At 63.2% G+C, this 69,145-nt stretch overlaps 1 protein-coding gene across 2 annotated transcripts; it reads left to right on the forward strand.

The window, feature by feature from the left end:
* The first annotated feature begins 10,338 nt into the window (after positions 1-10,338).
* On the forward strand, positions 10,339-50,451 carry SPSB1 (splA/ryanodine receptor domain and SOCS box containing 1). Of its 2 annotated transcripts, none has more exons than XM_055139001.1 (3): positions 10,339-10,503; positions 44,331-45,170; positions 48,895-50,451. In XM_055139001.1, exons 2-3 carry the CDS (start codon positions 44,477-44,479, stop codon positions 49,020-49,022), a joined length of 822 nt encoding a protein of 273 aa, XP_054994976.1. In that variant the 5' UTR covers positions 10,339-10,503; positions 44,331-44,476; the 3' UTR covers positions 49,023-50,451. The 2 variants fall into 2 exon arrangements, with proteins under 2 accessions (XP_054994976.1, XP_054994977.1); XM_055139002.1 differs by having other exon boundaries at positions 44,334-45,170.
* The last annotated feature ends 18,694 nt before the right edge of the window (positions 50,452-69,145 follow it).

Consider the following 69,145-nt stretch of genomic DNA (forward strand, 5'->3'; position numbering starts at 1 on the left):
TGGGTCGAGGGTGGGCTGCCCGGAGCAGGGCCCCGGGGACAAGGGAAGCCAGAGAGTGTGAGTGTGTGTGCATGCGTGTAGTATGTGCTGTATGTGAGAGAGATGACGGTCCAGAGCCCATAGGATGCCCACATGTGTGTGTGTTTGTGTCTGTAAGAGAGAGACAAGATGCGCGCGAGGGCCTGGAGCTACAGGGAACCCACAGCCCACGGAGCAGCAGGGGTTGCCCAGAGCCCGACTGTGGCTCTACTGTCCCCTCAGCCAATGGCAACGGGCTCCCTGAGCCGGCCGGGCCGGGGCACTGCTGACCCCTCACGCCTTTGGGAGAGACCCTGAGCTGCTATTCTGAGCTGTTTTTTTCTTTTTTTCTTTTTTTTTTTTTTTTGCTTTTTGGGTCACACCCAGCAATGCTCAGGGGTTACTCCTGGCTTTGCACTCAGAAATTACTCCTGGCAGTGCTTGGGGGACCATATGGGATGCTGGGGATCAAACCTGGGTTGGCCGCATGCAAGGCGAACGCCCTACCCACTGTGCTATCGCCCCGGCCCCTATTCCGAGGTTTTTCTCAGCTGGTCAGAGGTGGCTGTTCCACCTCCCACCAGGGAACTCAGGATGGGCTGAAGCTGTCTGGGGGTCTCCCTGGAGCCCCCTTCTCCCTTCTCACCTGGAGGAGCGCTCCAGCGTGTCAAGGGCAAGCTTCTGCCCCTTGGATTCCTGCTTCCAGGCTCAGCCCTCCACCGTCATCCCTCCGTCCATGCCCCAGCCTCCCCGAGCCTGCTGGCCTCACCCCTCTTCTCTCCCAAACCCCGGCTCCATGCTCCACTTCCTTGTCCTAACATACGACTTTCCTCAAGCAACATCTCCCTCCAGGCCCTCGGCCAGAAGCTTTCCTCATCTGAGGGTCCACCTGCCTGTTCTCGTCCCGGGCAGCAGAGCCGTGTCCACTGCAGTCTCTTAAAAGAGAGAGTGGGGACGTGAGGACCCACAGGACTCTGGAAATATGAAGGACTTGTGAAAGCAAACTCCAATACAGCAACAATATAACAGCCCAAATATCCCAGTACAGAAACAATATAACAGCCCAATATCCCAATATAGCAACAATGTAACAGCCTTCCAATACCCTGATACAGCACGAATAACAGCCCCCAAACCCACGATACAGCAACAGTAAGAGCCTCTGCCATTACCTCATGTCTAGTGACATGGAAGCTCCATGTCTAGTGGCCTCATGGGCCCAGGGCCTCGGTTTCCCTCCCTGGCCCCTGGGCCCGGGAGACAGAGGCTGTGCACAGCACTTCCCACGCCTGTTAGCTGCAAATGCTGTTCGCTTTCAAGCCCCTTTCTTTGCTAGATTGGCCCCACCACAGCGACTGAGAGTTTCCGGGCTTCCTTCACATGTGCTGGCTCTCAGCCCACCTGGATTAGATCCCTAGCACCCAGAGAGTCCCCTCTGAGCGCACAGCCAGCAGTGCTCTGAGCACAGCTGGATGTGACCACAAAACAAACCAACCAACCCCCAAAACTTAATGGCAGAAATAACAATTCCACTATTGTGGGCTGATGCTCTGGAGATGGGGACAATCACCCCAATGGGGCCCTATTTCTAAATTTAATTTAGGAGTGAGTCACCCCCCCAAGCAAACCAAGAAGCTTCTGGGGCCATCTGCTCAGATGCTCACCAGCCGCTGGGAGCACTGAGAATGGGTGGTGTGAGCAGAAAGTCACAGGATTGGGGGCTTCCCTTGGGGCCCCCAATGCTGCTAACATTTCTCTTTATGCCCAGTAGTCCTAAGATTAGCCATCCATTCTTCCACTAATCCATCCACCCACCCACCCACCTATCCACTCACCCACCCCACACATCCACATCTACCCACCCACCCACCCATCCACCCATTCACCCACCAACTCACCCATCCATCCATTCCCCCACCCACCCACTCACCCATCCATCCCCCCACCCACCCACTCACCCATCCATCCCCCACCCACCCACTCACCCATCCACCCACCTACCCATCCATCTACCCACTCACCCACCTACCTATCCACCCATCCGTCCACCCACCCACCCACCCACCCCTCCATGCATCTTCTCCCCCTCCCTGCCCCCACTCAGGCCATCACCTTGTGTCCGAGTGTCCACACAACCACGCGCCCCGCATCTCACAGGCCGAAGAGTCCCGAGGCCCCCCGGGAACTCGGAGCTGACCTCTGGCCTTTGCTGAGGCTCGAGGGTCCTTTCTGGCTGCCTCCGTCCCAACACACCCCCAAGACCGTCCCCTGGGCTCCTCCTGCCAGGACCCTGCTGGGTACAGGACATGGTTGCCAGCCCAGACCTGCCTCAGGCCCGAGTGTCCCCCAGATGTGGCCTCCAGCCAGCTGGTGGTCGGGGTCCAGGGGAAACCCAGAGGCCGGAGCAGCCGCCCTCACACTGACGCCCATTGCCCGGAAGTTCCGTCTGGGGCTCGAGGCAAAGCCAACAGCTGAGTGTGGGGTGAGGGAAGCAGACCCCCACTTCAGGCCAGGTTCCAGTATCTGTCCCGTTGGGGACTGTTCAGGACCCTGAACAAAAGAGGACCCCTCAACCTTTACTCTGGACAAACCGGAAAATTCCATTACCAGTGTTCGCATAACCTGAGGCACAGGTGCCCTTGTGACAAAGGAAATAGCTAACCTCTAGAAGTAAAAGTAGCCAAGGGCAGTTAACCACGAGACCCCAAGAGCCCGTAGAGTAGAATACCTTCCTTTACACTAAAAGCCATACTCTAGCTTACGAAACCTTGTACATTCCTCCTGACAGATGTTCCTGCCAGATAAACCCTTGTCTTCCCCTCCCCACTATTTCTCAACTCTTAGAGAATATCTTAGAGAATATCTTAGAGAATATTGTAAGCCCACCAAAGAACACCCCGAACTTTTCCTTATTTGGTCTGAGAAGACACTTCCCTGATGATTGACAACTCACGTACCAACCCCCTGCTAAGAAAGGTATAAAACCAGCCTGACTGATAATAAAGACGCTCTTGATCAGCATGTGTTGTCTTGAGCCTCTTTCTTCCTAACCTCACCAGTTTTATTCTCAGGTCGGGACCGCTCACAGAACCCACCCAATTAGGAGCGCTTTCCACTGTTGTCTCTCCGCGGGCCGGAGAGATTTTCGGGGGAACGCGCACTGTCCTGCACCAGGCAGGGGGCCAGGAGCCAGGCCCCTCCTTCACTCCTCCCCGCCCCCTGCCCTGGCTGGCTCCCCCAAATCCTGACTTGACTTTTGTCCTTAACTAGAAAGCTTCCCTCCCTCCACCTTGCTCTTTCTCCCCTTCCAGGTGACAAATGGGGTGCCCTGTAACCTCACTAGTGTTACCTTCCCAAGAGGTGGTTGGCAGGATCCCGGGTTCCTGGGGAGGCGGGGAGGAGCGAGGACCCACTGCTCCATTAGAGGGAGTCTGCGCACCTTTTGGGATGGGGAAATCAAGGCCAAGGACCTCCCAGGAGACCCCGAGGAGGAGAGTTGGGCAGAGGAGATCTGGTGGCTCTCCTGGGGACCTCCCGCAGGACACAGCCCTGCTCCTGCGGGCCCCAGGCAGTAGAGGGGCTCACTCAGGCCCCCACGGCCGGGATGCCCAGATCCAGCAGCACGAGAGACACGCTTACCTGGGGCGGGTGGGGCCCTGCGAGGCTGGTCAGGGCTGCCGCGTGGAGGGGCACTGCAGTCCCTTTTGACAGCTTAAAGCTGTCAGTTTTAATGGCAGAGACGGGTTATGGCCTAGTAGGAGACCCTCAGGTCCCCAGGGACTCAGCTGGCCACTCCCGGGAGGCAAGAGCAGGTCCACCAGAGCAGGAAATGCCCAGCACCTCGGGCTGGCCATGGCCAGGGACAGAGCTCCGGGGTCCTGTGTCTCTCGGCCCAGCAGCCCCCTTGCCCAGAACAGAGTTGATCAGCGGCTGCACAGCTGGATGTCTACAGAGATGCAGAGAAGCTCAGGGTGTGGCCCCAACGGGGTCAGGTCATCCACTGGCCAGTGCCGTGGGGGCACACTCGAGACTATGTTCACCTGCTACCAGCGCAGAGACAGACCCGGGACTCCTCACACAAGTGCTCCTGGGCGAGCGAGGCGGGTGGGGACACTCCGAATCTGGGAAGCAGCAGAAAGCCTGGACCTAATGTTTGTGGGGGGAGAAACTTGGAATTCACTGCAGACACTTGGGATGCTGCGGATGCCGGGAATGAGAGCGAGTGTCTCTGATTTGCCATGTGGGACAGAAAGGCCCCTCTCCTGAGCGATAGCATAGCGGTTGGGCATTCGCCTTTCACGCGGCAGACCCGAGTTCGATTCCTCCGCCGCTCTCGGAGAGCCCAGCAAGCTACTGAGAGTATCGAGCCCGAGCGGCAGAGCCTGGCAAGCTCTCCGTGGCGTATTGGATATGCCAAAAATAGTAACAATAAGCCTCTCAATGAGAGACGTTACTGGTGCCTGCTCGAACAAATCGATGAGCAACAGGATGACAGTGACAGTGACTGGACAGAGGCCGCTAAATTCAGGTTTCTCTCTGTCTAAAGGAGGCAGACCCCAGGGCTCACCCCTAGAAAACAGTTCATTATTATTGGCTTCTCTCTGAGTGATCTTGTTCTCTTTTATCACCTCTCTCCCCCTTCCATGGAAAATCTCCAAGGCCAACCCTCAGGTCCATTTTGTTTGTGGATAAGTGACCACTGGTGACATGGAGGGGCATGTATGTTGCGAGACCCCAGTGTCCATGTGAAGCTTCAGGCAGTTCAACCCCAATATAAACTCCACGGATTCCTCTAGAGTCAGACTTAGGCTGAGGTTCAATTTATGAATTAAGCATGGTAAGATTTTTTTTTTTGCTTTTTTTAGTCACACCCGGCGATGCTCAGGGCTTGCTCCTGGCTCTGCATCTCAGGAATTACTCCTGGTGGTGCTCGGGGGACCATATGGGATGCTGGGAATCGAACCCGAGTCGGCCAAGTGCAAGGCAAATGCCCCAGGGACTGGGGATTTAGCTGAATGGCAGAGGGAAGGTTTTGCCCGTACAAGATTCTGGGCTTGATCCCTCATACCAAAAAAGATTTAGGGCCATATTATTTTGGATCATAGTTGACTTTGCATAACAAGCCAGGAATTAGGGGAACTCCTGTATTCTTCTTCAGCATACAGAATGGACTGTCCAATGCTTCTCAAATCCTAAATATTTAATTAAAAAAAAGTTCTAAAGAAACAAATCTGGAGAGCAGCTCTTCACCTTTATTCACTGTATCACTGTCATCCCATTGCTCATCGATTTGTCCAAGCGGGCACCAGTAATGTCTCTCATTGAGAGATTTATTATTACTGTTTTTGGCATGTCCAATACACACGAAAGGCGAAAGCCCAACTGCTGTGCTATCGCTCCAGCCCTCACCTTTATTATTGATATAATTTTTTCTTTTTGTTTTTGGGGCCCTGCCTGGCAGTGTTCAGGGGTTACTCCTGGCTTTGCGCTCAGGGATGACTCCTGGTGGTGCATGGGAGACCATACAGGATGCCGGGGATTGACCCAGGTCAACCCTGTGCAAGACAAACTCCCTCCCCTCTGTGCTATCTCTCGGGTGTCTGAATATTTCTTTCTCGTTGTTCTGACGATCAAGCCCAGGACGTCTCCCGTGGAAGGTATAAGCTCTACCACCAAGTGATGCCCCAGCCCCGCTGCTATGACCTTAATGAAGTTTTCTGTGATACTGGAGATACTGTCCTGTGGGAACACACCAAAGACGGCTGAAAAAACATCTGCGGGCACGTTGGGATAAACCCAGACCGCAGCTTGTTCACTTTCATTGCTGTAGGATAACATAGCCTCAGTAGTTTAGGTTTATTGGGTTACTCCCGTTACAGTGCTCCTATTCCTCTTTGTTTATTTGTAGCTTCTTTCTTGGTGTTCTGTTGACTTGTAAATAATGTTTTTCTCTTCTCCTTGAGTCCTTTGCATAGTTTATTCAGAGCAAGTCCTTTTTGTATGGACACAGGAAGACTTAACAAATGTTATGCTTTTGTAACCTGGGAGTCATTTGACTCTACATGATATTTTCCTCCAGGGCATCTGTTCTCTTGACCTAAGCCTCAGCTGCCCTTACTTCCTAGCACCCCCAAAGCACGGTCCCGACGTGGGACAAGAAGGACCCAGGGCAAGCGGTGAGTTGTGTGCTACCCTGGCATCGAGATGGGCCTGGCCAAAGTGCCTAATGCTTAACTATAAGTTAAGAGCTTGATCATGGACAAATGCTGTCATGATCCAAACAGTGATAACTAGATTTGGACCCTGCTAGGGTGAGGAATGATTAATCTGGCCTGAGTGCTGTGGTCTGAGCCTGTGGCAAGATGTTGCCAGGAGAGCTGCCTTGCAAGCCTCAATGTATCCCTTGCTATGTCCATACAAAAATAACTAGTATTAAGATGTTAATAAGTTCCTGGACTAAGGAAAAGAAAAAAACCTTAAGAGTGAGGAAGGGCTTTGGAGTGCCCTGCCCTCAGGAAGGGCTTTCTTATGTTGATTTTGCGACCTGGCTGGTTGTAGCCTGGAGGGTAAGGTGGGAGAGACAAGTAAGTAGGAGGAGAGAGAGAAGCCAGAGAGAGAAGCAGCAGTTGAGCAGTAGATCCAGAGAGAGGCCGGAGCTTGGAGTGCGGGAGATGAGAAAGCTTGAAGATTGAATAAACGGTAACTAATCAGCAACCAGCTTGATCCTCGTTCTTCCTTCGCCTGTCCTTGACCACCAGCTGTCCCGATCCAGTCCACACACTGCGGTTCCAGAGCACCGAACGCGGGTGGTGAGACAGAGCCGCCCGGAGAGCCCACGAGTGCTCACCCCCCCTCGGCGTTCTTTAGTTTTTTACAATTGCACCGACGTGTTTTAAAAAAACTTTAAAATAATTATCACAATCCCAAGTTCATCAATTGGTTCATCACTTCTCGAGGCCGAGGTGCCGTCCTCAAGCCTGGCGACCCCCCAGCCTCTCACTGGAAGTACTCAAGGTCTTTTTCGTGGTTTCTGACCGTGAGACAGTCACACTGCAATACCAGATGTTGCCAGCAGATGTCACTGTCGGCTCATATGTGCCTTAGAGAAAAGTAGAAAAGTAGAAAAGCTTCCAGTCAAAACCGTGTCTGGGAGGAACCAACGCATTCGCTCATGACCACTGTGAGATCAATATCCTCTAAGAGGAGGGTCCATTCGAATTTAGTTTTGGGAATGAAAACTGGGCCTGAATGTTATCCGAAAGCTTTTGCACTTTGCACGGATAGACTTGCTGCGCTATGTCTGTGAAGCTCACCCTCTCCTCAGATCTCTTGATCAATATTGCTAATAATATCTCAAACGTGTCTCTATCTTGACCTTCCTCAAACTCTCTGGCTGCATTTTAACATAATGTCCTCCATAGACCTGGGGGGAATAGTTCTGTGCTTTAAGCTCAGGCCCTGCCGGTAAAAGCTGGCGAGTTCAATCTCCGGAGCCACAACACAGCCCGAATCTGGCAGGCCCAACTCCTGACTTCCCGGCAGCCGAGATCCCTGAACATGATTCCAACACAGGTTTATCTGAGCCCCCAAAGAAGGGATGCTCAAGCACTGCAGGAAGACGGGTGAGCCCCACGGCAGGATAAACAGCAGCACTGTGACTACAGAGCAGGGCCCCAGCGAGCACTGTGTGGGGAGCAAAGCCCTCTGAGAGCACCTCAGCTGGGTGTCGGAGCACCACTCTGTGATATTCAACCCCAGGGGAATCCCACAACCAACGTATGCAAGAGCCACAGGTGTGCGTGGCCAGCGGCTCATCCCAAGAAGAAGGCAGGGAGGGGAGAGGGGGACAGAGACAGAACAAAGCACAGTGCCCTGATGCAGTTCCCCCACTCTCCTCTCCATGGAACGTTCTCCCTCCTTCCGCAGGTGCAGGACACGTGTAGAGCTGGTCCATGACACGAGCTGTGTCTCTCAAGGCAGAGAAGCTGGACTCAGTCACACAGCTGGTGACTGGCAAAGGGAGGGGCCTTTCAATAGCCCCTAGTGAGCCCCTTTCCCATTGGCTCCAAGGAGCAGCACAGCCCCCAGCAGACAGAGCAGCCCCCCCCATACACACAGTGGCTGGGGGCTGGCGCTGGGGTGCACAGCAGCAGCAGATAAAGCGGCGGGTGCTAATTTGCTCACTGGTGGCTTCTGTGTCATTTTTGTGGGACAGACAGGTCTGGGAAGGGAGCGAGTCACACAGAGATGCTCAGGCTCCTTTGCCCGACTCACCGCTGGGCACACGGGGTGTTGTTGGTGTGAGACCCGCGTCCTCTTCAAGTTCCTGGAAGGCGCTTCCCGGCCCACGAGGTGATGCCATGAGTCAGGTGTCGGACAAACAGCTCCGCTCCCACGCAGGGCTGAGCTGCCGTCCCCTCCACCTGGCCCGGGGCTGCTGCCTCTGTCTGCTCCCGCCTGGCCACAGAGCTGGGAGGCGCTGTCCCTGCCCCGCCCTGCCCCTCCCTGCCTGGGGTGTGGAGCTGGGCTCGCTCCCCAGGGGTTCCGCTGAGGAGTTTAGGCGGGACGTGGGGAGCCCCTAAAGTGGGGACCATCTGTTCCATTGGGAATGTGAACCGTCTCGGGGTCCTGGGCTGCGTGGCTGCAGCACCCCGCACCCCCACTTGCCCCATGGGGATGGTGGCTGGGAGGGGGATACACTTCCCTCCTCCAAGGCAGCGAGCCGAGGGGACTGGGCTTCTTGTCTGGGGCACATCAGTAGCCCCGATGGGTCCCCGCACCACCCTCCACAGGCTTTTTTTTTTTTGGGTCATACCCGGCAATGCACAGGGGTTACTCCTGGCTCATGCACTCAGGAATCACTCCTGGCGGTGCTCAGGGGACCATATGGGATGCTGGGAATCGAACCCGGGTCGGCCGCGTGCAAGGCAAACGCCCTACCCTCTGTGCTATCACTCCAGCCCCTCCACAGGCTTTTATAGCTCTTGAATTGCAGAGTGGCTAAAGGACTCCTGGGCCTCTGGGCTTAAAGTGCGTGTGTGCGTGTGTGTGCGTGTGTGTGTGTGTGTGTGTGTGTTGCTGACAAAGGCTGCCCGGCCCAACAGCTTGGGCTCACCAGTCCCCACAACCAGGAGGGAGTCACATTGCCCGGGGCACCCATCCTGCCTGTGGCAGTCTGTACTTTTATTCAAAGCAAAAGGAAACTGATTTCCCCCAGTGCATGGTGGCATGAGCCAGGAGGGGAAGCCTGCAGCCCGGGCAGCGCTGTTTCCTTCCCCTGGACGGCCCACCAGCAGCCAGGCCTCTGGCTGGTGTGATGGTGACAGCTGGGTTCACAGCCCCTTAACCCTGACCGCTAACCCTGTGGGCCACGGACAGTGAGGCAGGCAGGGATCTAAGCTTGCTCTCCCAGCTCTCCTGGGGGCGGAGATGGGAAAAGGCCTTTGCCCAGCTCTTCGGAGAATGTTCGGGGTCGGACGCAGCCCGCTCACGAGCCCACGCAGCAAACCCCGGGGAGGGCCGTCCACTCCCGGGCGCAGGCGAGGCCTTGAAAACGCGGGGTCACTGAAAACGCCACCAACGTCCCCGCCAAGTTGTGAAATGATCAGGAAGCCCATCCCTCTCCGGGGCCGCCACTGCCCTCCGGGTGCGGCCAAGCCGCCCCGCCCCCCCCCCCGCCCCCGTCCCTCCCATCCCCCCTGCCTCTAGCCAAATCCAACTGCTCTGAGATTTCCAAAGACCAAGCCCCCGAGCGCTCTCCGGTCGGCCTCTGGGAGGAGGGACGCTGGGCAGGCACGTGATCGCCACCCTCCTTCTGAGCCCCCCGGCCGCGACAGTGCCAGGCACGCGGAGTGCGAGGGCGGGCGGGGAAACTGGGCAGGTCGCCGGCTGGAGCCCGGGGGCGGGGGCCGGAGTATGAGGGCGGGGCCTGAGCGAGAGGGCGTGCCCGGGTCTCGGGGCGTGGCCTGCGCAGGGGGCGTGGCCAGAGCTCAACTTAAGGGCGTGACCTGAGTCCTGGGCGTGGCCGGAGCCCCGTCGTGAGTCGGAATGGAGACTGAGCCGAAGCTGGGGGAGGAGCCAGTGGGGGCGTGGTCAAACCTGGGGCGTGGCCAGACCTGGGTGTGGCCAGGCCCTGGGGCGGGGCCAGACCTGGGGCGGGGCCTGGTCTGGGACTGGCCGGGGGCGGGGCATATCTGGGGCGTGGCCAGACCGGGGCTGGCCCTGGCTGGGGCGGGGCCGGGGCGGGGCGGGGCCGGGGCCGGGCCGCGGGCGCGGGCCCAGGCGGAGCCGGGGGCGGGCGCGGGGCGGGCCCGGGGGCTGGCGCGGGGCCCGGGGCGGGGCCGCCCGCCTTCCGCTGGCTGCGCTCGCTTTAAAGGCGCGCCTCGCTCGCCCTCCGCGCACTGGTGGCGGGGAGCAGGCTGCGGCGCGGCGTTGGCCGGCGGGGAGGAGGCCACTTCGTCCGGGCCCAGCCCCGGAGCCCGCGCGGTAAGCAGGAGCCCGCGGCGGGCGGGGTGTCGGCCGGGAGCGCGGCGTGCGCGGCCCGAGCGGGGCCGGAGCGGCCCGGGGCGCCCGGCCCACCTGCACGGCCGCCGCCGGCCTCGGGCGCCCCGCGGGTGCGGTCCCCGGACTGTCCCCGCGGCCAACTTAGTTTCTTTTCCTGCCGGGGGCTGCCGCTGCCCGGCCTGCAGCGCCTCCCCCGGGGAGCCCGCCGGGGCGACACCCCGGGCGGCGCCGCCCTCCCCGCCGCGCTCAGGAAGTGGACGGGACCGGGCAGAGCCGGCGGCCCGCGGGGTGGCTTGTGGGGCTGAGCGCGATGGTCCCGGTCAAGTTCCCGGCCCCGGGGCTCCGCGGTCCGGCTCGGCGGGGTGCGGGCCGGACCGAGCGCGCCGCTGCTCCCGTGCGGGCGCGGGACCGTCCGGCGCGTCCGCGTCAGAGTCCTGTGGCCGCTGAGTCGCCGCTGCCTGCGCGCGCCTGTCCCGAGCCTGCCTCTGACCGTCTGACACTGTCCCCGTGCCTGTGTGTCTGTGCTTGTGTGTGTCTGTGTGTGACTGTGTCTGAGTGTCTGTTTGTGTTTGTGTGCCTGAGTGTGCCAGTGTGTGTGCTTGTGTGTGTCTGTGTGTGACTGTGTCTCTGTGTGTCTGCATGTCTGTGTGCTGAGTGTCTGTGTGTATGTCCGAGTGTGTGTCTGTGCTTGTGTGTGTCTGTGTGTGTCTGTTTATGTATATGTGCCTGTATGTATCTGTGTGTGTCTGTGTGTTTGTCTGTGTGTGTATGTGTGTGTGTGTGTGTGTGTATGTGCCTGGGTCTGTGAGTATGTCTGGAGGGTGTGTGCATGAGTTCTGTGTGTCTGAGTGTTTATGGATGTGTGTGTATCTGTGAGTGTGTATCTGTGAGTGTGTGTCTGTAAGCGTTTGTGTCTGTGTTTATGGGTGTCTGTGAGTGTGTGTCTATGTCTGTGGGTGTCTCTGGGTTATTTGTGTCTGAGTGTGTCTGTGTGTGTTTGTGGGTTATTTGTGTCTGAGTGTGTCCGAGTGTCTCTGGGTGTGGACAGGGGTGTATGCCCCGTATGGTAAACCCACAATGGGGGTGTCAGCTCTTGGGAGTCTCAGCTCTCAAGGGGGGCTTATGCCGGACCCCCAGCACCCCGGAAGGAGCCAGCTGTGGAGGCTGCGGGCTTCTTCGCCCCTGCTTTGTTTCTCTGGACACGAGCACTGTGGGCCCTGGGCTGGGCGTCAGGGGCTCCCGGTGAGCACTGTTTCACTAACCGCGCAGGAGCTTTAGCAGGTGTGGGCGGGGAGGCTCCGGTCTCAGTTCGGGCCGGGGGCCGGGGGCCAGTGGGGAGGTGGCACCCCTCCCTCCCTAAGCCCCCTGCCTCGATCTTTCCCTCCAGCCGCTCCTCCCGCGGGCTCCGGGAGGGCTGCTCCGTCCCTGGAGAGCACAGCCAGGCCGCCCTGTCTCCTTGGCTCCCGTCTCCAGGGCCGAGGCCACAGCCAGCATCGCGCTCGCCCGGGCTGCGGGGCGAGGCCGGAGTCTGGGCTCCGCGCTCGGCTGTTCCGGGCTGGGCGGACAGGCGTGCGGGCGGGCTGGGCCCACCACAGGTCTCGGGAGCTGCCGGGGCCCCGGGTGCGGCTGTGTCTTGGGGCCTCTCCAGGTGTGCCCTGGGGTGCCGTGCGCTCCTAGCAGCTGGAGCCGGGGGGGTCCCCACGTGGGCCTCGCCGCGCCCCCACCCTGCCCCGCGTCGCGAAGCCCCAGCTCTGCCTGGTGCGTCCAGTTGGGGTGTGGGGCCTCTCGACCCAGCTGCGGTGTGTGGACGGTGCGCTGGGCAGGGCAGCGTCCCCGACGGCGGGCGGTGGCCCCTTCATCCTCCGGGGATGCCTCTGTCTGTCCCCCCCCAAGTGCCTGGAGAAGTCCAGATCGGTGGGACTGGACTTTGGGCTTGCGCTTTGGGCTGGGCTCTCCCTTGCCCGGTCACTCGAGGCGCCCCCCACGCCTAGGGCCAAAGTCTCGGCCAGGCCCGGCTGCTCACTTCAGGGCCCCCCGCTTGGCCCTGGTGTGGCGCGGGGCAGGGGACGGAGGACGCGCTCCTGAAGTGCCGGTAGAGGCCCCGCATGGCATCACGTCACTTTCTTTTTGTGTGTTTGGGCCACACCCGGCGATGCTCAGGGCTTCCTCCTGGCTCTGTGCTCAGCCAGGCTTTACTCCTGGGAACTCTGTGGGATGCCGAGGATTGAGCCCGGGTCGGCAGCGTGCAAGGCAAGCGTCCTCCCTGCTGTACGCTCTGGCCCCAGGACCACATCACTTTCTAAATGTTTGAGAGTAATTCCCCTTATGACTTACTGTCAGAAATGTGTGATTTCTGTACCTTTGTGTTTGGGTTTGGTTTTGAGCCAGGCCCGGTAGTGCTCAGAGGGGACTCCTGACTCGGTGCCTGGGGTTACTGGCAGCAGTGCTCAGGATCTCCTGTGTGCCCCCATGAGCTCCGCCCGCTAAGCGCCGTGTGGCCCCATGTGAATAACTTCCACATTGTATGCCGGGATTGCGTGGCTGTGTCTCGGGTGGGGAGGTTGCAGGGGAGCTTCAGAAGGCTCCGGCTCACTCAGGGCCACGCTCGGAATGGAGCTCGTGACCGTGAGATGATTTTATGATCGTGGGGGATTCCAAACAGCTGCCAGAGTTGCAAGAACATACACACCTACACATGGGAACACACGTGCCACGTGCAGTGTGTGTACTCACATATCAGTGGGTACACACTGGCACGTAGACACGTGTGCACACAGGTGCACGATACATGCATGCACATGGATGGGCACCTGTACACATACATGCCCACGGGCACACACACAAGCATACACAGACACACTCACAGACTCAAAGGCCCCTGTGCAATACAAACATATGCATGCTCACAAACGCCCATATGCATGCACTCACACACATGCACACATCCATGGGCACACACATAGGGGCATACATACGCACCCAGGTGTACACATGAGCACACACATGGGCACATATGCACATACACACAGGCACATGTCCATGGTGCATGTACATGGGCATACACGCACACAGACACACGGGCTTGCATGTGCACACAGGCTCATGCCCAGGGCTACGTGCACACACCCACGGGCGCACACACAGGTGTTCCCTGAGGAGTATTCCACGGGCGCAGGGTCTCAGGGTGGGGGTGTGGCTCCGAGGGGTGCCCCTGGCCGTGATGGGGGCGGGGTCTCTCTGGGGGCTCTGTTCTCGCCCCCCGGCCACAGAGGAGCTTCGGCGTGTTTCTCTGAACCCCGTGCTAGTCCCGAGACAACCAGGTTCAGCACAGCGCAGGGGCCCGGGGCCTCTCCGGGGCTGGGGATGACAAGTGAGGCCGTCCTGGGGTGTGGGCCTGGGGTGTGACAAATGTGGTCGGGCTAGAGGGGTGGGTGCCACGGGGCAGGAGGGCGGTGCCGGGTGTTCTCCCCGGGGGCGCGGGAACCTGGGACCTCATGGGGACCAGGCGTGATGGCTGCCCTGTAAGAACATGTCTACCACCACATGGAACACACATGTGCACGCGTGTTTCCTCTTGTTGGGGCGACGCCTGGCTGTGCTCAGGGCTCAGTGTGCTCAGGGCTTGGGGCCCCTCCGCGGTGCTGGGGACGGAGCCCAGGTCGGCTGCGTGCGGAGCAAGAGCCTGCCCCGCTGTGCTGTTCTTCCAGCACTTTGAGGGGGAACAAAGCGTCCCCTTTGGTCGCGGCTCCTGCATTATAAATGCAGCCGGTCTCCCTGTTCCGGCCCTGGTGCCGGGTCCTGGTCGGCCGGTAATGGGCACGTGGTGGTTTGGCTGCGGGTTGAAGGGGCTCCTGGGGCCTGGCCGGGCTGGGCTGTCAGAGGTGCCAGAGTTTTCCTTGGGTGGGGGAGGGGGACCCACAAAGCTCCCATGCCCCCCTGGGAGCCCCAGACACAGCGTGTGGTGGGTCTTCCCGCAGAGCTAGAGCCGGGCGTGAGCTGAGATGCCCCAGGCCCGCTCACGGAGCCCTTTGGGTTTCGGGGGTGGTGGGGGTGTCCCCCGGTAGTGCAGGGAGACCCAGAAATAGGGTGCAAGGGGGGAGGGGGGCCGTGGCTTGTCTGGGGTCTCCTTGGATTTGCTTGGAGATTCAGAAGGTTCTGGGGGTGCCTTTGTGGGTGCAGGTGTTCCCGAGAGGGTGGGTCCAGGAGAGGCGGGGTCCTCCCTGCGTGGGCTGTGGGCTTTGCCCCCTGCCCCCCTTATCCAGGAGACCCCGTCTCCCCCTGGCGTTGACGGCGTGCGGGAGGCCGGACAGAGCGGCACCGGCAGTGCTGGTCGTTTCCGAATCTTCATGCACCGTCCCCTGTAGGGGAGGGGCCAGCCCAGCGGGACCGGCAGGTGCCCCCCGGCCGGTGCGCCTGGTGGGGGCCAGGCCGCGGGGGCCAAGGCGGCGGGCGGGCTCCCGGCCTAGGCCTGGGGTGAGTAGGTTCTGCGCGAGATTGAGCTTCGGGTGGGGGAATAGTTCTCGGGAAGTGCGCTGGGTGAATTTATTAAGGTTCAACAAGGTTGTGTCAGGAGTGCAGGTCAGGGGTCAGGGGAAGGGGTTCTTTGGGGTCCTCCCTTCCCGCTGCCCCCCCCCAGGCTGTGTCCATGGTGGCAGAGGGGGGCCCGGGGGGCATGGCCTGGCTGTATGACTCTGGCTCGCGGCCGGGGCTGGGATGGAGCCGGGTTTCCGGAAGATGGGCCGTGACCCTGTCTCTCCCGGGGGACGCAGGCTTGGGCCCTCCGTGATGCTGGACCCACGCTCCAGTCTGGCTGGGGGCTGCCACCCAGGATGGCACCGCGGCCTCGCCTTCGGCCGGGGAGCAGGAACCCTGGAACTGCGGGGCCCTCGGTGGGCCGCCAGGAGCCCCCTCCCATCTCTCCCAAGCCCTCCGGGGACGCTTGTTTGCAGGGACGGTCCCCGGGACCCACATCCAGCTCTGCCTGCAGGTGGCCGCAGGCCCTGGGCTGAGCTGCTGTGTCACCCTTCCCCGCGCCACCAAGAGCCTGCGCCTCTGGCCGGGGATCTGGGCAACGGCGTCGCTGCCCGGGCCGGGGCCGGTGGCAAGTGTCTGGCCACGGAACCAGGCCACGTGCCAGCTGCCACCTCACCCTTCCCTGCAGAAACCCGTCCCTGCTTCCACGAGCCCGTGGGGGTGTGAGATGCCACTCTACAGAGGGGACAACAAAGCGCAGAGCAGGCCCAGTCACTGCCCAGTGATGTCCTGGCCTCGGGAGAGGAGGGTCAAGGGTCAGGGGGAGGGTCGCAGGCGATCTCATGGCTGAGCACTGTGACTGGGGCCGCTGGGGGAGGAAGTGAGAACCTTCTGGAAGAGAGAAGCCTTCTCGGGCAGGGCAGGTGCTGGCGGAGGCTGGGGGTGACCGGGGAAGTCAGCCGCGGTGCTGAGGGGGCCGCCCGGTCCTGCCCCTCCTGGCCAGCTGGGCGCCAGCCCCGGGACCCCACAGCAGCAGCCGTGCCCAAGGTGGGAGGCGGAGGGAGGGTGGGGAGGTGGCGGCGGGACCCCCAGCTGCCCCTGCTCTCCCCCGCTGGACGGGGCGTCTGGGTCTGCTGTCGCCTGTTTTCCTGCGGGAAACTCGGCCAGGCTCGAATGACCCTCCCGGGGGCCTCACCCCGCGGGTATTCTGAGTGGTGGCGGCGGCTGCCGCATTCTGAGTGGTGGTGGCGGCGGCCACGCTGCTGAACAGCAGGAGGGGGCTAAAGCGGGTCACCCTCGCCCCCTCCCGGCCAGCGCCGAGCCTGTGTGTGACCCCGGTGTCACCACAGCCGCCACCGCGCCCTCCCCGCTGCCGGCAAGGGAGAAGTGAAAGGGGGACGGCGGGGACAGGACGCAAACTCAGCCGCCCGGGCCCGGACAGCGAGGGGGAAGCTTCGAGGGGGGCGGCACGGCGAGTGTGCCCAGGGGCTCCGCCACCGGTGCAGGGGAGGGGCCCGGGGTCCAATTCTGCCCCCCCCCCAACCTCGGAATCCAGGATTTTTGTTTTTACAGTGCTGGGGGGGGGGCGCAGGAGCGGACGGAGCCCCGGGCCCCCCAGGGAGCCGGGTACTCAGCCGCTGACCCAGCTCCCGCCCGGTCCTGCTTATCTGAGCTGGGCACCGATGAGGAGGGGGTGGGGAGCCCTGGAGCACGGGGCCACGGCCCCTGCCCGCTGGCCAGCCCGCTTACCCCCGGCCAGGCCAGGGCCTTGCAGCCAGCTTACTGCGTCAGGCCACACCGCGTGGCCGAGTCCACGCAGGTCACACCGTTGTCCTCTGAGAGGCGCCCGGCCCGGGGACGGCTCTGGGGATCCTGGGAGCACCCTGCTCGGTCCCGCTGTGTCCATTGTGCAGGCAGGAGACTGAGTCACAGAGAGGCTCACCGGGCGGGGGGGGGGGGGCGCGTGAAGAGGGGAAGACGGGCTTCTCGGGGCCCCGTGACCCCCGCACTGAGCTGCCTCTGGGGGCCGTTCCCCGCCCCTGGCCGGAGTCACCTGCAGGCCCCTGCCCGCCCGTGGATGCAGGCTGGAGGGCGGCCCGGAGGGAGGCAGTGCTGACTAATTCTCTGTGCAAATGGTTCCGTTTCACAGGCTCGAGTTTCCAGTAACTCTGTGGGTGGATTTGTTTCATTTAAGGGGAAAGCAAAACAGCCGGCGTGGACGGGCGGGGGGGCCGCTCGCGGCGAGCGCGCGCCAGCTGCGGGCATCCCGGGGCCTTTCTGCAGCCAGCGCCCTCTTGGCACACGGGCCCCCCAAAATCGCTTAGTCATCTGCGAGCGGGGACCAGGTGCAGGAGGTCAGGGAGGTGGGGGGGACGCCGGTCTGCAGGACAGATGGCCACCGCCCCGGCTGCTTGGGCCACACGGCCTGGGGAGGGGAAGGTGCCAGGGGAGGGTCCCTCCCCCCGGCCCCACCCAGCTCGGGGCTCGCTGCACCCCCAGAGGACCTGCCATGCTCTGGGTGAGCAAGCGGGGTCCGGAGACTGGGGGGAGGAGGGCAGCATCGGGCGTGAGGGGGGAAGTGTGTGTGTGTGTGTGTGTGTGTGTGTGTGTGTTTCTGTCTGTGTGTCTGTATGTCTGTTTGTGTGATCTGTATGCCTGTGCATCTGTCTGTGTGTGTGTGTGTTTGTTTCTGTCTGTCTGAGTCTGTGTGCCTGTGTGTATGTCTCTGTGTATATCTGTCTGTCTGTATCTCTGCGTGTCTGTCTGTATGTTTGTGTGTCTGTGTATGTTTGTGTATGTCTGTGTGTCTGTCTTTGTGTGCCTGTGTATGTATGTTTCTGTATGTCTATATGTGTCTGTGTGTCTGTGTGTGTCTGTGTCTGTGTATGTCTGTTTATGTAGGTTTCTCTGTGTCTGTGTGTCTGTGTTTGTGTCTGTGTCTCTGTGTGTGTCTGTGTATCATTGTATCTATGCTTCTGTGTGTCTATGTATGTGTCTCTGTACATGTTTCTGTGTGTATATGTCTATATGTTTGTGTGTTTCTCTGTATGTTACTGTGTGTCTGTGTTTCTATACGTTTCTCTGTGTGTCTGTGTATCATTGTATCTATATGTTTCTGTGTATGTATGTGTCTCTGTACATGTTTCTGTGTGTATGTTTATATGTTTCTGTGTGTGTCTGTTTGTTACTGTGTGTGTGTCTGTGTTTCTATACGTTTCTGTGTGTGTGTGTCTGTATATGTTTCTCTGTGTGTGTCTGTGTTTCTCTGTTTCTCTGTGTGTGTCTGTATCTATATATGTCTCTGTGTGTGTATATTTTTCTCTCTGTGTGTGTCTCTGTATATGTTTCTCTGTGTGTGCATGTGTGTGCCATGCTCTTGTGCATGGACCAGGTACTGTTTGCACGCTAGTGGACATGAGCACTGGCCGAGCAGAACTGACTTTGATGGTGCCGACGGACGCGGGCAGGACGGTGCCCTCGGCGGCGGTGGTCTGAGGTGCAGCTGGACGGGCTCTGGCTCTGCCGTCTGCCTCAGGCCGGGGCCGCAGCTCGAGCCAGAGCCTGGCCCTGTCTGTCTCCCTGCCGCCTGCCCCACGGCTGGGGCTCACCGGGGCCGGGCCGGGCCGGGTGCTGAGAAGCAGGCCCGAGAGTCACTTGGAGGAGGCAGATCCTGCTCTGAAATGGGGCGGGGGGAGTCCGAGGGAGGGGCCGCCTCTCCCACACCCCTTCCTGCTGGAGGAGGGACCGCGCCTTGGGGTCGCCTGCGTCCTGTCCTGGCACTTGCTCACCCTGGACGGGCAGTGGCGGCTTCGGGCCACTCCGTCTCGGGCAGGAGGCAGCGAAGGCCGTGCGGGGCCGGCCAGGTGCGGGGGGACGCGGAGAGGATTCAGGCTTTCTCCCCACCAGGTGAACCCAGGAGGGCTTCTTGGGTGAAGTGATTGACGGCCTGTGCACGCCTGGGGGCGGGAGACAAAGGGGGTCTGCTGTGCGGTCGAGGGGCATGTGTGCAAGAGGCCGGCACCCCACTGCACCCAGAGAGTAGTGAACGTGTTGGTGAACACGCCACAGCGCCTCCTGGCCAGGGTCACGGCCTCCCCCTGCTCTTTTGGGTTTGGTTGATGGGGAAGCCAAGGTCAGAAGCGGGTCAGGACTCAGGCGGCCAGGGTGAGGGCTGCAGGGCGAGGGAGGGCTGCAGGGTGAGGGAGGGCTGCAGGGGGAGGGCTGCAGGGGGAGGGCTGCAGGGGGAGGGAGGGCTGCAGGGGGAGGGAGGGGTACAGGGTGAGGGAGGGCTGCAGGTGGGGGAGGGGTACAGGGTGAGGGAGGGCTGCAGGTGGGGGAGGGGTACAGGGTGAGGGAGGGCTGCAGGTGAGGGAGGGCTGCAGGGTGAGGGAGGGCTGCAGGGTGAGGGAAGGCTGCAGGGGGATGGCTGCAGGTGAGGGAGGGCTGCAGGGTGAGGGCTGCAGGGTGAGGGCTGCAGGGGGAGGGAGGGCTGCAGGGGGAGGGAGGGCTGCAGGGGGAGGGAGGGCTGCAGGGTGAGGGAAGGCTGCAGGGGGAGGGCTGCAGGTGAGGGAGGGCTGCAGGGTGAGGGCTGCAGGGTGAGGGAGGGCTGCAGGTGAAGGCTGCAGGGGGAGGGCTGCAGGATGAGGGAGGGCTGCAGGGGGAGGGAGGGCTGCAGGGGGAGGGCTGCAGAGTCAGGGCGAGAGCTGCAGGGTGCAGAGTGGGGTGTGTGAGTGTACGGAAGTGTGTGTATATGAGTGTGTGAGAAATGTGAATGTGTGCATGGGAATCGTGCGTGCATGTTTGTATGCATCTGTGTGAGACACGTGTGCACCAACAGAGCGAATGACTGTGCTGAGTATATGAGGATGTGTATGCACACAAGTTTGTATGTGGCAGTGTGAGCACGTGTGTATGTGAGCCTGTGTACCTGAGAATGTGTGTGTGTGTGTGTGTGTGTGTGTGTGTGCTGGTCATAGTGAGAATGTGTAGGAAGCCGTGCGTGTGTGTGACGGTGAGATCGTGTGTCATGGGTACAGGTCAGTGTGTGAGCGTGTGTGAGGTGCTAGAGGTTTCTCCTGCTGATTTCCCCCTCGTCTGTGTGGTGACCGGAGCTGGGACGCGGGGCTTGCGGTGTGTGGGTGTGTGTGTGTGTGTGTGTGTGTGTGTGTGTGTGTGTGTGAGAGAGAGAGAGAGAGAGAGGGAGGGAGAGAGAGGGAGGGAGACAGACAGACAGACAGACAGACAGACAGACAGTGAGCTGCGCACACCCTGGGCTCGGGGATCTCTCTCTCCATGGCTCCGGACTGGGCCGGCAGAGCTGGGCCTGTGCTGGGCGCGTGTGGGGGCCCCGGGGATGGGGCTCGGGCTTCTCATTTGCTCGGCAGGTGCTTTTGGCCCCTGAGCCCGGCCGGGCCGGGAGACAGTTGCTGCCGTGCGCCCCCTCGTCCTGTGGCCGGAGGCTATTCCCGAGCCCCCGAGGCTCTGGCTGCCATTGAGCGGAAGGATCTGTGCGCTGTCCACTGTCCTGTCCTGGGGGCTCGTGGGCACGCCCCTAGTAGGTGGCCCTCAGGCCCGGGGCCTCCCGTGCACCCGCCTCTCCGGGACCCCCATTCCTCGCCCTGCCTGCGTGCCCCGTGGGAGCCGGGCGTGGGGGAAGCGCGGTCAGCGGCCCCTGCCGCCAGGTGGGGTGGCAGGAAGCAGCTGCTCCCGCTCCTTCCTGCGGGCGGGCGCGGTGTCCGTGGCGGAGGCTTCGGTGTGGGAAGGGACGCACTTCCCGAGGCCAGTGAGTCAGCGGTGGGCCTGGGCGGGCCACGTGAGGGGTGTCTCGGGCCCCCAGCATCCGGGAGGCCCCGGCTCTGCGCCGCAAGCCCCCCTCGAGGCCTGGCCCCGCTGCTGCCCGAGCCCTCTCCCTCGGCCTCTCCCGGGCCCTGTGCTGCCAAGGCCCATGGCGCAGGCTGAGCCCGTCTGTGGCTCCTGCAGGGGTGGCCTTGCAGAGGTGGCACCAGCACACGCTCACACACGCTCACACACGCTCACTTGCACTCACACATGCTCACATATGCCCACACATGCTCACGCATGCTCACACACACACACATGCTCACACACACACGCTCACTTGCACTCACACGTGCTCACATATGCCCACACATGCTCACACATGCTCACACACACACATGCTCACACACACACGCTCACTTGCACTCACACGTGCTCACATATGCCCACACATGCTCACACACACACACACACTCACTTGCACTCACACATGCTCACATATGCCCACACATGCTCACACATGCTCACACACACACATGCTCACACACACACACGCTCACTTGCACTCACACATGCTCACATATGCCCACACATGCTCACACATGCTCACACACTCACACACACACTCACTTGCACTCACGCATGCTCACACATGCTCACACGCACTCACCCATACTCACATATGCTCACACATGCTCACACACACACACTCACACACACACTCACTTGTACTCACACACGCTCACACATGCTCACATATGCTGACACTCACACGCTCACACACAATCACATGCTCACACACGCTCACTTTCACTCACTCATGCTCGCACATGCTCACATGCACTCACACATGCTCATACTCACTCACATGCTCACACATACTCACTTGCACTCACGCATGCTCATACGCACTCACATGCTCACACACATGCTCACACACACGCTCACTTGCACTCACGCACGTTCACATGCACACGCACACACACGCTCACTTGCACTCACACACGTTCACTCACGTACACTCACACACACATGCTCACACGCACCCATGCACACTCACGCACGCTCACACACGCTCGCACACGCTCACAGTGCCAGGGGCCTGGGCCGGCAGCTCCGGGATTGGACTCAGGGCCTCCCGCTTGCCGACAGGTGCTTTTAGCCCCCGTGGCACCCGCCTTCGCGCTGTCCCCCCTGCAGCCCCTCCAGGTTGCAACAGGGATGAGGGGGGAGCAGGGGCCAGCCATGGGACCTCTGTCCTTGGCCCCCGGCCCCCGGCCTCTGTGCTCCGACTCCCGGAGCCCAGGGCGACCGGAAGACAGACTGGGAAGACCAGTTTGGCCTCTGATGACTCGTCTCCTTTGAGCCTCAGTTTCCCCATCTATAAAACTGAGCCCGAGACTCTTCCTGCAGAGCAGCTGCAGCCCTGGAGTGCGGCGTGGTGGAGGTGCCCAGCTCGGTTCCCCGCTCTGGGGCAGCTGCAGCCGGTCCCGCCCCACCAGGCCTCCCGGAAGCCGGGGTGAGCCCGAGAGCAGGATGGACAGGGGTGTACTGTCCCACGGGGCGCCTCACCTGCTGCCCACCCGCTCCTGGGACCAGGGCCGTCTCCGGCTGCAGCGGGCTGGGGTGCAGGGGGCTGCGTGAGGGGCCTGGCCTGGCCTGAGCGGTGCTGTGTCCTGCCAGGATCCCGTCGGGGGCTTCCCCAGAGGCGGGGCCCACCCACCCTGGCCTGCCGCTCCCAGGACTCTCTCCAGTGACTGTCCGAGTCCCCTCCAGCCGGTGGCCCCCAGCCCAGGAGACCCCGAAATGGAGGGTGCCAGGGTCCCGTGAAGGCCCTGCAGGGTGGACCCCTCGGCTCCTGGGGACACTTGCCTGTCCGTGTTCATGAGGCTTTGGTGTGGCGGTGAAGGAAAGGCCCCTCCCCCCTCACAGTCTTCACCGGCCTCCTAGTCTCGCCCTGATCCGTCCTCAGAAGTCGGCCCTTGGTTCTGGGTGTGGGAATAGCTCAGGGAATCTTCGCCTCCTCTCCCTGGGATGCGTGTGTGTGCCCGAGCATACCCCTCACTCACACACACACACACACACACACACACACACACAGACACATAGACTCATAAACACACACAGACACAGACTCACACACACATACGCACAGACACACACACATACACAGAGACACAGACTCATACACACAGATATACACACACGCAGAGATACATACAGATACATATACACACACAGAGACCGAATCATACACACCCAGAGACACATACAGAGACAGACTCAAACCAACACACATACAAACAGATGGACTCACACACACATGCAGAAACAGACTGACACATGCACACACACGCATATACAGACACACACAGACACATGCAGACACACACAGACTCACACACGCACAGACACACACAGCCACATCCAGCCGGGAAGGGGCCAGGGCTCTGTTTAGCCTCAGGCCTCGGCCTCAGGCCCCCACATTCCTCGGGCCCAGCCTGTGTCCCCCGGCTGAGTGGACCAAAAGGGAGCCAGGCCCCCGCACGGAGCACGGGCAGTGGGGTCTCAGCTCGAGATGGCGCCCCCGGGCATTGCTGGAGAGGCCTTTCGGCTCCCCGAGGCTCAGCGGTCACTTCCCAGTCAGCCGGACGTGTCAGTGCTGGGCTGCGGGTGGCTCCTGGGCGCTGTCCAGCCCTCCTGAGCCCCACCAGGGCCGGCCTGGCCCCGCCTCACGGCACTGGGGGCCGAGATGGGCACCTGCGGGGGCAGCGGTGGGGCGCCAGGCTGGCACACGGTGACAGCGAGGCCAAGTGCCGGTGCCTATTCTGGGGGGGCCACGTGTGGGGTGGGGCACATATGTGCGCATACGTGCACACGCAGGAGCAAGACCCCCCCACGCTCACACCGGGTAGGGCCACGGGCAAGGCGCGGAGAGGCCACCGCGGCCGCCCCGTCTTGCAGCTCCGGAGGCCCCGGGACCACCGCCAGGTTCTGCGCGGCTGGACGCTGGCAGGAGGCCAGGGGAGCCGGTGCAGGGGCGCGGTCAGCCCTGTCCTGCCGGGCGCTCGGTGCCGTGTGGGATCCCAGACACCGTCACCCCGCCCTTCCGACGCTCCTCTGCCCCCTGCCTTTGTTGTCTGGCCGTGCCAGACGTCTGGGCTCGGGGGGAGGTTCCTGAACGCGCCCTAGAAATAGGTCACTCCCTTCCCGTGCCGCCGGCTCTGACCCAGAGGTGACCTCCCCGCGGTGACAGTGCTTGACCGCCCCTCTCTGGTGCTGTCCGAGGAGGGGCAGCGGAGTCGGGGGCGGGGGCCTTGGAGACCGGGAGCTCTTCGCAGTGCCCCCAGGCCCCCGCTGTGGTGGGCCGGGGGTCCCCGCTCGGCCCCTCTGCACGGCCATTCCTCGCTGCTCCCCTTGCAGGCTGGGCCAGCGGCTTCCTCACCTGCTGGGAACGGGGTTCCCGCTGCGCCCCACGGCCCCCCGTGTCTGCCCCGGCTGGCGCTGGTGGAGGAACGTGCACCCCCAGGGAGCAGCCCCGCCCGCTGTGTGCTTGGAGCGCGGCCCCCCCTGGGCTGGTGTCGTGGCCCCCTGGAGTCTGAACACAGCAGGCGACGTGGCTTCTCCTGAACCGCCGTGTGACCGGGCCCGTGGTGGGCATAAAGCAGCCGTGACCCCCTCCCCAGCCTCTGCGCGGGCCTGGGGGGCAGGGGGCGCTGCGTGAGCCCCCTGGAGCCTGGCAGCTGCAGACACACACACACACACACACACACACACACACACACACACACACACACACACACACACACACACACACACACACACACACACACGAGTGTCTGCAGGGACTCTTGCCGGTCCGGCGTGGCCTGTGACCTTGGCTTCTCATGCCTCTACGACTTTCCTCCTGTGGTCGGGGGCTGGGGGCAGCAGGGGCCAGCCCCAACGTGCCCAGTTCCCCGGGGCCACCGTGACTCTCGCTTGGGGACCCCTGCGGGCGCCCTGCCCGCCCCCCTCCAGCCAGCTCCTCCTCCTGCCCCATCCTCTCTCAGTGCTCCAGGCCTCACGACCCTTACGTGCCAGGGTAGGGGACCAAGGTCCCGGGGGCCGGATGACCAGGGTCCCCGCCGGCCACTTGCCTGCCCGGGGTGCAGGCGCCCCCGCAGGGCGTGTCTGTGTCCCACCACAGCGGCCCACACTGTGCCTGGCCTTCGCTGCCCACTGGGGTCTCTGTGTCCGGCACGGAAGGGGCGGCTCAGTGTGGGTCCAGGCGGGGAGGGGACAGGCTCAGCAGGACAAAGACCTGGTTGTGTCCTGGGAGAGACCAAACCTCGGTTTTCCCGAGGCCGCGGCTGCCCGGGCCGCCCGCCTGCTCCCATAAAGGGAACTTTGTGCCCGGCTCCTGCGCTCCCGTCGGAGGGGGGGCGGCTGGGCCTCAGGCACCCCCGTTTCCTGGACACAGCCACGCGCCCCACAGTCCGCCCTCCCACCCCCCAGGCCCCACCTCGCTCAGCCCCCCAGCCTCGGGCCGCGAGTCGGCTCAGCGGGGGCTCGGCCCCAACTCTTTCTCCGAAAGCCAAGTGGGGGTGTAGCAGGTGGTGGCACCCCAGTCGGGTGGTGCCAGGCGGGCAGCAGGGGGGGTCACGGCACCCATCTGGCAGCTGGCTGCCCGCATGGCGGCTGTTCCCTGAATGCAGGGCTTGTGTGGGTGCTCGGAGCTGGGACCCCCAGGAGCGGGGGTGGGTGCGAAGGGCCCTGGCCACTGGGGTGGGTTTGCCCAGGGCAGAGAAGGCACCTGCAGGGCAGGCCTGAGGAAGGTTCCAGAATTGGGATGGACATGACTGAACAGCTCTAGGAAGGGGGTGCAAGGCCGCGGGGGCGTCCTCGTGCGTGTGGGAGGGGCGCAGGGTCAGGGGGGCGTCCTCGCGCGTGTGGGAGGGGCGCAGGGTCAGGGGGGCGTCCTCGCGTGTGGGGGAGGGGCGCAGGGTCAGGGGGGCGTCCTCGCGCGTGTGGGAGGGGCGCAGGGTCGGGGGGCGTCCTCGCGCGTGTGGGAGGGGCGCAGGGTGGGGGGGGTCGTCCTCGCGCGTGTGGGAGGGGGCGCAGGGTCGGGGGGCGCCATCGCGCGTGTGGGAGGGGCGCAGGGTGGGGGGGGGGGCGTCCTCGCGCGTGTGGGAGGGGGCGCAGGGTGGGGGGGGCGTCCTCGCGCGTGTGGGAGGGGCGCAGGGTCGGGGGGCGTCCTCGCGCGTGTGGGAGGGGCGCAGGGTGGGGGGGGGTCGTCCTCGCGCGTGTGGGAGGGGGCGCAGGGTCGGGGGGCGCCATCGCGCGTGTGGGAGGGGCGCAGGGTCGGGGGGGGCGTCCTCGCGCGTGTGGGAGGGGCGCAGGGTGGGGGGGGGTCGTCCTCGCGCGTGTGGGAGGGGGCGCAGGGTCGGGGGGCGCCATCGCGCGTGTGGGAGGGGCGCAGGGTGGGGGGGGGGCGTCCTCGCGCGTGTGGGAGGGGCGCAGGGTCGGGGGGGCGTCCTCGCGCGTGTGGGAGGGGCGCAGGGTGGGGGGGGTCGTCCTCGCGCGTGTGGGAGGGGGCGCAGGGTTGGGGGGCGTCCTCGCGCGTGTGGGAGGGGCGCAGGGTCGGGGGGGGGGCGTCCTCGCGCGTGTGGGAGGGGGCGCAGGGTGGGGGGGCGTCCTCGCGCGTGTGGGAGGGGCGCAGGGTCGGGGGGCGTCCTCGCGCGTGTGGGAGGGGCGCAGGGTGGGGGGGGGGCGTCCTCGCGCGTGTGGGAGGGGGCGCAGGGTCGGGGGGCGTCCTCGCGCGTGTGGGAGGGGCGCAGAGTCGGGGGGGGGGCGTCCTCGCGCGTATGGGAGGGGGCGCAGGGTCGGGGGGGGGGGCGTCCTCGCGCGTGTGGGAGGGGCGCAGGGTGGGGGGGGCGTCCTCGCGCGTGTGGGAGGGGCGCAGGGTAGGGGGGGGCGTCCTCGTGCGTGTGGGAGGGGCGCAGGCTCAGGGGGGCGTCCTCGTGCGTGTGGGAGGGGCGCAGGGTGGGGGGGGGCGTCCTCGCGCGTGTGGGGGGGCGCAGGGTCTCGAGCGTGTCCTCGTGCGCTGGCCTGAGCACCTGCTGTGCTCGGTGGGACAGGCCCTCGCACAGGGCGTCTCCCGTCTCTCGGGCCCCGTGTTGTTGGGGGAGCGGCTGCACACCGCTGGGGACACAGCGCCTGTCCTCGAAGGGACAGTGTGCGGGCGCGGAAGGTGGCCAGGGTGTCCCGTCCGGCTCCTGTCCAGCACGAGGCCACCTGGTGCCGCCACATGCCCCAAGACGCTTCCTTCAGGTGTGTTTGGTGGGAGACAGAATCGGTGCTTCAGTGATAAGGGTTGGGGGTGCGGCTGAGGCGCCCCAGGCTCTCGGGTGACGGGGTGGAGCCTCCGGGGACCCCCCAACCCCCAGCGGGCTGGGGCACGGAGAGGCCCTGAGGTAGGTGTCCCGCCGATGCTGGGCACAGCCCAAGCCGGAAGCAGAGTGGAGGTGGGGGGGGCGTGGTGCCCAGAGGGGGCGTCTGATGGGGTCTGTACGTGGATGGGGGGTGCACCACATCGGCTTCTGCAGGAGGTGGAACCCCCAGTGAGCTCCGGGGTGGGCGTGGGGACAGGGAGGGGTCTGCAGCCAGCCGGGGATCGATGGCGCCTGGCATATGCCGGGCTTTGGGCTCGGAGCAGCATGGACCCTCCCCTGCTGGACGGGCACAGCGACCGGTGGGCACTGCCTTCCTGCATCTGGGCTGGCCGAGGGAGGGGGGACGAGAGCCAGTGGGGAACAGAGCACCCAGGTGCAGAGAAAGCCCCGGGGACCCCCAGAGGTGGCGGGAAAGTCAGGAAGGCTCTTCAGAGGGAACGCGGTCAGCTTCAAAGCCTCTGGGACAAAAGCAAGAAATCAAGGCTATTCTGGGGGGAGCCTTTGAAGGGCTTGGCGTGTGTCTCAGGAGCTAAGACGGTTCCCCTTGTCGGGCTGAAAACCAGCCGAGGCAGTCTCAGGCCCAAACAGAACACAAACAGGACCCAGCCGCCCACGCCCTCATTCCGCCCTGGCCTCTCTCCTTAAGCCGCTGCTTCTGCGCCTCAGCCTCACTCTTGGCCAAGGTGGGCTGTGCAGGGGGTCTCCTGGGCCTGTCCACCGGAACACGGGCCAGGCAAGGCCCAGGGGCAGGTGTCCCCCCCGTCCCTCATCAGGGCCACTGCCTCAGTGTGCTCCTTGCTCGGGAGCCAGGGGGGAGGTTGAAGGGAGTCAGAACCAGGCTGTCCGCCGTTTCGTGGGTGAGAATGGGCACGTCCCCGAGGTGGCAGGTGTGGGCACCGAGGCCCGGAGTCCCCAAGGCTGGGAGTCGTCTCCCAGGGACCCTGGTGAAGGTCCTGGGTCGAGAGTGCGGTGGCGTTTCCCACTTGCTCTGGCCGCCTCAGGCCCCTGGGCAGCTCCGGGTGGCCGGTGAGTCCTGTCACTAGCACTGCCTCCGGCCCCTTCCCTACCAGCGGCACCCTGGGCCTTGTGGTGGCCGTGACGGGCAGGTGGGGTCTGAGAGCGGCTGGTCACTCGAGGCTGCCCTCCCCGGGTGGCCAGCTTCCTGCTGGTACCGTGCCCGCCCCGGCAGTGGACAGGGGTTTCCTCCACAGAAACGCCAGGGGAGGTGGACCCGGGCCTCCTGTCCCTCGTTTTCCCCGGGAGTAGAGAAATGCCACTGGAAGTCGGGTCCCTGGGGTCACCCTGACCCTTTCTCGTTATGTCTGTCCCCGGGGGTTAACAGGGGGAAGGGAGGGGCCGGGGTTTGTTCCCTGTGACTTTGGCTTGGCCGGACTCCGGGGCTCATGGCATTTCGCACGTGGCCGGTGAGACCCCTGGATCGGTCCTGCCTGCCCCAAGCTGTTCCTTCCCCTCCCTGTATGGCCCCGCTGACCCACGCCTCGAGGGGAGCCCCGCCCACTCGGGTCACCCCGGGGGCACCGTGCCAGTGGCTCTGGCCGCTGGGTGGCCGTGAAGCTGGACCATGGGGCCTCGAAGCCCCGAGTCCCCGGTTTCTGTGGCTAAACATCTTCCCCGCTGCCGAGGCCGGCGCGGGGCCTGGAGCCAGGGCTGGAGTCTCCCCGGGAACTCGCCCCCAGCTGCCCCGTCTCTCCGGCCCTGCTGCCCGCGTCCCCCTCAGGAGGCCCCGGGGTGAAGCTGCCAGCCCCGTCTCGGCCACTGCTCCCGGGACTTTCCTGCTCTGGTTTCTTCGGGAAAACTCGCCGCACCGGAGAACAGACACAACCTCCAGGCCACCGCCTCCGCCCTCCCTTCCCGCCCCGGTGGGGGTGCAGGCCCCCCAGGGGCCATCTCAGGAGCAAGCCCCCTTCTCTGCTGAGTCAGCCTTGTGCTGGGGTGACACCCCCTCCCCCGGGGCCCGGCCGGCTGCTCCACGGGAGTTTCGAGCAGTGGGGAAGCAGGGAGCATTGCTCGCTTTTCGCCTCCTGGCCGTGTGTGTGTGTGTGTGTGTGTGTGTGTGTGTGTGTGTGTGTGTGTACACGCGCACACACTCAAGGATGGCAGATTCAGGAAGCACACACACAGTGTATGTCTCGGGGTGCGGGCCCAGCTGCCTCTCCACGCGGTGCCTCACCTCTGCCTTGGGGGGGGCGCTGGTTCACGAAGGGAGGGGGTGTTCCCTGGGGGGGGGCTGGGAATCGGGGCCCAGAACCAGCCCCAGTGCAAGGGGAGTCTCGGGGTGGACAGCAGCAGGACCCTGGCACTGCCCTGTGCCAGCCCAGCCCTGCCATGGGGACGTGAGGCTGGGCCTGGTGCGATGGGCTCAGGGAGGCATCTGGGGAGAAGGCTTGGCCCCCGCGTCTTCGTGGTGGACACTCTGACTGTCTAGACAGCCTGTGAAGGGCAAGAGTAAATATTTAGGCTGTGTGGCCATCTGACCTCTCTGGAAACCACTGGGTCTGTCTTTGTGGGGATGGGGGAGCAGCCAGACAGAGTGTGTCAACAGAGGCTGCGTGCCAATAAAACTTTATTTACAAAAACAGGCAGGGGGCCAAGCTGGGCCCCTCCAATCATAGCCCTGTGAACCGTGATTAAGAGGGTGGGCCCAGCAGGGCCCAGAACCAGCCCCAGGGACCTGCCCCCTCCCAGACGCCGACCTGATCTGGGATTTTCCACTGGGGGATTTCTGGCCCTTGGCGGGTGCATGGACCCCACAGAGCCCCTCACAGTGGCCACACATGGGACCCCACTTCTGGCAGAGCGGGTCATCTGCCAGGACTGCCAGCTCCGGACCTGGGACCCCTCACCCCACATCCCTGCAGACCCACAGTGGGCAGAACCTGCCAGCCCGTCCTGCGGGTCTCTTGTTGGGCCCGGTCGCCCTAGAGGGGGTCAGACGCTCCCTGAAGCTCGGACCAGCATCACTGGAGCGTGGACGGACCCTGCGCTTCCCTCCTCTCCCAGACAGGCCCCTGAGCCCGTGTCTCATCGGGGGGTGACACTGGGAGTCAGTGGTGGAATGGGGGTGCCCCTCCCCTGCCTGGTGCCCAGTCACTGTGGGCTGGGTCTCCCCGGACACACTCCCCGCAGCAGGCAGGCACTGGCCCTGCCTGGCCATGGGGTCATCCTGGACGCCCCGGGGCTCCTTAACAGCCTCCTGGGCTTCCCCAACTTGGACTGCTGGAATGGCCACCCACTGGCCCAGCGTGCCCATCCAGTGTCCCCTGGGAGTCAGATGGCCCCAGCTGAGGCCCGCGCCTCCATCCCAGGCCGCAGGGGCCGGCCTGTGGGCTCTGGAGCTCTGGGGTTCGCTGGCGATGGGTAAAGGGCTGGCCGGCAGCTCCGAGGGCACGGAGAGGGGCTCCCAGTGGCAGGGAGGGGCCCACCAGCAGGAGGGGGCGGTGGGACCGTGTACTCCACTGGGGGCCAGAATGGGGGTGACAGCTGGAGGGAGGGGCCGGGAGATCAGGAGGAGGTGGGGGTGCACGTGGTCGGCCAGGGAGAGATGGGACAGTGTAGAAGGACTGTTCGGGTGGTGGACAGTGGCTCTGCAGGGGCCGGGACGGGCAGTGGGTCTGTGTGCGGACGTGCTCGGTGGGAGGGACTTGGCAAGCTCTGTTGGCAGCGCCGCTCCGGCCCGTCGCAGCGGGACTCCTGGCGTCGGTTCCAGGACTGGCTCCCAGAGCCGGGGAGGAAAACGCCGGCGCTAGTGGGCCAGGGGCTGGGAGCAGCCCCCAAGCACAGGGCTCTCGTCTGAGCCTCGGGGCAAGGAGGAAGCCAGTGGCCTGCGAGTGTCAGCTGCGGCTCAGGCCCCGCGGTGCCCTTTCTCCCTCCGTTGCTGGCTTCTCTGCCTGTCACGTGGAACAGGGGTCATGGGAAGAAAGGGACGGCACCCTTGTGGTCAGTTTGCTGCTGGAGCGGCTGGATGCTCGCTGAATTGTTTGCTTGCCTAGTTGGTTGCTGAGCTGCTGGCTGGGCTGTCCAGCTGGTTGCTTGGTTGCTTGGCTAATTAGTTGCTGGATTAGTTGCCTGGGTTCTTGGTTGGTTAGTTGGTCATTTGCATTGCCAGCTGCTGGTGGTTGGCTAACTAGTTGCTTGCTGGTGGGTCAATTGGTCGACTAGTTGCCTGCATGGCTAGTCATCTGACTAGTTGCTCTCTTGGTTAGAAGGTTGGTTGGTTGGTTGGTTGGTTAGCTGCTTGCTTGGTCGGTAGTGCGTTAGCTAATTTGATAGGTTGGTTCGTTGGTTAGGTGCTTGGGTGGTTAGTTAGTTAACTAGTTGGTTGTTGGTTAGTTGTTTAGGTCCTGTGTTCACGGAAAGTGCCGTGGGATGGAGGGGACTGAGGTTGGGGTGGGGACAGCATGGGGTGCCCATGGCGACACTGGGGGAGTCAGGACAGCTGACACTGGCGGGAGACGGGGAGGACAGCCGTGACGCTGCAGGAGGGCGCGGGGCCACTCGCGGGGGCTTCCAGCACGACCCGGGGGGACACACATTCAGTCCAAACCCTCAGAACCGTTTTAGTTGTCCTGGGGGCCACTCCTGGGGACGCTTGGTGGCAACTAGGGCGACATGTGCACTGTTGGGGACAGGCCTGTGTCTGCGCCCGTGGCCAGGCTCATCGTCGGGCTCAGCGTCCAGTGCTCTCAGCGTGTGACGCACAGAGCCGAGACTGCCCCCTCCCGCCAGCGCCTTTCGCCCCCTCCCCGACTTCCTGTCTCCAAGTGCCTCCCCCCACCCCACCACTTACCTGGTTGTGACTGGCTTCTGTCTCGTAGTGCGTGTTGGTGAGAGCCCCTGTGTAGTGGGGTCCAAGCCCCCTCCCTGTTCTCACCATGGTCCATGCCAGTGGCTCCAGCAGCCGGAAGTGGCAGCAACTGATCCCTCTTGCGGGTGTCTTGACCTCGGCCTTGAGTGCGACAGGAACCCCGGGGCCCTCACCGGCTCCACCGAGCTGGTTCCGAGCGTCCCAGTGTAAGCAGGGACCCCCGTTACTAGAAGTGGGATAGAGGGGGCTCCCATTTGTGAATACTGTTTCTGTGTGTGTGTGTGTGTGTGTGTGTGTCTGCACACGCACATATGTGTGCATGTGCTTGCCTCTGCTATGGCTGTGGCAGTGAGGCGGAACTGCAGACGGGGGGATAGAAATGCGCAGACGGAGGTGAGGGGGCTTTGTGCAACGCTCAGGGAACAGGAACAGCCCAGCTTGGCCGTTATAACTGTTGGGTGCTGGGTTCAGGCGAGGCGCTTCCAGGAGCCGTGAGAGCAGGGGAGGCTTTGGGGCAGAGTCTCACGGACCCCCGTACTTAAGGGGCGGGAGGAGGAACTGTCCAGGGAGGCAGGCAGCATGTCCACCATCCCGGAGACCAGCTCTCCAAGGTCAAGGGCGTGGTCAGGGTTTGGGCCTGGGCTTGCGGTGGAGGGAGAGGCTTTACAGCAGCTCAGAATATTGATTGGGCCCCGGCCTTGGCAGAGCCCCTCAGGTGCCCGAGGGTGGGGGCGGGGTGGTCACAGGAAGTGGGAGTAGCCCAGGAGGGCAGCAGATCCTGGGGTGCTCCAGCCCGTGTCAGTGTTGGTCTGCAGCGAGCATGGACAGAGCAGTCCCGGGATGGCCCGATGGGTTCCTTGCACCCGTGGGGGGGGGACCCACCGCCTGAGGACGCCATAGCGCTGCTCTGAGCCCCCTTCCTGGATGCCCGCTGCCCAGCTTCCTGGCCACTAGGGTAAATGCACCTTTTCCAGTCCTTTCTGTTTCCTTGGGGGCTGCGGGCTGACGTGGCCCAGCACATCCCTGACTTCCAAGCAGAGCAGCTGAAGGAGAGGCCAGGTGGGCACCTCAGGCTGGCAGCTGGCCCGCCCCATCTGCGTGTGCCGTAATTTAAGACATCCCTGGTTTGGGGGCTGGAGCAATAGCACAGCAGGGAGGGCGTTTGCCTTGCACGCGGCCAACCCGGGTTCGAATCCCAGCATCCCATATGGTCCCCCGAGCACCACCAGGAGTAATTCCTGAGTGCATGAACCAGGAGTGACCCCTGTGCATCGCCAGATGTGACCCAAAAACAAACAAACAAACAAACAAACAGAAAAAAGACATCCCTGGTTTGGGGCACAAAAATCTCCAGGAGAGGGGAAGGCATCTCTGTCCTCCATTCCATTTCTCTGTCCCTGTGCCGCGATCTCTCTGCGAATGGGTGTTTGCCCCCGTGCCAGCCAGCCTTCACCTCCAACACCGGGGTCCTCGAGGTCTGACCTGGCCTCCCCAGCCCCGAGTCTCCCGCTGCAAGCCGTCCAGGTTCCACGTACCCCCCAACTCCCCGGCAGTTCCCTCTGGGCCCAGGTCACTCCTGGTCCCAAGCGTGTAGGCCAGCTAAGTAGGCCTTACCCTGCCTGAGACCACTGGCCTTGGGCCGTCTCAAGGTCTCCCAGATACCTGGAGTTCTGGAATGTTCCTGGGAAAGACCAGAAAGCAGCCACAGGGCCCACGGAACCACGGAGCCAGGGTGACGGCAGGCAGGTGTTAACGGGACATGGGGGCAGCCAGCATGTGTGGGGGTGGTGTCCCAGCCTGGCCACCCCCATCCAACAACCTGCCTATCTTCCAACAACTTGTCACAAATGGACGCTCACCCCAAATGACAGGGACTCATGGGGCACATGACCAGGTCTGCCTCCCAGCCGTCCCTAAACGGGGCTTCTGCACCCCCAGGCCTGGTTTCCACCACCCCCTGCCACAGGAGCCCTGGGTCCCCCACATACATGCACCCCAGAAATAGCATCTCCCTACATGGGGCACTCACGGTCCATAGCAGAAACCCAGAAACGCCAGTGTCGGGGGAGGCCGGAGTGGACTGGGGCAGGGGATGGGCTGAGCGACCCCTACCCGGGCCTGCGGGTCTCTCCTGAGGGGGTGCAGGGAGGGAGGGTCCTGCCCTTCCTCTCCGGAGCCACCCCTGACTTTGCTCTCTGCCATGCCTCGGGGGCACAGGCTGCAGACCCTTGGGCGGGGAATGTGGCAGCAGGTGCCCTCTGACCTATGGCCGATGGCCAATCAGATGGCTTATATGTATTATGATGGCCTAACCAGAAACCCCCACAACTGCCGTAACTGTGATCCCCGCCCCTTAGCTGTTTCTGTTATCTGATTGGCTACACGCTGCTCGTGCCTGCCTTATGCTGATGAGGGTTTGTGAGGCCGACCAATCAGATTGCATATGTAAATGAGGCGCTAACCAATGGAGGGCTTGATTGTCCGGCTCCTCCCTCCTCTTTTCCTCCTCCTTTCCTCCCTAACATCGGGATGCTCGCCGCCGAAAGGGAGGCCGACGGCGGGAGGGCCTGGAGGCGGGCCGGACTCCCCCAGATCCTGCCACACCCACAGTGACCACGGACTTCCAGGTCTGTGAGGGCCCCCGACCCGTCGCAGGTGCCCGCAGCCCGGGACTGGGAGGACAGGCCACCGCCACCCGCGTGGGAGACGCTGCGCTGGGCTTCGCCTCGCCCCGGGCTCCGTCCTGAGCTGCCCACGTGGCTGCCCTGGGTTGTGTGACAGCCTCGGGGAGAGAGGACAGGGCCCCTGGACCCCGTTATTTAAGCAAATGGGCACCTTTGGTGGCAAAGGTGCTGCTTAAACACTGGCCTCCCGGCCCCCCAGCCCTGTGGCTCTGAGCGATCCAGGCGCCTCCCGCCCACCCGGCCGGTCTCGGCGCTGTCTGGGGCCGCCCAGCGTGTCAGTTAGAAGCCGCAGGGACAAGGGCCCCGAGATGCCCGCGCCCCTCAGCTCCAGGGCGTCCCTCTGGTGGGAGGACCCGGCTGTGCAGGACCTCGCGCCTGTCTGGTTTCCCTTTGGGGGGACTGGCTAGGGCCTCCCCTCCGAGCTGTCCTGCCCTGCGAGTAGGACCTGTGAGGCCGGGGCTGGTGGCAGGATGTCCTGGTTCTGGTGGCTTCTGTGGGCACGTCTTGCTCAGCAGGAATGGAGCGCTTTTGGTGACGGGGACGGAAAAGCGGGACAGAGGCAGTGTCCGAGGGCACAGGAGGGCCTCGCTGGGTGATGAAGAGGAGGGGTGGGGTGGACCCGGGGGTCCTCAGGGCTCGTGCCTCATTGGCACGCCATGGCTCAGCTGCCGGTGTAAGAGCTGAGTTAAGGGTCCCCGTCACCTCCGCTGTCCCGGCGCCCTTGGCTCAGACGCGGCCTGCTGGCACAGGGGTCTGCTGCTTCGGGTGGTGTTCCGGACCCTCCGGATCCAGCCCTGGTCCGGGTTGCGTCCTCAGCCCGGACCCAGCACCTGGAGGGGCACTTAGGAAGTTGGCGCCGCTGCCCTGTGGGACACTGTGCTGGCCTCTGTCCCACGGAGGACAGCTCCTGGTCCGTCCTCTCTCCTTCCTGCCTTGTGGCCGGGCAGCCCCTCGCTCACCCTGCTCACTCACCCCTACGCCCCGCGCTTCCTGTTCCCCAGCCCGACTCGTCCACGGTGCTCCCATCCCTTCGCCCCTCCTCCCGTCTCTGAGACACGGGGTCTTCCTCCCTCCCTTGCCTGCCCTGTCCTGGTTCCTGGGTCCTGGACATGCCCTCCCCAGGCCTCGGGCGACCCTGCCTGCGTCCGGGTGCTGGCCCTTCCACAATGCTCATGTCAGCTGGAGACTGAGACGGCCCAGAGGGGACCTGGTTTGTGTCTGGGGCGGGGGGCGGGGGGGGACAGTCTCCCAGTGACCGGCTCACTCTGGATGCGGGAAGCGAGAATTTGAAAATCCGTCTTGGTTTCTCCAAGCCCAGGGGCGCCCAGACTGGCAGCTCCGGAGGGGGCGCTGGGGGAGCCCCAAGGTGCTTGGGGAACAGGTCTCCTCCCGGCTGGGGCGTGTCCAGGGGCGATGCGGCACGGGGTGGGGCGGGGCTGTGGCTCCCGTGGCGAGCCCGGGGCCGTGTGGGGGCCCAGACCCGTAGGACAGTCTCCTTTGGCCCGAGGCGCACTGCACGCCGGTCAGAGTAGGAGCCATCACAGCTACAGTAGCAGCAACTGGACCAGAGGCGGCGCCATGGATAGGGACTCACCTGGCAGTGCTCAGGGCTTTCTCCTGACTCACTCAGGAATCACTCCTGGCGGGGCTCTGGGGGGCCTTGTGGGATGCCAGGGATCAAACCCAGGTCAGCCTCATGCAGGGCAAACGCCCTCCCCGCTGTGTTCTCACTCTGGCCCCAGACCCCAGTTTGATCCCCAGCACTGGTTCCCCGAGCACCATCCCTGAGCACTGCTGGGTGTGGCCCCCAAATCAAGCACTGTAGCACTGTCATCCCCTTGTTCATCGATTTGCTCGAGTGGGCACCAGTAGCGTCTCTATTGTAAGACTTGTTGTTATTCTGAGACTTGCTGTTACTGTTTTTGGCATATCGAATACGCCACGCATAGCTTGCCAGGCTCTGCTGTGCGGGCGGGATACTCTCGGTATCCCAGAGCTTGCTGGGCTCTCCGAGAGGGATGGAGGAATTGAACCTGGGTCAGCCGCATGCAAGGCAAACGCCCTACCCGCTGTACTATCGCCCCCAAACCAAATCAACAATAAATATAATGCAATACTTATGTAGTATAGTGCAAATAGATATAATGTGACACTATATATTATAGAATAATGTAAATATATTTAAATAACACTATTATATGCTGTATATAATATCAATATATAAATTATATATATAATATATTGTAAATATGGGTGGAGCAATAGCACAGCAGGTAGGGCGTTTGCCTTGCATGCGGCCGACCCGGGTTCAATTCTTCCGCCCCTCTCGGAGAGCCCGGCAAGCTACCGAGAGTATCTTGCCCGCACGGCAGAGCCTGGCAGGCTACCCGTGGTGTATTCGATATGCCAAAAACAAGTCTCACCATGGAGATGTTACTGGTGCCCACTCGAACAAATCGATGAGTAACGGGATGACAGTGACAGTGAATGTAAATATATACACATAAATGTGTAGCTAGCACGTGAGCCCATCTCTTGGGCCCTGCCGCTCCGAGGATTCTTATCCATGGACTCGTGGGTTCTCCTCAGGACCCCCTCAACCCCCCAGGGGAGCATTATCTGTCCCCAGACTGACCACAGGGAGCACTAGTCTTCAATCTTCCTCCCTTAGGAGGCACTCAGGGGCCGAGGGACAGAGGGGGTCCCGGGGAAGCACAGAGTGACCGGTGGGCCTTAGCCGGTGCTTCTGGGAGGGGCAGGGGCGACCCTTGGGGAAGCAGGGACATGTGGGCCCCGAACAGGGGCACGTGGGTGTGTCTGGCCCGAGGGAGTGGGGGGCCCTGGGACCAGAGGCTCAGAGCAGCAGCCTTGGTGGTCCTGGCGTGAGATGGGGGGTGCTTGCCCTCCTGGCCCCCAGCAGCTCCCCATGCAGACCCCGAGCAGGCCCAGTGGCCCTGTGGCCCCGGGCTGGGCGGGAGCAGGTGGGCGCTGGGGGGTGCGGTGCACACGACTGGCTTCTTCCGTGTGCTCGTGCCCCCCCCCCCTGCCCCCAGGCGGGTGTGGACACATGCAGGCGGAAGCCGGATTCTTCTAGAGAAACCCGATCACAGGCAGCCCGTGGAAGTGGCCGGGTTGCCAGCTCCCAGCTCTGCGCTTTTCATTCAAGAAAAAAAGGGGGTGGGGGGCGGGGGACCCAGATCTGGGTGGAGGGGCCAGGCTCTCGAAGGGCCTTACTGCCTAGGTATTAGGGGCTTCGCGGGGTCCTCAAAGGCCCCTCTCGGGCTCGGCACCCCTCCCCCATGTGCGCTGTGGAGGCGGGCCCGGCTTCCCCCCTTCTCTCTGGGATTCTCTTTCTTTGGGGGTGAGAGTCACTGTGCTAAAGAAGGGGTGGCCGCAGGCCTCCCCCTGCCGGGCCCCCCAGCCCCCTGGCAGAAAGGACTCCCGGCTGCTCCCTCCTCTGCCTCTCTCCCACAAACGGGGTCGAGGCCCGTGACCTTTGCTGCTGCGCGGTCACCGGGCTCAGCTCAGGGTTCAGTGCTCGGGTTGGATGGCCCCTCCCGCATGTACCGCACGTTTGTGTCTGTGGCCTCCCCGTGTGCTGTCCTTCTGGCCCCACTTTCCGTCCTTCTTTCCCCAGCTGCCTTGTCCAAGCACCCCCTGGGCTCCTAGACACCCCACACCGCCCCCCCCGGGAATGGTGCTGAGGTGCCCGGGGACGCGCTGCCAGGCCCAGGCCACGGACAGGTGTGGACGGCGTGGGCAGTCTCCGCGTGGTGTGTCGTGCCGGAACCTTGTGGCTCCTCTGACCCAGCACGGCTGCCCCACGTCAGGACGCCAGAGGTCACTGGTGCTGATGTCGGTCTTTGACCCTTGGGGAAGCAGGGACCTGGGCAGGCAGGTCCCCCAGTGGACTGTGGGGAGGGGGACCCGGGTGTGGGGGGCCGTAGCGGTCAGCAGGAGGAGGTGCTGGGCAGCCGCTCCCCATGGGACACCCCCGCCAGCCGCCCCACTGTCCGTGAGGAGCCCGAGACTGGGACCCAAGGGCTGGTGGGCGACGCTGGGACACAGGAGCGGGGCAGCCTCACGCCCGCGGCCCCTGCTCCCGGGCGGGCCCTGGCACCTGTGCCTGGAGCAGCCTCACGGTAGAGCCTTGGTGGCATTTCAAAGCGACAGAGAGCCAGAACCCGGGAAGTGGGCTCGAGCCCGGCGGGTTTGTGAATCGAGGGCTCGGGGCTAGGATCCCTTCAATGCCCGGGGGTCCCTCCCAGGGCTGCCCACGCCCCCCACCCAGCCATCGGTTGCCTGATAGCCCCCCCGCCCCACGTGCTGCTCTGGGCTTTGATGCACAGGATTATTTCACGCGAGTTTCCGAGCCTGCTGCATCCTGCGGCTCGCGGGCCTGGGGCTTCCTGCACCCACCCCAGCCCCTGCTCCCCTCAGATGTTGTTCTGCCCCGGGCGGGGAGGGGGTCTGTGCATGTGGCCCTCGAGCCCACGCCTGCACCCGCCTTCCGTGGGCATTAGCGGGGAGGGGCCTTCCCGGCGCTGCGAGGGGCAGTGGTGGGGGGCACGAGCCCCTCCCCGCATCTCCAAGCTTCCGGTGCCCGCAGGAGGCTCTTCCTCTCCGCCTGCCTTCCCTCCCGAGGGCGGGCGGGCCGCTCCAGCGCCTCTCTCTGCCCCAGTTGGCAGACAGGCCAAGGAGGCCGGAAGAGGCCAGCCTGGGGGGGGGAGTGGCACGATCTGGCCAGTCCCCTTTGAGCACCGGGATCGAGCGTCTCCCCCCTCCCCGGAGGCTGCCCCCAGGGCCGCCCCCTCAGCAAGGTGCACCGGGCTGGTCTCGGCTGGCGTGAGCTTGCTGGGGGCTCCCGTCCACCAGGTAGGGCCGGGAGGGGCCCCAGGGGCACTAAGGGTCTCCCACGTGGACGCCGCCGTGGTACTGCGCCTGGCCCCCCTTTCTGCTCCTTTTGAGGGGACCCCGTCCTTCCTGGGCAGGCAGGTCCCCCACTGGACAGGCGCCACCTCCAGGGTGGGTGACGTTGGGCCGCAGCCTGTACTTGCCGCATGGCTCAGAGGTCGCAGCTCTGCCACCATGAGTCCCCGCGTGAGCGGGCGCTACTCGTCCCCCGTCCCTCCCCCCCGATAGCTGCACCCTCCATGGTGGGCCTGCAGCGTGCACGCTGGCCCCAGGGCGGGTGCCGGGAACCCTAGCGCCCACCGCTTTCCGGAGCTGGCGGCCACAGCAGGTGCCCTTGGGGGCCCTTTGAGCTCTAGGCCATGTGGCATCTTCTCCTGAAAATTCCTCCTCAGAACTTTCCAGAAAGATCTGGAACTGTGTGATAAGTTTTGGGCAGAGGAAGCCTTGTCGATCCCCGCTTGAGCGGGAACCCGTGGGGTCCGTCCACCCTCTGGGGGCAGGCGGGAGGGTCAGGCCCCTCTGCCGGGGCTCCAGGGCCAGGCATGGGCCCGTCCCGTGCACACCCCCCCCCCAGAAGCCCCTGAATTAGCCGACAGCGCAGGGCGGAGGTGGGAACTGCCCCCTGGGCCCGGCGGGCGGGCGGGGAGGCGGGGGCCGGGGCGGCGCTGATCTCCAGGTGAAAGGACGTTTCAGGAACGGGCTGGGCCCACATCCTGAAGCGCGTTTGTTTCCCCATCTCGGGTCCAGACAATGGGCCGATTGTGCAGGGTCAGGTCGCCGGGAGCTGAGCTCCGAGGGGCGCGCGGTGGGGCCCACCACAGCCCTCCTCGTGCCTGCTGCCCCTCCCCCCGGCCCGCCGGGACGGCCCTGCTCTCTCCACACTGTGGTCCGGGGCGGTGGCTCGGGGCTCCCGTGTCTGAGGACGGGCCCCAAAAGGTGGCACTGCAGAGGGTCGTGCCCGCGACCGGAGGGACCCCGGGGAGCTCCAGGCCGTAGCACGCTCGCTAGTCCCAGCTGAAGAGGGGAGGTGCTCGCAGGCAGTGCTCCGGGGGCTGCGGTACTTGGCCTGGCAGTGCTGGCACCGTGCGACGCAGGGGGAGGGGGGAGGCCCTTTGAGATATTTCCTAGGCAGGGTCCTGGGCCTCACACTGAGCCACACGCCTGCCCCCTCCAGTTTGCCCGAGCCCCCCCGCCCGCGATTGCTGGGCAGATCCGAGTCTGTGACTTAGGAAGTGTGGGGACAGCGCCCTGTGGGGTAACGTCCCGCGTTGGGGCGCCCCTTCGTGGGAGAGGCTGACCTGTGCACAGCGGGGCCTCGGCATGTTTTCGGGGTGAACTGCACATGTCACCTCAGGTGTGCGGGTGTGGAGGGGGCCGTGGGGAAGCGTTTGGGCCTGTGGGTGGGCGGGGCAGGCGGCCCTCCCGCCCTGGTGCCTGTGTGTGCGCCTCTCACGTCTTTTCAGAGGCGCTGGGACTCGAAGCGTGTCTGAAGGGGCTTTCCTCACGCGCCCTCCGGGACGCACCCGGGCGAGGCGTGCTGCTGATTCTGGGCCTTTCCGTCTGCGCGCGCACACACACACACACACACACACACACACACACACGCACGCACCGAGGGGATCGTTCACTCCCGGCCTCCGCCTGCCTCGCTCGCGGGCGCTTCTCCCGTTGTCCCTTGTAGACGTGGCGGCTGGACAGAGTGACAGAGTGTCGCTGCCCCGTGCTGCTGGTGGGGCTTCTGCTGTGACTGTCCCGTTTGCCGGCTTCCTGCGGCCCCGCCCCAGGGCTCAGGACGGGACACTCAGTGGCGCTGGGCCACCTCTGCCCAGTTTCGTGCTGGCAGGCGGGGGGCAGAGGGTGCCCGTGTCACGGGAAGGTGCTTGCCCGAGGCCCCCACCCACACCAGCCCTTTCCCCTTGGCCCCCCTTGAACTCGTGTGTGCCCCCAGAGAGACGGTCCCCAGGAAGTGCCTCCCGGTGCTGGCCCTGGACCTGAGGGGGCTGCGGGCAGCGCCCCTGAGAAATCTTGTTTGCCCCACAACACCCGGGCCTACACACATGTTCTCCTCATGTATTCACGTGTACACGCATTCTCACCAGTGTTCATGCACGTTCTCGCCTGCATCTTCACACATGTTCTTACAGTGCTCTCCCGTGGCTCCACCTGTGTGCATGTTCCTCCACAGAGCACATGGAGACGTCCTCTCCACGCATGTGCTGTCACATGTGCCCACATGCAGTTTTCTCCGGTGTTTATAGGCATATACACTCCTGTATGATTGCCTGCACACACATCCCTGTCTTCACAAACATGTTCTTTCCCACATGTTCATGTGTGCTCACATAGACTCTCTCCCGTTTGTTCATATGAGCATGTGTTCTTTCATATGCTCATATACTCTGATGTGTGTGTTGTGTGTTCTCTCTGTATATTCATGTGTGTTCTCTTCATGTATTCACGTATTTATTATTTTCTGTGTGCTCACATGTGTGTTTTCTCTGTTCATATGTGTTTCTCTGTGTTCACATGTGTTCTCTTCATGTGCTCATGCCTGTGTTCTCTGTGTTCATGTATCTGTTCTCTTTGTGTGTTCACATATGTATTCTCCCGCATGTGCTAATGCTTGTGTTCTTTTCCATGTGCTCATGTATGTGTTCTCCTGTGTGTTCATGCGTGTTTTCTTTCCTGTGTGCTCATGCATGTGTTCTTTCCTGTGTGCTCACATGTGTGTTCTCCATGTGGTCACATGTGTTCTGTGTTCACATGTGTGTTCTCTCTATGTGTTTGTGTATATTCTCTCCAGTGTGCTCATGTGTGTGTTCTCTCCCCTGTGCTCATACGTGTTCTCTCCCGTTTGCTCATGCATGTTTTCTCATGTGCTCATGTGTGTTCTCTCCATGTGTATACACGTATATTCTCTCCCATGTTCACACACATGTTCTCCCACATGCTCATTTCTCCTGGGAACATGTCTCCTGCAGTGCTGAACCCATGGACGAGGTTGCACCCCCTGCCCCCCCGCAGAGCCCCATCTCTCTGGTCCTTCCAGCCCTTCTTGGGCTGTTGCTGCTTATTTGGGGTGCTGAGGGTGTGGGGAGGCGAGGCTGGTCTCCGTGAGGGTGTGGCTCTGTGGGGTCCATGGGGCCAGCTCTGTCCCCTGCTCCTGTTCCTGCCCGCCACGCCTCGCGCTCTTGGTGTCCTTGCTTCTCCTGGGGGGCCAGGCCAGGAGAAGGGATGGGGACCCCCCAGCACTCGCCATGCCCAAGGACATGAGGCCACGCTGCCTGAGGGCACAGCATGTACCCCCCTCCCGCCCCCCAGCACTGCCCCCTGCAGGCCCGTGTGGTGTCTCACTGTGACCTGCCTTGGGCTCAGTCCGGCCCACTGTCTGTTTTTGGCAATAAAGTTTTATTGGGACAGAGGCACTCATTTCCATGTCTAGTTAACCTAAAAAGGTTACTTATATGGTTTCCATGTCTAGTAACCTAGAAAGATGATTTCCCTTCCCGGGAGTCAGCTGCCCCGGCCTTCCAGAAGAATATTCTAGAGCGAGAAGGAACAGAGCAGAGGTGAACGTGCCAGGAGGGCTCGGCTGTCGGGCACTTGTCTCAGTCCTGGGGAAGCGGGACCCCACCTCAGAGGACCTGGTGGGTGCCCGGAGCGGCTGCCAGGGTGGTGGGGCACAGAGGCGGGTACCGGGAAGCGCCCGCAGTCGCCGTGCCCAGACCTGGCGGGCCGTGCTCCCGGCAGCTGGTGCCAGCCGGAGGAAGAGGAGGCGGCAGAGCCTCGACACGGCGGCTCAGGGCCGAGTGGGCGCAGCAGGAAGTGGAGAAGGAAGTGTCCGCTGTGTCCTTCGCCTGGACGCAGGGTGGGCACACGGGACAGGTGACTCAGGGGTGACCCTGGCGTCACCCGGGCGATTGGCTGCCCTAGAGGTGAAGGGGCAGGAGAACGGGTTGGGGCTGGGGGCAGCCTCCAGACGCCCTCCAGTGAGTGGGCCTGAGAGCCGGCCAGCGGGACTGCCCTGGGGGGCGCAGGGCGTGAGGCCTGAGGGGTGGTCCCCAGCTGCAGGGGACACCAGCAAGGGGAGGAGGGGACAGGGAGCGGAGGGGCAGCCTCGGGCCGTCCCCTGGGGTCACAGCTGAGAGGGACCAGGACAGAGACGTGTCCTGGCCCCCCCACCGGGAACCGGGGCCAGGCTCCCCAACGTCCAGTGGGCACTCACTCGTCCTACAGGCCCCGCTGTGCCGAGCCAGGCCTGGGGACCACTGGGTCATCCTGTCCCAGGCCCCTTGTGCTCCTGGCACCTGTGACTAGCACGGGTGCCCCCTGCGGCCCCCCGCCTGACTGCATGAGCCTCGCCGTACCCCAGGAGCTGGTTCTCTGGCCTGGGCTGAGTCCGGGTGTCCCGCCCAGCCCCCCCGCTGTGCAGCCCAGAGCGCCCCCCCCCACCCCACCCCAGTGGGAAGAAGCTTCCAGCCCAGTTTGCCGCGGAAACCCAAATGCCGTCTCCTACGCGGGCGGCCCTCAGCGAGGAGCAGGGTGACCCTCTGAGCGAGGAGCAGGGTGACCCTCTCCGCCCAGCTCCGCGTGGTGCCTCAGGAGCTGAGAGCAGCCCACTCCGCCCCCACCCCCCCTGCCCCCAACACGCGCCCTTCTCCCCACAGCCCTGCTCACCCGCCTCTTTCTCCTTCCCTCCAGCAGGCGGCGCTGACCACTGAACTCCCGGCCCGGCCACCCGCCCCCAGCCCCGGTGGGGGGGGCCTGATTGGGAGACCGGCCCCCCGCCGCCCCGCGATTGATGAGTTTGCCCGGGGGCGGCTGGCAAGGGGGGAGTGCCGGCAAGCATGGGCCAGAAGGTCACCGGGGGCATCAAGACTGTGGACATGCGGGACCCCGCGTACCAGCCCCTGAAGCAGGAGCTGCAGGGCCTGGACTACTGCAAGCCCAGCCGCCTGGACCTGCTGCTGGACATGCCCCCCGTGTCCTATGACGTGCAGCTGCGCCACTCGTGGAACAACGACGACCGCTCGCTCAACGTCTTCGTGAAGGACGACGACCGGCTCCTGTTCCACCGGCACCCGGTGGCGCAGAGCACCGACGCCATCCGCGGCAAGGTGGGCTACACGCGCGGCCTGCACGTCTGGCAGATCACGTGGGCCGTGAGGCAGCGGGGCACGCACGCCGTGGTGGGGGTCGCCACGGCCGACGCCCCCCTGCACTCCGTGGGCTACACGACCCTCGTGGGGAGCAACCACGAGTCCTGGGGCTGGGACTTGGGGCGCAACCGGCTCTACCACGACGGCAAGAACCAGCCGAGCAAGACGTACCCCGCCTTCCTGGAGCCAGAGGAGACGTTCATCGTCCCCGACTCCTTCCTGGTGGCGCTGGACATGGACGACGGCACCCTGAGCTTCATCGTGGACGGACAGTACATGGGAGTGGCCTTCCGGGGCCTCAAGGGCAAGAAGCTGTATCCCGTCGTGAGCGCCGTGTGGGGCCACTGCGAGATCCGGATGCGCTACTTGAACGGGCTTGACCGTAAGTGTCCCCTCCCCCTCGGCCGTTGGGAGGCGTCCCCCCGTCCCGAGTCCTGGCGAGGCCCAGTGTCTAGGGGTGGACCTCCAGGGCAGTCAGATTCCCAGCGGCAACTCCAGATCGCCTCTGGTGACATCAGGAGTCCTCGCTGGGCCGGCCTGGGTTCCAGCGGTACCTCCCTGGTGAACGAATCCGGTGGGTGGGTGGGTGGGTGGGTGATTGGATGGGTAGTTGGCTCAGTGGGTGAATGAATGAGTAGGTACCAATGGGTAGGGCTGCCTGGACGAGTGGGTGGGTAGATAAAGGCAGACACGCATTGTCTGCCTTGGTAAATGAGTGGTGGGTAGGTAGATGGGTGGGTGCATGAATGAGTAGATGGGTGGGTCCATGGGCCAGTGGGTGGGTGATGGGTGGATGGATAGACAGAGGAATGAATAGGTGGGCGGGTGGGTGGATAAAGGGGTATGTGATTAGAGGGACAGATAGTAGATAAATTAGTATATGGGCAGATAGTAGATAAATTAGTATATGGACCGGGGGCGGGTGGTGGGTGGGTAGGTAATGGGTGACTGATTGGGTAGAGTGGAGGAATGAGTCGGTGAGTTGAGGCACGAGGCAGAGGCGCGGGTGTTGAGTAGGTTTGGGCAGGCGAGGTGGGCGAAGGGCTGAGCCGGGCGGGCCACGGGCGGTGCATAGTGGGTGGGTGTCTCTGAGGGGCCTCGCCTGCAGGTTTGATCTACACGCAGCGGAGTTCCGAGCGAGGGTCTGGCCTCCGGGACTAGGTCTCTCCTAGGCGAACTCGGGGTCCTCGGCCACGACAGCCCCTCTCCCAGCGCTGGGGCCTTCCCGGGCCCTGGCACCCGCCTCCTGAGGGGTCTGTTCACAGAGATGAGTCGGGAATCCCGGGGAGAGGTGCGTGGGCTGGGACTGAGCTCAGGCACAGAGCGTGACTCTCCCCTGGAGGGTGGGGGGAGGGTGGGGGAGGAGCTGCGAGCCTGGTTGATGGGGTACAGAGCCCTGGGGTGCACCCACATCAGAGTCAGGTGACAGGGACACTCACGGCCTTGCCGGGGACAGGAAGTGTCCATCAGGCACCTGTTGTTGTTGCTGTTGTTTTTGACCACACCCAGCAATGCTCAGGGGTCACTCCTGGCTCTGCACTCAGGAATCACTCGTGGCAGTACATAGGGGGACCATATGGGGTGCCAGGAATCGAACCCGGGTCAGCCACGTGCAAGGCAAGCGCCCTCCCCACTATACTGTCTTTCCGGGCCCCATCAGGCACCCATTGTCCATGACCCTGACCCTGGCGGGGTGAGAGTTTATCATTTGGGGGTCACGGGAACAGGTGAGCCCACCCAGCAGCTCCCGCAGTCCTAGAGGAGATGTCTGAACACGGGCGGGGGGCCGGGGGTCTCTCCCAGGCCTCCCCCCTCTCCTGGTGGTCCTGGCATCCTGGGCTTGTGTCCACTCAGCTCCAGGCGTGGGCTGAGGCCCGAGCTCACTGCGTGGCCCCTTGAACACCTGACTCCCACAGAGGGTCTGTGAGCTTGGGGGGCGCTCATCCCCCGACCAGGGACATCGAGACCACCGTAGAAACGATCTCCTGAGTGCCCCCCGCCCTCATCTGTCACGGCCCCGTGCACCCTTGGGGGTCCCTGGGGACGTCTCCTTCCCGGGGCAGGCGCGGGGCAGCCTCACCTCCCTCCCCAGGGACCCCCAGGGAGCAGGGCGTGACACGGGAGCTCGGCCCAGCATCTAGAATCTCCCCAGCACCCCACGTGGACTGGGCTTATGGATAGACGCCTTCAGGCTCCTCCCTTGCCACGCCACCCACGCCGAGCCACCCACGCCGTTCCATGCCACGCCTGCCACGTCACCCACGCCGAGCCACGCCAGCCCTCAGCCCCACCCAGCAGGGAACCAGCCCGCCGGCTCCGAGGGCTGCTGGGGCTCATGAGGGTCTCCCCACTTCTGGGGGCCAGGGGGAGCCAGGGCCAGCGTGGCCCCCTCTCCTGCCTCCCCCCGGGCCCTCCTGCGGCTCTGCACTCAGGTGCTCCCCGGCAGCGTCCAGATCAGTGCCCTGCGGTTTCGGGTCCGGGAAGGCGCCCTCTTCCTGGGGGGCCCTCACCCACATGTCAGTACCTCAGCGGGGGTGGTGCTCCCAGGGGGGAAGGCCGTGTGTGGGGAGAGCATGTTCCGGGGTCCGGCCCTGGGGCGCGGCGCTGGGCCGGGCGTCAGGGCCGCCACCCCGAGGACGCGTCCTCCACCCACGACCTTCGAGGATCCGCTTCTGAGGCTCTTCCGCCCACGGCTGCTTTCGGGAGGGAGCGTGGGGCCCACCCCAGAGCCTCTGTCCAGCCCCGTGACGCCCCCACACCTCCGGGGAGCAGCACTGGGCGGGCAGGGGTGTCTGCGTGTAGGGGAGGACCCCCCTGGCTGCTGCGCAGGGAAGGGGCGTGGCCGAGGGAGTCCACGTCCTTTTTTTTTTTTTTCCTGAAAAGTGGGAGAAATCTGGTCCCTGGGTTCTGTCTGGCCCCTGACGAAGGCTGAGCGTGGGGTGCTGAGATCTGCCCAGGCACCCCGGGGAGCCCGGGAGGGCACGGGGGTCATGCATGTTCCAACAGGCCCCAGAAACGCAGAGACTCTGCCCGTTCCTCGGAGCTCCGCGCCCCGAGCTCTGGGCTGTGTCCGCCCGCCTGCCTGCCCGCTCGCTCCCCGCTCATTCCTAGAAACCTGCGTGGGCTTCCTCCCCGCCCGGCCCGGCCTCCCCGCCCAGAGCACTGAGGTGTGGGAGGCCTTTCGGGGGCCTGTGACCCCAGGCCACAGTCCGGGCCAGGCATGTCCAGGGCGCTGGACCCTGCGGCCGGGGTTTGTGTCGCTGAGGCCCCAGAGTCAGGGCGATCACTGGGGTTCCCGGGGACTGGCCACATTTCAGCTCGGGTGTGTGAGCTGCCCCTGCACGGCTGGCCTCGAGGGCACGCCAGACCCACCCCCCCCCCCATTAGACAGGCGCCCTCGGGGCGGGCCACGGCCGTGGCAGTGCGCGGGCAGGTTGGGGCGGGGAGAGGTCCAGGTGTGCGGCCCTCGGACCTGGCCAGGCCAGGCAGGCGCGAGGTGGCCCTCCAGCCTGGACTCTCACCCCCGGAGTCCATTTCCCCGGCTGCCACGTGGGGGTCACTGTCCCCACAGGCTCAGAATAGCTGCTGCATCCCGAGGAAGGGAGCTGGGCCGGGCGGGGGCGGGGGCGGGGGGGATAGACCTCGGCCTCTCACAGGCCTGCGGGGGCGCAGTGACGCCCCTTCCCCTGCAGGCTGCAGCGGGGCTGACTCCCTCCCCCATCCCCGGCCTGGGGGCTCTGCAGGAGCTTTGGGGGCATCTGTCCCTGTTGCCCCAGGCAGGATGAGGCCAGGCCATGAGGAGGGCCCTGGACGGGGCAGGTGGGGGGCGTTGCAGCTGGTGGGAGGGAGTCGGGGTGCAAGCCTGAAGCAGGTGATTTTGACCCCGCCCCTCCGCTCTCCCTCCGTCCAATGGAGACGAAGAGTGACTTCCCGGGGGGTCAGTCACCCACCGGAACCCAGGCCCTTCGAGGCCGAGTGCGTGCGTGTGTCGGTAGCAGAGAGGCTGTGGAGTGCGGCAGACCTGGATTGTGGTTGCGGGGGGGGGGGGGCATGCCTTCTAGAAGCTTCCGGCGTGGGCTGACTGTTGTCCTGTCTCTCCCCCGCAGCTGAGCCGCTGCCGCTCATGGACCTGTGTCGCCGCGCGGTGCGCCTGGCCCTAGGGAAGGAGCGGGTGGCCGAGATCCATGCGCTGCCCCTGCCCGCCCCGCTCAAGGCCTACCTCCTGTACCAGTGACACGCCCGCCCCGCCGCCTCCCGCGCCCCCTCAGCTCCGCGGCCACCCTGCCGGGCCCCGGCACGGGCAGGTGACCCTGCACGTCCCCGAGCCCTGGGGCAGCCCAGCTCGGCCCCCACACCGGCCACGTCCCGGGGCGCAGACCCCCGGGACCCCGAGGTGCTAAGATGAGGGGTGACGCCCAGCAGGGCCACAGTGACGGGGCTCAGGGCACCGGGGCTCCCCCGGGCCTGGAGGCGGGCACCCAGCCGGACCTCCCCCGGGCACCCGGCACCGGGCACCGGCCTCGCCCCACCTGTATTTATTCTTCGGACAGTAACAGACGCCGTTTATTTATTCCAAGTAGAGCAGCGGCCTCATGCCGTCACCCTCTCTGAGTGGCCTGTTGCTTTGCCACCGTCATGCGCCCACCCCTCCCCCGCCCCCGGTTTGTGCCTCCCGGGCCCTCCCGCCTGTCTGTACTGGCGCCCCACTCCGAGGCCCCGAGTGGGCACCTCAGGGTGCCATGTGCAGTATGGGGGGCGGGGGGCACAGTCCCCGCAGATGGTGCCAGTTCCCCGTGACCCCCGGGAAGGGGCCGAGCACTCGTCTGTCTCCACGTGGCCCCTTGTCCTCATCTCCAGGGACGTCCGGCTGTGCTGAGATGCCCCCTGTGCGTCCTCAGCCGTTCCTGGACCCCCGAGGAGGAGTTAAGGGGGGCATAGGAGAGGTCTCCCGCCCCTGAGAGCAGCGCCAGGGAGGGGAGGGAAAGCCCACCCCCCAGCCATGCCCCCCCAGTTCAGAGCCCCAGGATGGGAGGGGAGGGGGCAGTGTGCAGGGAAGACCACAGCCCCCCACACACCAGAGACCCCAGCAGCCTCCATCGTGCTCGGCCCCCTCGCTCTGAACCTTGAAGTCACCCGCCTGAGAGTCCGACTACGTTCCTATATAGGTACAATAGATTACTTTATTTGTTTAAAATGGTTAATATATATACATATCTATATCTCTCTATATATTTGTCCACAAGAATTATCTTTTTAAACAGCTGCTGTAGGGTACCTTAAAAAAAAAAAAAGTCTTCCAGTGGAATATATTTTTAAAGCACAAAATTGGTGCCAAGTCTGGGTGAGGAACGTCCAGGGCCCGCTTATTCCTTGGAGGGTCGGGGGGACCCTGACCTGGAGGGCTCCCCCCACCAGCCTGGCCAGCTCCTTCGGTGGGGGGGACACGTGTGGATGAGTGTCGCCCTTGCTGGCTTCGCGTCCACAGCCCTCGCCCGACGCCGGATGAATCACCGGGCGGCTTGTCATCAGCACGTCCCGGCCCCGGCCCAGACCCCCGCGCCTCCCTCCCCGCCCCCAGCCCAGAGTCCTGCGGCCTGTACAGTTCTGAAACTCCCCTTCTGTTTTCTGACGGTTGGTGAACAGTAACCGAATAAAGGATGTTTATTAAAATACAAGCCGCTCTGGAATCCGTTTGTGCCGGGGGTGGGGGAGTGGGGAGGGCGAGAGGGGAGGGTCCCCCAGCCCCGTAACCCACCGTTCCCAGCTAAACTCGAGGCAACCTGCACCCTGACGGGGACGGAGGCGGGGGGAGGCCTGCAGGGGTGTCCCCCACTTTCCAGGGGTGATGAGCCTGCCTCGGCGGCGGGGGGCCTTCACGAGGCGGAGGCAGCCCCTGGCATTAGGCACGAGCCCCTCGCCGCGATGCCCCCCGGACCCGCCCCTTGTAAGCCTGTGTGTCCGGCCGCCAGCCCCGGGCCGAGGAGACGGGAAATTCTGGGCCTGTTTAGATCCAGGAGCGATAACACGGGGAAGAGCCAAGGAACTTACCAGATATGATCACTCCATGACTCGCTTCCCAGGAATTGGCCTGGGCTGGCTCCCGGGGGGCATTTCTCATCCGAAAGGCCGCTGGGGTGTGGGGCCACCACCAGCGTCCCTCCCTCTGCACATTCCAGCCTGTCTCTCCCCACCCAGCCTTCGCCTCCCTGGCACTGGCGGCCGGCCAGGGCGCCCACCAGCACATCCAGAAGCCACGAGCGGTGCTGGGGCCTGGGGTCGGCCCCGGCCCCGATCCCCGAGTCTGAGGAGGCAGGGAAGGGTTTCCGCGCTGGTGGGCCAGCGGGGCTCAGCTGCGATGGGGGAAGCCAGGCCTCCTCGGGGCACCCGCCCGGGCAGGCAGCAGCAGCAGCAGCCTGGGGGAGGGGGCCTGAAACCGCCTGGGGGTCTGCGGGCCGCTTGAAAGGCCTGGCACTGCCGTTTGGGCCGGAACCAGAGAATTCAGACCAGACCTTCCAGAATCAGCTTCCTAAGAAAGGTTCTTTTTTGCCCCCAGGGTAGGAGAGGACTGAGGCTTGGGAAAGGGGCTGCCCTGACTTGATGGAGGTGGTCGAGTCCGCCTTAGGTCTGGCGCTCCCAGCCCGGGTTGCACTTGGACCAGGGCCACCTGTGAAGGGGGTGCAGGGGAGGGAGGGAGCGGGGTCAGGCCGTGGGGTGGAGCTTGGGGAAAATAAGGGCCTTTGTGCTGGCAGCCCTGTGGGGGGCAGGGAGGGGCAGGGCTTACGGAGTCTTAGTCCTGCCGTCCTGCATGGGGCTGGACTTCACGCCCTGCCGCCTTCAGCCTCCGAGCAGGTGGCCGCTGGGTGCAGGCGCACAGCCCTGCCCCCCGCTCTGGCCCTGCTCCCCTCCCCAACCCCCCCCCAGGAGGAATGTGGGCTTTACTGAACCCTAAAGCATGCGGGGGGAGTGGGGAGGGGGCCGAAGACAGAGCAATTAGTTCATGCTCGGCCCAGACACCCAAACATGGTTGGAGCCCAGCTGTAGGAATATTTGAAATAAACGAGCTGCCCGGCCAGCAGTTTGCTGTGTTGTCTGCCATGGCAACGGACATCTCAGATCGCTCGAAGATCAACAAATGATGTTGCGGCCCAGCGGCCCGGCTGGGAACCGGCTCACGCCCCGGCCGCTGAGGGCTTCCCGGGACCCTGGGCTGCAGCAGGCGTCCTGGTCAGCCAGGGGAGTGATGCCGTGGGGGCTGCGGGTCGTGGGGTCTGTGGATCTGGGGGTCTGAGGGTCTGCAGGTCGTGGGGTCTGCGGGTCTGTGGGCTCTGCGGGTTGCGGGGTCTCGGGGTCTGCGGTGAGACTGCCGGACTCTGCGAGGCTCCAGCTCTTGCTCTTTGTTCCTTTACTTTGTTTTCTTTTTAGAAGAAAGACGATGGGGCTGGAGCAATAGCACAGCGGGGAGGGCGTTTGCCCTGCACACGGCCGACCTGGGTTCAATTCCCAGCATCCCATAGTGTCCCCCTAGCACCGCCAGGGGTGATTCCTGAGTGCAGAGCCAGGAGTAACCCCTGTGCATCGCTGGTGTGGCCCAAAAATTTAAAAAAAAATAATAAAAAAAGAAAGATGACACTTCTCCGGGTTCTTCTGGAGCCGTCTCTGCGGTGAGCCCAGCGGTCCCCGGTAGAGGGAGTGTCCCGGGGTGGGAGAAAGCCGGCTGCCTCCCACCCGCCCCAGTGCAGCCCCTTGCCCGGCCTGACGGGGTGGTAGAGCAAAGCCGCCGCCCTCCCTCCCCAGCTCCTCCCCCGTGAGCCTTGCCGCCCCCCCACTCTGCAGAAGGGCCTCCGTGGGGCCCCCCAGATTCTCCGGCCCCTCCCACAGCCACAGCACCATGGCACTGTGGGGAAGTGCGAACCCCGCCCAGGAAGCCCCTTTAGGTGATGCTGACGCTTGCTCCCGGGGCGTCGTGGGCCTGTCGCAGTCACTCAGAGCCCCAGCCGCCCTGTTTCCTTCCCAGGCTCAGCGGGGGCGAGACCTGGGGGTGTGGGAAATCCGCGGGGGTCAGCTCCTCAGACAGGAGGGAGCAGGGGGCTTCCCGGGAACAGGGGGCTGGAGCTGGAGATTTAGCCTTGGGAACGTCCCCCGAGCCTCAGTTTCCCCAAGGCAATCAGTCCTGGGAAGCTGGACACCATGAAGGTCCCAGAACTTGTGTCCAGGGGAGTCCCTCGGGCAGGGCCGTCCTGGGGGGCCCAGGGCGGGTGAGTCTCCCCAGAGTGCCTCCGCCCCCACCAGCGCCCACCACCAGACACTGCCTGAACCCAGCGACCAGTGCTCAGCCCGAAGCAAGGGAGGGTCCGTCCTGCTGGCTGGAGCCATAGCACAGCGGCAAGGGCACTTGCCTTGCACGTAGCCGACCTGGGTTCAAACCCCGGCATCCCATATGGTCCCAGGTTCGACCCCCGGCATCCCATATGGTCCTGGGTTCAATCCCCAGCATCCCATATGGTCCTTGGTTCAATCCCCAGCATCCCATATGGTCCTGGGTTCAATCCCCAGCATCCCATATGGTCTCCCGAGCACCACCAGGAGCAATTTCTGAGTTCAGAGCCAGGAGTAACCCCCTGAGCATCGCTGGTGTGACTCCCAACCCCCAAAAAAAGCCAAAAAAAAACCCAAAAACCTGCTTTGCTGGGGTTGGGGCTCACGGGCCTCTCCAGGAGGGTTGTCTGCAGACCCCTGACTCGCTGGGACGGGACCCCCAAGCAGGGCCTGCTCACGGGTGCCTGTTGGGGGAAACAGCTTGGCAGGATGTCCCGTGGGGCTGAGTTAGGGTCCTCGGGGGCCCTCGGATCCATGAGAAGATGAGGCAGGATTTGGGGCCCTGCCCAGCCATGGCCGGTTCTGCAGCCCGGCTGGTCCCTGAGTGCTCCCCCCTGCTCCCCCCCTGCCCACCTGGTTTCCCCCCTGTGGCCCCTAATCTGGGACTGAGGCCCCATTTACGTGGTTTTCTTCTCCCCATGCCTCCTGGCGGCTCAGAGGTTGCCTGGGACTGACGGACATTTCCCAACAGGGTGTGGGGAGCCCCCGGGTCTGGGTGGGGGGCTCCAGGGCTCGGCCCAGGTTGGGTAGCGGAAAGAGCATGAAAGTTGGCAGTGGGGGGCTGGAGCGACAGTACAGCAGGGAGGGCGTTTGCCTTGCGCGTGGCTGACCTGGGTTTGACCCCCGGCATCCCTAGGGTCCCGCAGTACCTCGGAGTGCAGAGCCAGGAGTGGCCCCTGAGCACTGCCGGGTGTGATCCAAAAAGAAAAAAAAATAGAAAGTTGGCAGCGGACAGAGCTGGTGTCCAGCCCCCCCCCCCCCATCAGCGTCCTGCATGGTCGGAGTCTGGGGCGCCCAGCCTGGCCTGGGCGGAAGCTGGGGCGCGATGCAGAGTGCCCGGCCCCCTCTCCCGGGGCAGCGTCCGGGCCGGGAATTGATCGTACAAGGCGATGGAATGTGGACGCGGCTATTTAGGGTGAGAGGAGCCGGAGGCGGCTGCCCCCAGCAAGGGCTGCCCCGGCCTGATTTACGGGCGCCCGGACGGGACGCGCTGGCGGCGGCTGCCAAATGTTGTGTCTGCGCAGCTCCTGGCCCCTCGCTGGCTGGGGAGCAGCCGCCTCCCGACCAGCGAGGGAGCCGGATGGGCCTGACGTCCAGGCCCGGAACCTTCCGGGCAGGGCGGGGCCTGAGCTCCGGGGAGCCGGACACTGGACACCACCCCATGCCCTGTGTCTGAGCCCTCGAACCTCCCCGCCCCGGTGCCACCAGCCTCTGAAGGGACCGAGGAAGGTCCTGGGGGCGGGGCAGCAGACACACCGGCCCACTCGGGGGTCCTGCAAGTCCCCACACCCAGAGACCCCTGTGTCCCGGGAACCAGCCTTTGGACGGAGGCCACCCCGCAGGGCAGGGCAGGGGTCTGCGACATGAGACCCAGCGCGGGGGTCACAGGAAGGGGCTTGGGCTGAAGCCTGTGCTGGGGGTGGGGAGACTCACAGTCAAGTGCCCACTTCCTGTGGCCACCTGGAATGACTTCCCAGAAAATGGAGGGGGAGGGCACTGAGGCAGGGGCAGGAGGGGAGAGTGAGGCAGGGGCAGGAGGGGCACTGAGGCAGGGGCAGGAGGGGAGACTGAGGCAGGAGCGGCTGCAGGGAGGCTGTGTCTTGAGCCTGGCTGCAGGAGGAAACGCCTCCCTCTATCCGCCAGAGGTCCCCGCACCCAGCAGACTGTCCCATGGGTGCCTGCAAGCTCGCCAGAGCCGGAAGTGCTCGCCCAGTGCTCGGGGTGGGGGGCTGGGGGTAGTTCCGCTTTCCCCGGGGGTCCCTCCGAGGGCCACCCCAGAGGGAGCAGGGCTGGGACCTGCCTGTCCGAGTGCAGGGACCCCCAGGCACCCCGCTTCCCTGTACCCCATGCCCGCTCCCCTCTGTCCTCGGTTCCCCTAGAGACTCAGAGAGGAGAAGCAGCTTCCCCTGCGGAGGCGGAGAAGATGCGCCCCAACCCCAGCTGAGCCAGACACGTGTGTGTGTGTGTGTGTGTGTGTGCATGTGTGATCTGTGTGTGCATGTGTGTACATGCGTGTATAAGCCAGGCGAGTGCTCTGGCCCAGACCAGCAGACATGGGGGACAAGGCCCCTGGGCGGCAGAGCAGGGGTCCTGAGGGCAGGCCAGGCGGGGTTTTAAAGGATGAGTAGGAGTTTCCAGTGCCTGTGGGTACCAACTGGGGCTTCACATCTCTGGGGAACTGGGGGATGCCATGGGGAAAACGCGGCCTCAGGGCTGCGGCCCAGCAGCATGTCCTGGGGCCTGGGGCCGCCAGCACGCAGCGACCTGCCTGCCGAGTCCCAGGCCCACCCGGGCCCCCGCGGGCCTTCTCTGGCATCTGACCGCTGGGCGCAAACCTCGCACCCGTGCTCGTGCCTACCCCAGGGCCGGCCTTGCGGGCTGGCCCCTCGGCTCCCAGCAGGGCAGCTGCGGTGAGGGGCACGGGGCGGGGGGCAGAGGCTGGCACGGCTCCTCCTGGGGGTGCCAGGGACACGGCCCCCTCCCGAGGGTCCCCCAGCAGTCCCACTGCGCCCCCCCTTTACAGAGGGCGTGAGCGACGCCGCCACGGCCCCCAGCCTGGGGCGTGCCCGGCCACCATCACCTTGGTGCTCAGAGAGCTTCGGTCACTTCTCCAAGGTCACACAGCCCAGCTGGGCTCACTAAAGCCGTGGGCAGCCGCTAGCCCCCTTCTCTCCGGGCAGGCCTGCGGGCGGGCACTCGGGAAGCGGGAAGGCACGTCCGCTCCCTCCGGGGGGCCTGCATTGCCCGACCTTCCAGAGGGCACGGGCAAGGCCAGGCCAGAGGCAGGTGGGCGGGAGGCCCCTCGGGCCGGGAGAGGCGCCGGGTGTTTACCAGCTCTGGCTGTGGTGCCACGGGGCGGGGCAGTGCCGGCCCCCGGAGAGACGGTTCCTCTGTACCCGCAAATGGGGCCCCTGGGGGGCCCTCAACTGGGGGCAGCGTCCTGGTCTTCCTGTCCACAGAAGCTGAGTGTCCACAGGTGCCGGGGCCCCTCCCTTCCCCGGCCCTGCAGGGGCCCTCAGGGACCCCGTCCTCAGAGACAGAAACCGGGCAGAGGGCGTCAGGTCCTTCTGCTGGACGGAACAAGCTCCCCACCCGTCCGCGCCTCCTGCCACCCCCCCACGCCCCCACTCACTCTGACTCCCCTCCCTCTGCCCCCTCCCGGCCTCGTCCGCCCCAGGGCCAGACCCCCTGGTTTGCAGCTAGAAATGATCCCTGAGGTGCTGAGTGGCCAAACCTTCCTGCCCGTTCGTCTGGCCGCCCAGCACAGCCTGAGGCAGGAGGAGGATGCCGGTGCCACCCCTGGCACGCAGCTCCCGGCTCGCTTCCTCCTCCCCCCTCCACGTCGTGCTCCCCGCTCCAGCCCATTCTACAGATGGGCACACAGAGGCTCGGCCCTGTCCTGCGGCTCCACTGGGCCCAGCTCCCAGCCCCGCTCCCCCCCCCCCCCCGGCCTCCCTGGATCTTTCCACTCACAGATGCCAGGAGCCTGCCTGACACGGGCTTCCCGAGGGGGGTGGCTGGGATGGCAACCAGGGGCGCCCTGAACAGAGAGAACAAACTGGGGGAAGCGCCAAGAAGCCCCTGGGGGCGGAAGGAGACGGGAGGGAGGGTCTGGCGGGGGGCCAGCAGGTGGGGCAGGGGCCGTCCCCACTTCCCGGACACTTGAATGTCACACACGTGTCCGGGGCGTGAGAGCAAGGGTGCTGTGGACACCTGCTCAGGGGCACGGGGGAGGGGGCGGCCCCACAGAGCTCAGAGAGGCGCGGGGACCCGTCTGGCCCCCACGAGGAGCTGCAGGAGCGGGAACTGCAGCCCACGGGACGTGCCTGCTCCCAAGGACCGGCCGGCCACGGGGATGTTGCCTTTGTCCCTTCCGGGCCCTGGCTCCTGACGGGGGATGGACACCGTGCAGGGCCCCACCTGCCTGTGGCCGAGGGCGCTGGTCAGTGGACACAGCTCTGTGTTTTCTCTGGAATCACGGCCGTGTCCAGACAAGCGAGCGCGGAGACCCCCGGGGACACGCGGTCCCCAGCCCGGCCGCTCCCGGCTGGCCTCTAGGAGCTGGTGAGCCCCTTCTGGTCGCCATCACCGAGTGCACATCCCAGCCGGCCCCGGACGGTGACACCGTCTAGACGAGGCAGCCCACCCACACATCGTCAGCAAGAACCGCCGAGGCCCAGCCCTCACCAGGGTGGGCGGTGCAGGGACCCTCGGCGGCTCCTCCAGGGTCCTGGCTCCAGGGGGCCCCCCGAGGTGGCATCGTGGGCCAGGGGGACCCCGGGAACAGGCAGGGCTTCACTTCACCCTGGCCCTGACCCAGCGGCGGCTGGACTGGGGCAGGGGGCAGGTCCCAGGTCCAGGCCCCACGGGCTCACTGAGAAGGGGGGCTGCTCTCTGCACCCCTCCTTCCACCCTCCTCCCCTCACCCCTCCTTTGCTCTTGGGTGTGCTGTCGCCCCCAGTCTGTGAGGGTGGAGAAGGGGTCAGAGGGCAACAGGCGGGGGTGGGGAGGGGAGAGTGCCCAAGTCTGCTCCTGCCCGAGGCAGGGCCATAAAGGGGGTCCACTAAGGCAGCTCTCGGGGTCCCCACCAGCACGTGGGTCGACTCCTGCATTAGCCATCCACTCTCGTAGAGATGAGTCTGTGCCCCTGACAACCAGGCGGGGGGCCTCCACGGCTGCCCCCGTCCAGGGCCGCCCTGCCCTCGGCCCGAGGGGCCCGCTGGATGGACAGAACCCAGGAGCCTCCTGGCCCAGTGGGGTCTCATGTGGGCCCTTCATTTTGGTGGGGGCTGGGGGAGCCCCACGGCCCCCTGGGTGGCCTGATTCACACAGAAGGCGGGAGGTGGGGGGGGTGCTGGGGAGGGCTCTTCTCTCCATTCCTGGAGGCTGGACACAAAGCCTGCCTCCCGCCTGCAGCCCACCCGGGTTCCGTCCCCCAAACACTGCCCTGCACCCACAGAGCAGGAGTCAGCAGCCAAACCAGAGACACGGGTGGGCGGGCCTTGGGGTCCCGCCCCCGGGCACCCCCCCGTCACGCTGTGCAGCTCGGGACCGAGAGGGACTGTCCCCCGCCCGCACCCCCCATGGCCATGCTGAGGAAGAAGCTGTAGCTGCCCGCCCCACGCCCCCCTGCACCAGGGTGTGACTCACGGCAGGAAGGACACCATCGCCTGGCCCCGGGTCCAGCCTCAGCACCGCCAGAGAGCTAGTCCAGCGGGGAGGGCATTTGCCTTGCACGTGCCGACCCGGGTTCAATCCCCGGCTCCCCACAGGGACCCCAGCCACCACCGGGAGTGACTCCTGAGTGCAGAGCTGGGAGTCCGTCCTGAGCATCGCCAGGGGTGGCTCCAAAACAAACAAGCAAACAAACAAAAAGTGATGATGTGATGGCAACACCAAGTCAGCTCCTGTTGTCCCAAGTTCCACCCCTTCGGTGACAGAGTGCCGCCCTGTCCCCTGCACAGCAGGAAGACACCCCAAGGCCTCTCGTCTTGGGGCTCAGACATTTCTGGGGCGAGCCAGGGAGGCAGAGACGTGCACTCCGGCCGGGCCCCACACTCCCGTGGGGGGAACAGAAGTGCAGGGACAGGCCGGTTTGCTCCAGGGGCGCCGGGAGAGGGGCAGGGGGCGGGGGTGCGAGCAGACGTAGGCAGAGAGAGCAGCCAGACCTGCGGGGCAGCCACCTCGCCCCGCCTGGCCCTCGGGCTCCCCCGGGGACCCTCTGGCACGTGGAAAGGACAGGAAGTGGCCATGCCCGGGGGGGCCGGAGGGGGCAGCTGGAGGGCTTGAGGCCCACATAGCCCCCCAGCAGGTCCCCGGAGGAAAAGCCGCGAGGGAGGGCCGCTGAGGAGGGCACTTGGCCCTTCCGGCAACTTCTCCGCCCGGAGCTCCAGGCAGAATCCCAGAGCGGAGCAAGAGCTAAAAGAGCCTTAAAAATTGTAAAGGGGAGGGGGGGGCGGGAGCGATAGCACAGCGGGGAGAGTGTTTGAACCCGCGGCCGACCCGGGTTCAATTCCCAGCATCCATAGGGTCCCCTGAGCACCGCCAGGAGTGATTCCTGAGTGCAGAGCCAGGAGTAACCCCTGTGCATCGCCGGGTGTGACCCAAAAAGCAAAAAAAAAAATTTGAGAAGGGCAAATGACAGATAACGAGAGAGTTCCGACCCACTCACCCGCCAGCCCCCACCGAACCTGGCCACACCCCAGGGCATGTTGGGGGGTCCCAGCACCCCAGGGAGAGGAAGGGAAGGTAATGCAGAGCTGGTGAGGGAGGCCGGCCTCAGCAGCCACCCCAGGACAGGTCCTGCGAGATTGGGGGGTCCCTGGGGCCGACCCTCTGTCCTAGCCTCTGTCTCTACGACCGGAGAAGCTTCAAATGACCCTTCTAGGGCCAAGGAGAGACCGGCGGCCTCGGCCTCGGGTGCGAGCAAGACCGGGCTTTGTTGCAGTTCTGCATGACTGAAATCATGAACGACTTTGTAACTGTGTATCGCACAGTGGTTAAAATTTTTTTCTTAAATAAAGCAACATTCCATAACAAAATAATAAAATATATTTTTTTTAAAAAAGACCTGGCTTCGACCCCCACCTGAGCACTACTCGGGGTGGGGAGGCGTGTCTCGGGGGTCCCGAGGGCACGGCACTGGTCAGGCCCCTGGCCTGGAGCCACTGGTTAACCAAGAATGGCTGGAGTGGTCCCTAGGCCCCACCGCCCGGGAAGGCCCCCAAAGACTGTTGAGTGGGCAGGGCTGAGTCCTCTGGGGGGCAAGCAAGAGCCTGGACACCCACTGGGCTTGCGGGCACCCAAGGGCGTAGCCGGAAGGACACACCTTGCGGAAGCAGGTCCCAGACCCTGGGGCAGGTGGTCCTGGGAAAGGGGTGGGGGCCAGGAAGGGGCAGAGCTGCTCCTCAGACCCGGGTGCAGCCCCCAAAGGCCTCTTGCCTGGACACCCTGGAGGTCACACTCAGGGTACGAAGGTCACCCCCTCCACGCGCTCCTGGGCCCGGGCAGCCAGCCCCAAGGGGCGTCAGACACGGCCCGCCCTGCCCAGGGCCCCCACGCGATGCGCCCCTCTCCCGGGGGCCTCTGGCTCCCACCCAGGGTGCCCAGGCGTGCCCTGACCAGCTGGCAGCACAGCCCCGGCGGCAGCTGGGAGAGGCCCTGGATCTATGCCAGGCTGCCCGCTGACCTCCCAGCAGGGAACCCCCTGGCCTCATGTCCACGGACCGCCCGGAGCTCAGAACAGGGCCCCCATCTTTCCAGAAGGGAGCAGGCGGGCGGGGCACCCCCCACCCCGCCGCTGGAGGCTCGGGGGTCGCTCGGGGGAGGCAGAGGGGAGCTGGCAGCCTGGGGGGGCTGAGCCCAGGCAGGGTGGAGAGGTGCGGGGGGCGGGGTGCCGGGCTGCAGCCCGGGCAACGGGCCTTAGTCAGAGATTCCGCACTGGGTCCCCGGCCAGCGCCGGGCGCTGCTCCAAGGGAAGGCCCGGGTATGCCGGGGGCTGGCGCAGGAGCTGGGCTGGCGGCTGCACCTGGCCCTGCACCTCCCGCCCCGGCCGCTGGGGCGGTGGGAGGGGGGGTGGTCACTCTGGGCCCCTGGAGCAGGCGGGGGCACCCCGGCCCACAGCCCTGAGGCCCATTCCCAGCCAGCCCCTCCGTGGGGGTGCCGAGAGGGCAGGAGAGGAATTCCCAGACGGCGGGGGCCTTCTGCGCCCACGCGCCCCCCCACCAGGGCCACCAGAGGGGCAGCCAGGTGCCCCCCACCCCGAGCGAGGGTCTGGCAAGAACGGAGCCGGGGAGAGGCGGGGGGCGGAGGAGACCCCTGTGTGAGACGTCCATTCCCCAGCACGCCACGCCCCTGCAGCCGCTGCCCCGTCCCCAGGAGACAGCACGGCTGCACCTGCCCCAGCGGCCAGGGGAAGTGACCGATGACCCCCCGGGTTCCTGCGGGCTGCATCCGCCCGGCCACTGCGCAGGAAAGAGCCGGCCAGGGTTGGGGCCGCCAGAGTCCGCCCGCCCGGGCTGGGAGGGGGGGGCAGGCCAGCCGGTTCCAATTAGGAGATTGGGCTCCTCGCGGCCAGCGTTGTTTATGCACCGTCTCCCGGCAACGGGCCCCTGCCATGGGGGCGGCCTGGGAGCAGCCTAACGTCCTGCCTGGACTGGCCACCAGGCCTGGGCGCCCAGTGCGCGCCAAGCTTTGCCACCCAGTCAGGGGTCCCAGAAAGCCGCGTGGGGACCCCGGATCTCCATGGGGACCGAGGGAGAACCTCACCAGGACGGCGCCTCCCCAGAGCGGCTGAGGACAGAGCTGGGCTGACCGCTGCAGGGCTGCCCGGGGCGAGCACTCTGCACTGGACACTTCCCCAAGGGGCAGCACCTCAGCGATGCTCCGGACATGCCCGAGACCCAGCTGAGGGTGTGGCCCGGGCGGGCGGGCACTCGGGGTGCTGTGTGAGGCAGGCGAGGGCCAGTGTCCCTCTGTGGCGTGGGACACCAGGCGACGGACGTCCAGCCGTGGGGTGCTGTTCCCCACCCCCCCTCGCTGCTGTCCCGCGCACGGTCACGGCTGTGTCCATACAGGCGGTGGCTCGAGTGACCTCCGTCTGTCTCCAGCGCCTTGCGCCTTCCTGCCCTTCCTCGCCCATCCGGGCCCTTGTCGTCAGAGCTGGCGAGCGTCTGGTGGGCACAGCGCCAGGAGCGCGGGGGCATCCACACTCTGCCCCGTCGGGACTTGGTTTCCACAAACTCCCGAGGAAGCGTGAGCCGGCGCAGAAGGAAGCGCCCGGGGCGGCCCCGCTCCAGACAGGCCGGGGAGACACTTGGTTCCAACCCTGCCCCTGCCCGTGTCCCTCCTCGTGGGAAAGGACAGTCCCTGTCTCCCAGACCAGCGCACCGCCGGAAAGCAGCCGGTCCACGTGTCCCGGTCTCTGCACAGGAAGCGGGTGCAGGGCGTGTCCCCCCCCCCCAGTCCCGAGGGCAGATCTCGCCGGGGAAGGAGGAAGAGTCGGGAGCACACAGCATCCGCATCGTTTCCACTGAAATTACAAACTGTTGGGGCAGAGCCAGAGTCCCGGCTAGGGGGTGGGGGGGCGCGCGCCTCACACGCAGCCAACCTGGACTTGAACCTCAGCATCCCATAGGGTCCCCCCAGCCCCACCAGGAGTTACTCCTGAGCACAGAGCCAGGAGTCATCCCTGAGCACCGTAGGGTGTGGTCCCTCCCCATTTTTTTTTTTTTTTTTTGCTTTTTGGGTCACACCTGGCGATGCACAGGGGTTACTCCTGGCTCTGCACTCAGGAATTACTCCTGGCGGTGCTCAGGGGACCATATGGGATGCTGGGAATTGAACCCGGGTCTGTCGCATGCAAGGCAAACGCCCTCCCCGCTGTGCTATTGCTCCAGCACCCCCTCCCCAATTTATTTTTATTTTTTTAAAGAAAATGGAACCTGGGCTGCAGGAGATGGTCCCTGAACTTAGAAGTTTCTCGCTGAGACATCCCGGAGGGCGCACGGCTCGATGTGCTCAGTGAAAAGCAGAGACAGCGCCCGGGACAGATGGCAGCCTGCGAAGATGGAAGCTGGGGACTGCTGAATGGACGCCAGAGTATCCCGGGGCGGGGGCCGAGGCCTTCAGGGCTTGTTGACCAGCGACCCGTGGTTCCTCCCAGCAGGTCGCGGCTCTTAACCGGCACCTCAGGTCTCAGCTTACTTCTGTGTCAGCTGTTGTCTCGGAGTACAGCAGGCGACGGTGGCACTCTGCGGTCAGGGCCACGGTGGGCAGTGGGCACGGAGAGAAGGGGCAGGGGGTGGGGAGCAGAAACGGGGGGCTCAGTGCTGGCTTGTGCTGGGGGAGGGGTGTGGCGGGGAGAGCAACCCTGGTTTCTGGCAGCAGAGGCGGAGAAGGAGAAGCAGGCTGGAAGCAGGAGAGCCGGGAGGTGGGGCGGGGCGGGGCAGGGGTGGGGCACGTGCTGGGTACGGGGCAGGGGTGTCGCCAGAGAGCTCTCGGACATCGGGCCTGGCCTGGGCGCTGGGTCCTTCAGCAGTGCTGGCCGCGGGAGAGCCGCGCAGGGACCTCTTCCAGGCAGGCACGACCCTCTCTGTCCACGCCAAGGGTCGAGTCCCCCTCATCCCACCCCCAGAGGGGAGCCGGTGCGAGGGGCCACACCCCTGTCAGTGCTCAGAGTGGGCCTGACTTTTCCGTGGAAATGATCTCGGTGCCTCTGTTCTCTAGCTGTGGGCAAGGGGGTCTGGGCCTGAGTGGGACACCCACGGTGAGGCTGGGGCTCCTTCCCGCATCTCTGCAGACGAGGCGTCCCCCCCCGCCGCCTCTGAGGACTGGTACGGGCACCTGTGAGCGAGCAGAGGTCTGCCCGGGACCCCGGGAGGGCTGCGGGGAGGCCCCCAACTAAGGGTGCTCGCTAGATGCAGTGGCGTGCCGGGCTCCCCGGAACCTGGCCTCCACCTCTGTGTGTGGGTGTGGCCCCTTTAACAGGGCCAGGAGGGCTGAGCGAGAGAGAGCACTGCAGCAGGGGCACTGGCGCTGGCAGGCTGCAGGCCCAGGGTCCATCCCCGGAACCCCACGTGGTCCCCTGAGCCCTTCGGGAGTGACCCCTGAGTCAGCCCTGAGCACTGCGGGTGTGGCCCCCTACACACACACAGACACACAGACACACACACACACACACACACACACATACACACACACACACACACACACACACACACACACACACACACACAAGGACATGGAGAAGCCAGGGGCCTGCCCGAGGTCACAGGCTGGACTGAACCAGATTCCGAGGCCCAGCGGCACCCACTTCTCCAGGTCCCCCAGATTCCAGCTCCCGCTTGCGCCCTCAGGGGCTGCGGGTACCTTGCCGAGGCACGGCGGCCGGGGGCTGCCGAAGGCGGCGGTGGCCCACACCACGCAAATGGCATTGGGACACGGCCGGCTGGACACAGGCTGCGGTGGTGGGGGTGTGTGTTTCCCTGGCTAACCGCGCTCTCAGGCATGTGGGTGCAAAGGGGTGTGAGGGTGCCCCACGGGCGAAGGGGCCCAGGGCCTTGTTCCCGATGCCCCCCTGAGGGCTCGTTTGCTGGTTCTTGGTACGGGGCGAGAACCTTCTCGGCGTCGGTGTGTCCCATCTTGGTGCGGGGTAAGGACCCGATTGATGGGCTGGGGGGGGTCTGCTTGCTCAAGGTGGAGACTCTGCCTTGCAGGCAGGGGGTCCCTGACCCTGAGGCACTCCCCCGCCCTCTGGCTCTCCCACAAGGTGCCCCGCAGACCCCCAAACCTCAGAGGCCCTTTCTCCCCCGCTTCAGTTCAGACGGGAACCACCAGCAAACAAACAAATCAGCCAAATAAGGGGCCGGAGCGATAGCACAGCGGGGAGGGCGTTTGCCTTGCACGAGGCCAACCCGGCTTCGATTCCCAGCATCCCATAGGGTCCCCCGAGCACTGCCAGGAGTGATTCCTGAGTACAGAGCCAGGACTAACCCCTGTGCATCACCGGGTGTGACCCCAAAAGCAAACAAACAAACAGACGGAAACCGCCTTCCTGGTGGTACCTTTTCATCGGCCTCCCAGGGGACCGGGCCATGGTGGCGACAGCTGGCCGCTCACTGATGTCCCGGACCCCACGGCCCACCCCCGGGGCCTGCTCTGCAGCCCCCAGGTCCTGTCCCTCCCCCCAGCCCTCCTCCTGGAAGCCATCGAGGACTCCCCAACTCACCCACACCCCCCCTCCCTCCTGTCTTTCCAACTGGGCCACGGGGGCTGGAAGTGACGTCGGTGGGCCCCACGGGTGACTCTCGTGAAGCGGGGAGGAGAAAGACGGTCACTTTCTCTCCAACGCCTCAAACACCCGGGACCCAGGGTTACTGGGTTCTTGTCTCGCTCTCGGAAAAGAATTTCAGGAGTAGACAAGCAGTGAAGTAACAGACTTTATTTAGAAGGTCTTAGGGAAGGAGGAAGAGATAAGTGGAAAAGGAAAAAGCAGTAGGAGTAACGCGCTCAAGAAAGAACGCGGGCTCCTCCAAAGATGGAGGGAGCTCTACACACACCCTAGCACTGGACATGAAAGCATGAAAGTACACATCTCAAGGGGGGAGATGCGGGCGACACATGTGCTCAGCCACATGGCACAAGCAGCACATGGGCTCAGGCAGCATATGCGCGCACTTCCTTTGTTCAAGGTGGCCTTTATAGGGTTTCTCCAACCTGCCCCCACGTGGGGGCTTCTTTCCAGGTAAAAGTCCGTTGCTAAGGTTACCAGGGAGGTTGGGAGTGGTGATAGCCTTTTTCGGGGAACCTCCTGGGGAGGGGTCTATTATCCTCAGGGTCTGTTGAAGGTCTTATCAGGTGCGGTTCCACAGGGTGGGGGTCTATTATCCTCAGAGTCTGTTGAAGGTCTTATCGGGTGCGGTTCCTGTGTCCACAGGGTGGGTCAGTCTCAGGATTCTCCTCCCCTGAGACTTTGGTGATCTAAGTTTCATTGCCAGGGGCCTTTCCCTACCTACCTGCCTACATCATATTCCCCCCTAGAGATTTCACCACCTTAAATCTTTAAGGGAAAATGGCTGAAGGTCCATCTTCTGGAGCTGCTTCATGCTGACAAAGGGGTGCTGGCCCTGCCTGCACAAGGGGTGAAACCTCATGCTACCTTAGTTTTAGTGGGCCCCAGGCAATGAACTGGTTGGGATCCTGAAGTTATCTGAAAGAAAAGATCAGATCAATTAGACTGAGGAATGTCACTTTGAAATGATTAGACCTTGGAGTAGAATATTGCCTCTGATCTAGCAAGAGCAGAGTGATCTACAGTTTTGGATAACATTCTGCCTGGGACGGTGAGACAGAAATTAAAGCAGCAGAAACCAACACAACATAATCCTACACCTATTACTATGATCATAAAGATGGAAAATAATAGTTTCTCCAACCATGTCCATCCTCCTCCTAACCATGAAGAGATCCGATCCCAGAAACTTGGAGAGGAGTCCTCAAGAGACTGTAACTGCTTTTTCATGTTATCCAGAAGGTTAGTCACATTTGCAGTATAGTCCGGGATATATACACAACACTCAGTTTTTATGACAGCACAGGTTCCTCCCTGAGCAGCAGTGAGTATATCTAAGGCCATCCGGTTTTGGAGGATCGCCCTCCTCATTTGAGACATTTCTGAGTTAATTAAAGAAAGACTAGAATGGGTGTCATTTAATGCCTTTTGCATGTACTTTGTCAGGGTTTCTATATGCTGGGCAACATCTTCTATTCCTATTTGTGGGGCAAAGAAAAAACTCAAATGATCATACCAGTGGAAAACTGACCTAGTAAGGACAAAATAGTTTGCTGTCTTAGGAAACATAAGGGTTAAAGCAACAGAAACCAAAGCAACATAATGCCATAAAGGAATAACTGCTTCACCCATTGGTTGATAGAAAATGACTTCCTATGTCCAGATTTTTCTAGTGGCCTAGAAGCACCACACCGCTTCTCAGGTTGGAAAAGCTACCCATCCACTGAAGCTGTCATTTGGAAGCAGTAGATGTTTGTATCTTGAATCTATGAGAGTTTGATCATTTGCATGTCAATCTGCCAATCCTTTCCTCGGCAAGTTCCTTGAAGTTACAAGTGTTAGGAAAGGAGGCCCACAATTCATTAATGAAACAGAAAGCACAGTTCTGAGTTCCTTCCCATGAAAGATGGCTTTCACTTGTGTTGGAAGCTTAGTGTAACCCTTTATCAATTTCCTTTTGAAAACCTTGTTCCAATGCCTATTGTTCCTCTTTTGCAGAGTATCTTAGGTGAGTATTCTCTGGATGGGGTATTAATCCCATGATGGAACGAGAATTAAGAGCTGTTAAAATTCTAGTTCTCTCCAAATGACTGTGTTCATAGAACTAAGTGAATACTTAGAACCAGTTGAGATGTCCACTTTTGGCACTGTAGCCAATTGACAGGTTGGGGAAAAGCAATTAATTCTGCACTTTGAGCTGAGGTTCCCCCTACTAAAGCTCTGGCTTCCAGTACCCTGGTCAGACTAGTGACAGCATGTTCAACATTGAGTCCCAAAGACTAGGCTGCTTACTTTACAGTCAGCAAAACACATTGTACCTGAATTACCCAAAAGGGATACCTTTTAGATCAAGATTAGAATACATTTACTAGATTACTCTGTAGAATTTGAATCTGATTCTTTAAAAAGCAAGTTACAGAAACATGGTTTTCTCTCCACCTTCATTTTAAAATTTGCCTGATGGCTTAACAAATCTGACTTGTTCTTTTGCATAAATACAGCAAGATTGGAGAACTCTCCATTTGGGGTACCCCATTATTTACTGAGAAGTCCTGGGGGTTGGCTAAAGACAGAAGGCATACCAATAACGGCATTAATTCTATGTGGCACGTCAGAGTTACCCAGGCCTGGCCATAAATGTCCCACGATGAACTGGATGGTCTCAAGCCTTCAGGTTGAACTGGAGGTGGCCTTTTCCGTAAATGCATCCTGGCAGAAAGGAGTCCATCCCCTCCCTTTTTCAGGGCTGAGAGAGATCCTGGTTTCCAGGGTTTTTCTTGATGCTGAGTAGGCCCAGATTGTGTCAGTCACACAGATTCAGATTTCTCATTTTCCATAGCAGTGATGATTTCCATTCTTTCCTTGAGCCAACTGGCCTCTAGGGTCTCCCTGAGGTTTGTAGGGTACTTGAAACAGTACCTGTTAAATACCTGCTCCTGTCATTTAGACCAATCCCTTGACTCTTTCCCTGAAAGAGGGCTTTGGGGGTCCCATAACTGATTTTCCTGTCTGAATGAGGGGTGGACCCTATTACAGAGAGGAAAGACTTTTATCTGGATTTATGCAAACCAACATAGTGCCATGAAGCATCAAAAACATACTGAAGGTACAAAGAAGAGAAAAACATTTCACTTTACTCACAGTGAGATGCAACACACCCATTTGTTGTGGGTCCTAGTCAAAGAAGCTAAAATCTGTAGAGAAAAAGTGTACAATTTACATCATGTTTAACCCATTCAATTCCATGTTGAAAACCTTGACTTCCCATTAATAAGAGCACTGTACTGGGAGTCCAGTGTACAGCTAAACATGTCTAATTCATTTAATCTCATTTGAAAAACACTTGATTTTCCACAACTTTTGAAGAATTCAATAATCTAAGAGCACTGTAACAGGAGTTCCAGACAATCCATCCAATATCTTTTCCATAGATCCTACCAAAACATACTAGAACAATTCTGCATGTGATTTAAAGAGTTTCTTAAAACAGTGATCAGTTTCTTTCCTTCAAACACAACCTCAAACCTTCTACACATTCTTTTACATTCATTCTGTCCTGTAACTTTCCTTCAACCCATTTCAAAATCAACTTCACTTTAACAGGATTCCTTTCCTTTTTCCAACTGACATCTGCATCCATTATCTTTCTGAGTTAAGACATACATCTATATTCCTTATAGTCATCCCACAAATTTAAACTCTTATTTTTACTGAACTTAGTACAACATGATCTTCCAAGTTTGGGCACAAATTACCAATCATTTCATTTAACATGACAAAACTATTTGCAGTGTTCAAAAGCATTAGGTCAGTTCTATAGATATTCAACAACTTTAAAGATGCTCACAACTAAAGTTCTTACAACATATTCATTGGGCAAAGGTTCACTCCACATTAGAAATTAACCAGGAGACATCTTAGAATTCTGATTTCTAGGAAAACACAAATATAAAGATTAAAACACTCATAGA

This window comes from Sorex araneus, chromosome 5, assembly GCF_027595985.1.
Source record: "Sorex araneus isolate mSorAra2 chromosome 5, mSorAra2.pri, whole genome shotgun sequence".
Lineage (NCBI taxonomy): Eukaryota > Metazoa > Chordata > Mammalia > Eulipotyphla > Soricidae > Sorex > Sorex araneus.

Coding starts and splice junctions, on each gene's coding strand:
- SPSB1 (XM_055139001.1), top strand. CDS start 44,477: ATGGGCCAGAAGGTCACCGGGGGCATCAAGACTGTGGACATGCGGGAC. Junction 45,171..48,894: donor CTACTTGAACGGGCTTGACC/GTAAGTGTCCCC, acceptor TCTCCCCCGCAG/CTGAGCCGCTGCCGCTCATG.